Below are 60,948 nucleotides of genomic sequence, written 5' to 3' on the forward strand. Positions count from 1 at the left end.
GCACACGTACGTGTCCAAATCATTGTATTTTATTTATGTAGGTTTTTTTTTTGCAGACTCAGTAATAAAAATAATGCACAGTTGTCTCTATTCTTTGCTGGACCTAAACAGAATAGAAACACGAGGTGCTTTGTACATTCTTGTCTTTTTTCTTATTGTTTCTTTTGCTTATTTTCGTTGCTTTTTTAAAAGACTTGCTAGCTGGTAAGTCTGTTGTGAAAAGTGATACTAACAAATATCACTTTTCACCGCAGACTTACTCGGTCCCCGCAAGCCGAGACAAATTAAGCCCTGGATAGGGAAGTGGTTACAGAGGCAGCGGGGCGATGGGGGACTGGGGAAGGCAACAGGGGCCGGGATGATTGGGGAGGGTGAACTCAGGGCCAGAGCCCGTCATCTCACAGCCAGGGAATGGAGCCCAAAGCCCCATGCCCGAGGACGGGGCCAGGGAATGGAGCTCAAAGCTTCATGGGTGGAGCCTGCCACCCACCACCCCAGGGCTGAAGCCCAACCTCACCACCCCATGGAAGGTGGGGAACACACACCGGCTGTCTGCTCCTCCAGATTTTCTCTCTCCAGAGGTGGCCAGGGCCCAACCACTGCTGGCAGCTCCAGGGGGGAGGCTGCTGCTTTACTCCGCCCCGCCCACAACCACCCAGGAGGCTGTGGCTGCAAGACCAGCCCACAGTGGCCGCATTTGAGAAACACGGGCTTAGAGAATTAACCTAGCTTCTGCAACACCATTTTTTTTCTCTCCACACTGGAAAGAAAAAACCAGCACGTTACACTACACTTGGGCCACAACCACATTTAAAAGTTATTTTTGCAGTGTGTGGAGAAGGACTGTCATGTTGATTTTATACGCTTTGCAGTCTTGCATTGAAGCTACAGCTGCCTGTCTCTGTCCAGCCTCTGTCCAGCCAGTGGAATTCATTACAGGATTCTTGTAGTCCGTGACAGGAGCCAGGCACCACTGGTCTGTATTAAGCAAGAGGTCAGACTAGAAATCAATCAATATCAGCCCCCAGAAATACCCACTACAGGGACATCCTCACAGAAGAATATCACTTGTAACGGCCAGATAATGCAATCGCTCACTATCACTCCTGACAACAACTATCCTAACCCAGATTAGAACACACACCCACAGGCCCTCCAGCTGTTAAATCGCACTGCAGCTATAATTAGCACAGTTATTGTTTTCAGGAGTTGGCAGCATGACAAGCGGGGAAACTTTGTGGTTTTCTTTGACTGGTGTCAAATAAGCTACAGGATGACTGTGGTTTCAGAGATGCCTGGATGACGCCTCATTCTTTATCAGTCTTGCAAAGAGCAGAGTTAAAAAAGAAAGGGGGGCGGGAGAGGAATCTAGAGAACAGTCCCCTATTCTGAAATTTTTCTCAATCAAAAAAACTTGTTTGGTTTGTCATCTGAACATAAGATCAGCCTTTCTACAACTGACACTCCGATCCTGCTATGAGTTCTTTGTGGGCGGAATCCCAAGCTCGCTGATTTCAGTGGGGAGCTCTGCAGGCGTGAGGGTCCGCTGCAGCACTGCAGGGTCGGAACTTAAAAAGTAAAAGCAAAACGCCCACATAAGCTTCAAGAAGGCAAATGACCTCAGCGGATAAATGTCGTAATCATACAAGAGTTTAGAAATAAACCAAATCCAAATTCTACACAAATCCTTTTGCAAGACAGAATATGTTCCTTTTCATTTGGCATGAGGGGCCTGGAGGTCTCAGCTGCATTTCGAGCCATTTATCAAATCACAGCGGCATCCCACCCAACATCCTTTTTTCCTTCAGTTTGTTGATTTAAGAGTTTGTGTGTGTGTGTGTGAGAGAGAGAGAGAGAGAGAGAGAGAGAAGGCAACAGCGAGATTTTGTTTGAATGAATCCACACTTAGTGGTTTTACTAACACCATGTTTAAATGAATCCACACTTTGGGGTTTACTAACACCGCGTGTTTAAATGAATCCACACTTTGGGGTTTTACTAACACCGCGTGTTTAAATGAATCCACACTTTGGGGTTTTACTAACACCGCGTGTTTAAATGAATCCACACTTAGTGGTTTTACTTACTAACACCACATGTTTAAAAAACATGAAAACGAACATTTGTCCTTCAGTTCATTTGGAACCACCACCTTTTCCTTCTCCTCCTGCTTCTCATTCCTCTTTCTGGGGTTTCCTTTTCGCCCAGCACAGAATGCTGCTCCTGTCTGGATTCCCTTTGTCCCAGCTGCCGATGGGGAGGTGGCTGGGGGTTGCAAAGAGAGTCCTTTTTGCTGGAGGGTCCTGAGCAAGCAGAACCTGGCCTTTGAGGAAAGGTTAAGAAAACTAGGCACGTTTAGTCTTGAGAAAAGAAGCTGGAGCGGTGCCTGATAACAGTTTGCAAATATGTTAAAGGTTGTTACAAAGAGGACGGTGATCAACTGTTTTCCATGCCCACTGAAGGGAGGATAAGAAGGAATTGGTTTACTCTGCAGCAAGGGAGATTTACACTGGATATTAAAAGCAATTTTCTAACTCTAAGGGGAGTTAAGCTCTGGAACAGGAGGTTCCAAGGGAGGTTGTAGAATCCCCGTCACTGGAGGTTTTTAAGAACAGGTTGGACAAACATCTGTCAGGAATGGTCTAGGTTTGCCCTGGTCCTGCCTCAGGCTGGGGGAATGGACTGGGTGATGTCTCAAGGTTACGTTCAGCCCTACATTTCTATGTCACACCATGGCCCTGTCTTCACCAGGAAAAAAAAGGGTTTACACCACCATGTTGGCTAACATATGGCAAAATCTGAGTGTGGACAAGACAGTTGTCACACGCATTAACTGGTCACGTCTTTTCCCCGGGCTGTTAATGTGTGTGAAAACCACAAACTGCCCACGGAGGATTTTACCATGTTAGCGAACACAATTAAAAAAAAAATCATGTTTCACGCTCTTTACAAACTAGAGGCTGGTTATGAAATGAGCCACTTTGACTTCCTATATGTTAGTCATTTGTGAATCGGCTGACTGGAAGTGGTTTGTCTTTTTTTTTGTGGGGCTTTTGTGGTGTAAACAAAGTATTGAAATGACTGTGCTGTCTTCTAAGGGAGAAATGTTGAGCATTTACAATATAGGCGCCCACTTACCCTCTAGCCACAGGGTGCTCGACCCTCCCCCTCCGCCCCAGGCCCCACTACCACTCCACCCCTTCTACTAAGCCGCTGTCCCCACTCTGCCTCTTCCCGCCTCTCCCTCCCTCCCAGAGCTTCCTGAATGCTGCAAAACAGCTGTTTGCGGTGGGCAGGAGGAGGGAGGGTGGGCGGGCAAAAGGCACTGGGAGGAGCTTGACTGCCGGTGGGTGCTGAGCACCCGCTAATTTTTCTCCATGGGTGCTCCAGCCTTGGAGTACCCACAGAGTGGACGCATATGGTTTACAACAAAGGGCACGTCACAAGCACCAATGGACTCAAATGTGCATCTTAATGATGCTTTTCTTGGTTTTCACAAGTCGGAGTTCTGCAGAACTTGATGGTCTGGGAAGGCAGCCGATAGCTTCAACTCTGCCTAACTACATTGTTTTTAAACTTTAATAGCCACTAAGTATTTGTAAATTGCATAGCACAAGGGAGACCCTGAGCTCAGTTGGGGGCATCTGAGGTACAATCCTCAGCAGATCAGAAGTGACTACAGGGCTCTGGGAGTAAGAGTGAGGGAGTTGGGAGTGCAGATGGTGCTCTCTTCAGTCCTTCCAGTCAAGGGTAGGGGCCTCGGCGGAGATAGATGCATCCTGGAGGTGAATGTCTGGCTGCGAGGATGGTGTCGACAGGAGGGCTTTGACTTCCTTGACCACAGGATGCTGTTCCAGGAAGGACTGCTAAGCAGAGATGGAATCCACCTATCAAGGAAAGGGAAGCACCTATTTGGCTACAGACTTGCTAACCTAGTGAGGCGGGCTTTCAACAAGGTTTGACGGGGGCAGGTGACCAAAACTCACAGATAAGTCAAAAACATGGAGACCTAGGAGAAGGGTCAGAATCTGTGGCGGGAGCATGGGCTGTTATAGCAGAAATAAAGGGGGGGGGGAATCAAAGCAGTATCTTAGATGTCTGTATACTAATGCGAGAAGTATGGGGAATAAGCAGGAAGAACTCAAAATGTTAGTAAATAAACATAACTATGTCATAGCTGGCATCATGGAGACCTGGTGGGATAATACGCATGACTAGAATATTGGTATAGAAGGATACAGCTTTCGCAGGAAGGACAGGGAGGGAAAAAGGGTGTTGCCTTATATATTAAAAATGTATACACTTGGACTGAGGTTGAGATAGAAATAAGAGACAGACTTGTTGAAAGTCTGTGGGTAAGGATAAAAGGGGTAAAAACCATGATGTCATGGTAGTGGGTCTACTTCAGACCACCAAACCAGGAAGAAGAGGCTTTTTTAAACAACTAACAAAATCATCCAAAGCACAGGACTTGGTGGTGATGGGGGACTTCAACTAGCCAGACATCGGTGGGGAAAATAACATAGCAGGGCACAGATTATCCAACAAGTTCTTGGAATGTATTGGAGACATTTTTTTTATTTCAGAAGGTGGAGAAAGCTACTAGGGGGAGGCTGTTCTAGATTTGATTTTGACAAACAGGGAGGAACTGGTTGAGATTTTAAAAGTGGAAGGCAACTTGAGTGACAGTGATCATGAAATGGTCGAGTTCTTGATTCTAAGGAATGGCAGGAGGGAGAACAGCACAATAAAGATCATGAATTTCAAGAAGGCAGACTTTAGCAAACTCAGGGAGTTGTTAGGTAAAATCCCATAGGAAGCAAATCTAAGGGGAAAAACAATTGAAGACAGCTGGCAATTTTTCAAAGCGATATTAAAGACACAAGAGCAAACTATGCCACTGCATAGGAAAAATAGGAAGTCTGGCAAGAGACCACCCTGGCTCAACCAGGAGATCTTCAATGATCTAAAACTCAAAAAAAGAGTCCTACAAAAAGTGGAAACTCAGACAAATGACAAAGGATGAATATAAACAAATAACACAAGTATGTAGGGACAAAATTAGAAAACCCAAGGCACAAAACAAGATCAAACTAGCTAGGGACATAAAAGGAAACAAGAAAACATTCTACAAATGCATTAGAAGCAAGAGGAAGATCAGGACAGAGTAGGCGGTTACTCAATGAGGGAGGCAAGACAATAACAGAAAATGTGGAAATGGTAGAGCTGCTTAATGACTTCTTTGTTGCAGTTGTCACCAAGAAGGTTGGTGGCGATTGGACGTCTAACATAGTAAATGTGAAAATTAGGCAGGATCAGAGTCTAAATAGGGAAAGAACAAGTCAAAAATTACTTAGACAAGTTAGATGTCTTCAAATCACCAGGGCCTTATGAAAAGCATCCTAGAATACTCCAGGAGCTGACTGAGGAGATATCTGAGCCATTAGCGATTATCTTTGAAAAGTCATGGAAGACAGGAGACATTCCAGAAGACTGGAAAAGGGGAAATCTAGTGCCCATCTATAAAAATGGAAATAAGAACAACCCGGGGAATTACAGACCAGTCAGCTTAACTTCTGTACCCGGGAAGATAATGGAGCAAATAATTAAGCAATCAATTTGCAAACACCTGGAAGATAATAAGGTGATAAATAACAGTCAGCATGGATTGGTCAAGAACAAATCGTGTCAAACCAACCTGATAGCTTTCTTTGACAGGGTAACAAGCCTTGTGGATAGGGAGGAAGCAGTAGATGTGGTATATCTTGACTTTAGTAAGGCTTTTGATACTGTCTTGCATGACTTTCTCATAAACAAACTAGGGAAATACAGCCTAGATGGAGCTACTACAAGGTGGGTGCATAACTGGTTGGAAAACCGTTCCCAGAGAGCAGTTATCAGTGGTTCACAGTCATGCTGGAAGGGCATAACGAGTGGGGTCCGGCAGGGATCGGTTCTGTTCAATAGCTTCATCAATGATTTAGATAATGACATAGAGAGTACACCTATAAAGTTTGAGGATGATACCAAGCTGGGAAGTGTTGCAAGTGCTTTGGAGGATAAGATTAAAATTCAAAATGATCTGGACAAACTGGAGAAACAGTCTGAAGTAAAGAGGATGAAATTCAATAAGGACAAATGCAAAGTCCTCCACTTAGGAAGGAACAATCAGTTGCACGCATACAAAATGGGAAATGACTGCCTAGGAAGGAGTACTGCAGAAAGGGATCTGGGAGCCACAGTGGATCACAAGCTAAATGTGAGTCAACAGTGTATTAACAGGAGTACTGTAAGCAAGACTCGAGAAGTAATTCTTCTGCTCTACTCCACGTTGATTAGGCCTCAACTGGAGTATTGTGTCCAGTTCTGGGCACCACATTTCAAGAAAGATGTGGACAAATTGGAGAAAGTCCAGAGAAGAGCAACAAAAATGATTAAAGGTCTAGAAAACATGACCTATGAGGGAAGATTGAAAAAATTGGGTTTGTTTAGTGTGGAGAAGAGAAGACTGAGAGGGAACATGATAACTGTTCTTAAGTACATAAAAGGTTGTTAAAGGAGGAGGGAGAAAAATTGTTCTTCTTAACCTCTGATAGGACAAGAAGCAATGGGCTTAAATTGCAGCAAGGGAGGTTTAGGTTGGACATCAGGGAAAACTTCCTAACTGTCAGAGTGGTTAAGCACTGGAATAAATTGCCTAGGGAAGTCGGGGAATCTCCATCATTGGGGATTTGTAAGAGCAGGTTGGGCAAACACTTGTCAGGGATGGTCTAGATAATACTTAGTCCTGCCTTGAGTGCAGGGGACTGGACTAGATGACCTCCCGAGGTCCCCTCCAGTTTTATGATTCTATCTGTGTGCCATCATTATATGCACAGTAAATCTTCAGTCACGACCCAGCACAGCTGTGTTAAAGCAGTGTTTCTCAACCCATGGTATGTGTACCCCTGGGAGTATGCAGAGATCTTCCAGGGGGTACATCAACTCATCTATTTGCCTAGTTTTACAACAGGCTACATAAAAACACTAGAGAAGTCAGTACAAACTAAAATGTCATACAGACCATGACTTGTTTATACTGCTTTATAGGCTATACACTGAAACGGACAATATTTATCTTCCAAATGATTTATTTTTATAATTACAGGGTAAAAATGAGAAAGGCAGCAATTTTACAGTAACAGTGGCTGTAGCACTTCAGCATTTTTATATCTGATTTTGTAAGCAAGCTGTTTTTAAGTCAGGTGAAACTTGGGGGTAACACAAGACAAATCAGGACTCCTGAAAGGGGGTACCGCAGTCTGGAAAGGTTGAGAGCTGCTGTGTTAAAGAATAACCTCCCTTGACTGCTCCACCCCAAACCAAATCCTGCTCTGTTCTCTTGGCAAGACACAAACTGTTTAAAAGAAAAGTTTTGTGGTTTTAGGGTGAATCACTTGCCGGAAACAACAATAACAGGCACCAGCCTCAAGGGTTGAAAGGGAGAAGCGGCAGCACGAGATTGAGCCAGTCTGAGTCAGGCAGGGGAGCCGGGCGGGACGTGCGAGCCCCACACAACGGGCCCGGCCCGCAGCGGGGGCATTTCAAGTTACTTTGAACCTCTGGAAGCGGAGCCGCCCCCGGATCCATGACTAGGCCGGGGGCTCCCACGGACCCTCCCCCCCCGTCTGGCTCGGAGGTGAGAGGGGGGCGCTGCGGCGGGTGCACCCTGATGGGGGGAGCGCGATGGGGGGTGACTCCTAGACCCCCCCCCGCCCGGAGCCTGGGGTGGGGGAGGGAACCGGGGGCACCGAACACGGGGGCGCGCTAGGTAACGGGGGGAGGGGGCACCTTCTCCTGGGGCCCACAGCCAGGGGCGGCATGAGCCTGATGGGGGCGGGGCACCCGCCCGGTGGGGGACACGCTAACTGGGGGCACAGCCTGGGGGCGGCATGAGCCTGATGGGGGCGGGGCTCTATGGGGGAGCGGCACCCGCCCGGTGGGGGACACGCTAACGGTGGGGAGGGGGCACAGCATGAGCCCGATGGGGCGGGCCTCTATGGGGAGCGGCACCTGCCCGGTGGGGGTAGACTGGGGCACAGCATGAGCCTGATGGGGCGTGGCTCAATGGGGCGGCGGCACCTGCCCGGTGGGGGTACACGGTAACGGTGGGGAGGGGGCACAGCATGAGCCTGATGGGGGCGGGGCTCTACGGGGCGCACCCGGCGGGGGGGGAGGGTGACAACGGGGTTCCGGGGTGGCTCGCCCGACAACACGGGATCCGGGGGGGGGGGACGCAGGGGGGTTGCGCAGCCGGAGGTCCCTGGACCGAGCCTCACCTCGGACACGTGCGAGGCCCCGGCACCACTCGGCGCTAGCGGAAAGTCTAACATGGCGGCGGCCCGTGTATTGAAAACAACACCACACCTCCTGGTACGGCGAGCCGGAGGGGACACGCCGCTCGCCTCTCGTGGTACCGCCAAAGCGCATGCGCAGGAGAAAGGGCGGGGGCGGCAGCGAGGCGTGTCCTCCCCCCGCCCATTCGAGTCGGCTTGGGGGCGTCCCATAAAGTAGGGGGGGGGCTCCCACTGCTCATTTGTGGGGGGTCAGCGGAGGCTTCCCAAGTGGGGAGGGCGGTTAATGGGGGTCTCTATGGAGGAGGGGGCCCAATGGAGGAATCCTAAGTGGAGAGGGTCAAGGGGGGGGGCTGCTAATGGGGAAGTCTAAGTGGGGGGGGGGCTGCTAATAGGCCTCAGTGGAGGCGTCTGCAAACCACAGTAGCTGTGTTAACAGATGCAGTGTTCTGTGGCCGTAGCATCTACGCTGGGTGTTATGTTGGCGTAGCTATGTTGGTCTGGGATGTTTGGGGTCCCCCTCCCACGCTTCTTGTCAGTGTAGCTATGCCAATATCACTTTCAAGTGCAGACCCAGGCCTGGTCCCTATTACCGAGTTAGGTCCGCTCAAGGCTGTGCAAAATTTCATGCCCCTGCAATGTCGTTAAGCCGACCTAAGCTCACTAGGTGGATGGAAGAATTCTTCTGTCAACCCAGCTACCACCTCTGGGAGAGGTGAATTTATTACAGAGACAGAAGAGCCCCTTCCATCGCTGTAGGACGTGCCTATGCTACACTCTAGGAAGTGTCTATGCTACAGTGCCGCCGCAGCACATCTGTAGAGTTTCAACTGTAGACACCCCCCCCAAACTCTTTGCGGCAGGGGCTGTCTTTTTTCGTCTGTGTTTGTATAGCACCTAGCACAGTGGGATCCTGGTCAATGATAATACAAGGAGAAAACAGCTTGGGAGAATCTCCCTGTTTGTGAGACACCTGTCTCCCTGAGCATAAGGCAGGTGGCATGTGCCTCCCTTGTATGAGGGATGGTTAGCAAGTGTCATAGAAATGTTTCAGTTTCAACTTTAATTTATAGTATAATTTATGTACTATAACATCTGAAATTTTGAAACAAAAACATTATTTCAAAATTAAAAATTGAACTAAAAACATGACCCCGTCCAAAAGAATCATTTTGATTTTTTTCCTAAACAACATTTTGTTGAAATTGATGCGGTCTTGCAGCACGTTTTGATTTCGTCAAATCAATTTTATCTGATGGAAAATTCTTCTGTCGGAAAGTTTTCAACCAGCTCTGATTACTTGTATAACAATAGCCTAAGAACCAAATCATGGACCAGCCATCAAATAAACCACAGCCTCCTCTGGGCACCTGTTGGACTTTAAAGCACAATGGATTTAACTGACTTGCAATCATTGGTATTGTGCAATGCTGAATGTGGACAAGGCCTTTCCCTGGTAAGATAGTGGTGTAAATTGCTTATTGCACCAATGCAGCAGGCTTCTTAGGGGTTTGCAAGTATATCTACACTAGTGCAATTGCCTCTAATGTAGACAGGGCCTTATTCTGGAGGTGGCAGCTGTGACACCATTTCACTGTCTTAGCTTTAATCGTGGTAGGTGGCAGGCGGCCGGGATGCTGTCAAAACAGTGTGGGAGGGAAAGCACTGGGTTACATGCAAGACATGAACTCCCCAACCTACTGTTAAAGTAGCATCCAGAGTTGGGGTGCAACCAGGCCTGCCCAGGGCTCGAACCCTCCAGAGCCCCTGGCCACAAAGGGCTGCAGCCTCTGGTCCCTTCTCTGGCTGGGTGGCTGAGAACCTCAGGCTGGGAGGAGCCTGAGGCTGATGGGGTCTCACACACACTCTGCCTCGCCTCCTCATATGTTCTGCCCCAGAGAAACGCCCCCACTGAAATAAGCACCCTTAGGTCCCTGTCAGGAAAATGCTGATTACGCCCCTGATCCAGGCCAGATTTGAACACAGTAAATGATTTTATGCTTCCTTCAAATTCCCTCTGCAGTTTCTTGTGCATGTAGGCCATTAACAGTTTATGATAAGAATTTTTGTTTCCCGTGTAGCTATGTGCCATTAACCAGCTGCCCCAGGAGTGCCTGCATTCAGTGACTGGCTGAAGAAATCCTTGTCCATAGTGTGCAGCAATGTTTCTAAGATATTTTTAGATTGAAGGTGCCAATGCAATGTAAGACTTGCCCCTGCTAAAAACCCTGGCTGTTGATCAATGAATGACAAAACCCAAATGTCCTGACTCTTAAATCTTGGATTTCAGGTCTTCAAATGACGGCGGTTCCTCTTCTAAACACAGTGTCAGCCTGAGAGAGAGTTGAGCAGAGCCCAGTGTTCATAGACGATGGGTCTCACTCAGAGAAGAGAGCCTGAGAATTCTGCTGAGGACCCTCTTAATAACAATGGGGATCAAGAGAGGGCAGGACAACCAGGTAACCAGAGCCTCACTGCTCAGAAACAGGGTGGTGGTAGAGACAAATGTAAGACCCATCTACACTGGAAGAACAGCCATGTTTAGACACAGATCCGAAACATGGTTGTGGCTCTTCTGTGTTATAACAAAACTCTTCTTGACAGTGGACAGGACAAACGTGTTTTAGCCTAGGTGTCAGGCAGGATTAAAAGAGGGTTTATGGCATGGTTAACCTGCTTTTTTCCCCCCTCTGTCCACATTAACCATAACACAGGAGAGACGTAACCTTGTTTAAATACTGAGGTTGCCTTTTCAAAGGAGGATGCAGCATCTGCATGTGCAGTCAGGCGTATCTGATCACCCCAAAACCCTCTCCTATGTGTTGTTACCTCATTTTGTACCTGCAACTCTGCATAGCTATGGGTTATTAAGTAGGTTCACGTCCATTTCTGGGCTGGAGCATGTATTGCATCTGCACATTACAATTTGTGGGCCCTCTCCTTCTTTACGGCCAAAGACGGAAGTGGGTGTGGTTCATCCACCCAAGGCATTGTGAGCCCAGTATTCTGCATTTGCACATACAAAAGAGGAATTTGGTTCACTTAGGGGATGTCTCTACTGCATAGTGCACCCGGGTCCGTGTACTCGGGAGTGCAAGCCTGTGCTTTCCAACTCGCCTGTGAGCATCCGTACTGCATACCTGCCCTATGTCCTGGCAGCTGCATCCATACTGGGGATGCCCTGATGCCTGTCAGACATGGTGGCTTCTGAGGGTGTGTCCCAGGGTTCTTAGTGCCCAGCTAGCTAGAGCAGTTCTAGGGCTTGGTTCGTGGTGTATTATAGGAGAACGTCTCTGTCCGTCCTGCGACACGCTGGTTGCGAGGCATCTTCTCTGCTTTTTTAACAAACGAGGCGGAGTTGTGTTTCAAACCGAGTCGTCCGTGTGGCAACGAAGGGTTAAGCACAGAGTGACTGTATTTGAGCCAGCAGGTTGCTTCCACCTCATGGGAGACAAGTGGGAAGATGGGAGACAGAAGGACAGGAACACGCAGACCCCGGGAATTGTGGGATAGCTTTGTCAGACTGTCTGAACACAAGCTAGGCCACGGGAACTTTGGCTACATCAGCTGCGAAGTTGGCAGGGTTGGGTGCACGCTGGAGTAGAATGCAGGTTCGTAGCCACACTGCTGGGCGAGCCAGCCAGCCAGCCCCTGTTGTAAGGTCTGGCTTACCGCACTAGTCTCTCCGGAAAATTTTTAGACAAATGGTGATATTTTTTAAACTGCAACCTCCCTTGAATGCGTGGCTATTTATAGAGCAACCGAGGTGCCTTGTATAGCATAGAGCAGAGGACTTCCCTGAAATAATATCTAGAGCAGATCTGTTAGAAAAAGTCCAATTTTGAGTTAAAAATGGCCATTGATGGAGAAACCACCATGACCCTTGGTAAATTGTTCCAATGGTTAATTACTCTCCCTAGTAAAAACGTGTGCCTTCTTTCCAGCCTGCCTTTGTCTACCTTCAACTTCCAGCCCTTGGATCGTGTTGTACCTTTCGCTGTGAGACTGAAGAGCCCGTTATTAATTATTTGTTCCCCGTGTTTACCAAGTGATCTAGATTGCTCTGAATCAGAGACCTGCCGTCTTCCTTCAGAGAGATCTGGAGCGCTTCCTAAGCTGGGGGCAAGCAAACAGGAGGTGTCTGAACCCAGCTCAGCGTCAGCGTGTACATCTGGGAACAAAGAACGCGAGCCATGCTTACTGGATAGGGGATTCTCTCCTGGGAAGCAGGGACTCTGGAAAAGATTTGGAGATCATGGTGGATGTTTAGCTGAAGGTGGACTCGCCGTGCGAGGCTGTGGCCAAAAGGGCTAGTGCAATCCTGGGATGCATAATCAAGGGAATCTCTAGTAGGAGAGGAGAGGTTATTTTCTCTCTCTGTTTGGCACTGGTGTTTCTGGTCTATTGTATAAATGCCTTCTAATGCAGTATAGGTGTAAATCAACATCGTCTATCAGACTGTAATGGCTGCAGTCCCTGTAGTACGGAACGGGAACATTTTCCATCCTGTAGCAATTTCTCTGCTCTTTCGGGACACTAATACCGAATGTACATTGCTTCTCGGGAGTCAAATTTCCAGCATCTCTCCCCCTCCATGGCTTGGCTTAGAGTATCCTGACTTAATGTAGGAGCCACTAGGTTTGTGGGCTGAGAGAGTCAGATCCCCTGGGTAGGGGGCACAGGCAGGGCATAGGGAAGAGACTGCGGAATGAGACACATTCCCCTCCCCTGTTAGTTGGGAGCCAGGCAGCCCTGGGATGCTTGGGATCACAGCTCCAGAGAGCCTGGAGCGGAACAATGAGCGTGAGGGAGAGAAAGCAGGAGCCGTTTAACTGAATGCCCTGTCTGGCAGCTGACATGCTGGTATTAATAACTCTGGGTCCTCCCATCCACCCAACAGCTTTCTCTCTTTCAGGTGGCCGGCGTTGGGCCAAGCCCTGGAAACGCTGCACACGTAAATTCCTCTTTATACTCTTGACCATTGCTGGCGCCGTCATCGTGGCTTTGTTAGGTGAGAGAGTTCAGCGCTCCTTGCTCCTTTCTGTTTCCCATTCGGCCCAGGAGCCGCCGCAATCGCACGTTTTTCTCTCTTCTTGCCGCGGATAGTTGGGCCACAAAGGGGATTTATACAAGACTCTTGCTCCACCTGCCCTTAACATGACTGCTCCTTTGCCTTCAAACCATCTCTGTGATACGGTTCATGGGCGCCAGTCCCTAAGCCTCCCTTTTTTGCCCTGAAAGGGTTAGAATTTCAATGAGGTCTTTAGTTTTGTTACTTGGTCATCTTTTATCTCACGCAATAGCCAATAAAGAGGCCTCTAAACGAGAGGTGGAATGAGTTAAAACAATGGTGGACAACCCATCAGGTAATCTGATTGCAGGCCAGGAGACACTGTGCTGAGGTTGTCCGCAGGCACCGCCCCCCGCAGCTCCCAGTGGCCTCGGTTCTCTGTTCCCGGCCAATGGGAACTGTGGGAAGCGGCGGCCAGCGCATTCCTGCGGTGCCTGTGGACGGTCAATGTCAGCAAAATGACTCCCGGCCCGCAATCAGATTAACCTGATGGGCTGCAGTCTGTGCAAAGTTTTGTGATGAGGCTGTGGTGCCATCTTGTGGCTGGACTTTATCTAGTTTTTTTTTTAATAATGCAGGCTACCTGCATGTATTAACCAATGTTGACAAGTACAAAGTAATGTACATTAGAAAAAATCAGTCCCAATTATACATACCAAATGATGGGTCTAAATTAGCTGTTGCCACTCAAGAAAGAGAGCTTGGAGTCACCTCGGATAGTTCATCTGAAAACAGCCGTTCAATGTGCAGTGACAGTCAAATAAACTAACAGAATATTAGGAACCATTAGGAAAGAGATTAGATAATAAGACAGAAAATATCATAAATGGCACTAAGTAAATCTGTGGTATGCCCACACCTTGAGTTCAGCGTGCAGTTCTGCTCACCTCAACTCAAAAAAGATACGTTTGAATTGGAAAAGGTGCAGAGAATGGTGACAAAAATGATTAGGGAACTGGAACAACTTCCATACGAGGAGAAATAAAAAAGACTGGGACTGTTCAACTTAGAAAAGAGACAACAATGGGGGGATATGACGGAGGTCTGTAGAATCATGACTGGTGTGGAGCAACTTAATAGGGAAGTGTTATTTACCCCTTCACATAACACAAGAACAAGGGGGTAACCTGATGAAATGAGCAGGCAGCAGGTTTAAAACAAACAAAAGGGAGTATTTCTGCACACGACGCACAGTCAACCTGTGGAACTCCTTGCCAGGGGATGTTGTGAAGGCCAAAAGTATAATGGGATTCAAAAAAGAATTAGTTCATGGAGGATAGGTTCATCAATGGCTATTAGCCAAGATAATCAGGGATGCAGCCCCGTGCTCCGAATATCCAACTGCCAGAAGTGGGGACTGGATGAGAGTGGATGGATCACTTGGTGATCATCTGTTCTGTTCATTCCCTCTGGGGCACCTGGCATTGGCCATTGTCTGAGGGCAGGATATGAGGCTAGATGGACCATTGGTCTGATCCAATGTGGCTGATCTTATTGTCTTATGCTGTGACTTTTAGTGAGATGCTTTTTTCTTCTTAAAACTAAAATCCTTTTCTCACCCCCCTCTTTTTTTTTAACCTGAATCAAATATGCAGATCTGAGTGCTGGGCACAGGATGGGCTGGGTTAATTTCAGGGGGAAGCATGTGTATGAAATTCTTACTGCTGCGTATCATTGCACGGGAACAGATGGGTCTCTGTCACCCTGTGTCCGTTACTGTCTCTCTTTTCCCCCCAGGGGTAGCACTGAAACTTCGTTTTGATCCTCCGCGCTCCCCTGCTGTCCCTTGGTGCCCTGACGGTTGGGTCGGGTACCTAGGGAAATGTTACTATTTCTCAGAGGCTGAAGGAAACTGGACCTTCAGCCAGAGCAACTGCTCCTCCTTCGGCGCCTCCCTGGCTGGGATCGACACCCTGCCTGAAAAGGTGAGACGCCTCCAGACGACAAAATGGGCGTGGAGACTTGAGTCTTTTCCCAGGCGAGTGACCCAACCGCCAGGCTAGAGAGTCCGTCTCACTCGTGCTCGGCCCCAGTGACTGTTCATGTGTCCTGTGTGACGTGGAAAAGCTTTGGCAGGAGAGAGAAAGAGGGGGACCCACCCTGAAATAATGTCTTCCTTTTTCTGTTCTAAAAAGGCGTTCATGCTGCGTTATAAAGGACTTTCCGAGCACTGGATCGGCCTGCGGAGGGAAGAGGGTGAGCCCTGGAGATGGGTGAATGGTGCAGAATTCAACAACCTGTGAGTCTTCTCTCTTTCTAAGTGTTGGGACACGTGTGACTCCGATAAGCATTGAATCTGGACCAGTCTAAGCTTGGTGGGAAGACAAAACCACCGATAATCTTTTTCTGGCATTAAAAGGACTGGAACTCCTATCTGGTGCAGGATTGGGGGGCACTGCATTGTTTAATGGGGCTGGCTTAGAGGGGATCTTAGGTCTTCTGTACGTGGGTGTTTGTTTGCACTGTTATAGCAACGCTATTGGCTAATGGCCCCCATGTAACAGACCTGGCCCAAGATACCTTTTAGTAGTAGTAGTAGTAGTGGTGGTGGTATTGATGTTGGTATTATGGTAGCACCCAGAGGCCCCAGCTCAGATCAGGGCCCCATTGTGCCGGGCGCTGCACAGACACACAGAGACAGGCCCTGCCCCAGCTGAGATCAGGGCCCTGTTGTGCTGGGCGCTGCACAGACACACAGGGAGAGACAGTCCCTGCCCCAGCTGAGATCAGGGCCCCGTTTGTCTGTGCAGCACCCAGCACCACAGCGAGAGACAGTCCCTGCCCCAGCTGAGATCAGGGCCCCGTTTGTCTGTGCAGCACCCAGCACCACAGCGAGAGACAGTCCCTGCCCCAGCTGAGATCAGGGCCCCGTTGTGCCGGGCGCTGCACAGACACACAGCGAGAGACAGTCTCTGCCCCAAAGAGTTCACAGTCTAACTAGACAGGACAGACCAAGGGTTGGGGGCAACAGAAGGTACAATCAGACTGAATAGCGTGATGGTCTGGAAACATCCTACCTATGGTCTGATCCCCATCCGGCCTGACATTTTGCCTGCATTAGAGACATACCAGGGCTAACCTCAGGGCTGCATGCTCCACATGGGAGGCCATCATGAAATGAACTGAATTTGCTATTAAAACAAATCACAAGAGGATGCTGGGCCCAGATGCAGCGGGGAGAGCAATGGGGAGCAGAGTAATTATGGCCTCGGTGCAGCTCGCTTTCATCTGCTGCGCTACCCAGAATGCGGAGCCGGGACTCACAGCCCCGCGGCGCTTGTGTTGCAGGTTTGAAATCCGAGCTGACGGCAACTGTGCCTATCTGAACGACAAGGCTGTTGGCTCCTCGTGGTGCCACACGCTGCGCAACTGGATCTGCACCCAACACGACACGTACACGAAGGGCTAGGGAAAAACCGCTGCCGCGGCGCGTGGTGCTTGACATGCGTGGGACTGGTCAGGCCAGGCTTCTCGGACTTCCAATCTGCTTTTGCTGCTGCGCTATCTGCATATATTCAGTGATGAGCTCCTCGCCCCATGAGGGGGTCATGCCCCCCTGGGGACTCCTGCCCCATCCAACCCCCCCCATGTTCCTTGACAGCCCCTCCACGGGACCTGTGCCCTATCCACCCCCCTTCCCTGTCCCCTGACTGCCCCTTGCCACCCCATCCAACCCTTTCTCTCATTCCTGATGGCACCCCGGGACCCCTGTCCCATCCAACCACCCCTTCTCTCTGTCCCCTGACTGTCCCTGGAATCCCTACCCCTAACTGCCCCCCACTGCCCCATCCAATCCCTGCTCCTTCCTGACTGCCCCCCGGGACCCTTGCCCCCATTCAATCCCCCTGTTCCCTGCCCTCTGACCGCTCCGACACTAATCCACCCCCCCAACTCCCCTGCCCTCTATCCAACACCCCCTCCCTGCTCCCTTACTGTGCTGCCTAGAGGTGGGGGCCCAGCTGGGCTGGGGCTGGGACCAGAGCCACCCGGCCGAGGTCGGGGCTGGACCCGGGGGCTGGGCAGGAGCCGCACCGCCCAGCCAAGTTCACGGCAGGACCCCGGGGGGCAGGAACTGCGCTGAACCACCCCAGGGTCCGGCCATGACCTCGCCGGGCGGCGCGGCGCCTGGAGCCCTCCTCCCGCTGGCGCCCCCAGCCCCGGCCCCAGCTCAAGCTCACCTGCAGGAAGCCACTGCTTTCTTCTCAGCGCTTCCAGGCTTCCCGCGCGAACAGCTGATTCGTGGGAAGCTGGGGAGGGGGAGGAGAAGCCGGAGGAGCTTCAGAAAAGGAGGCAGAGTGAGGTGAGCTGGGGCCGGGGGAAGGGCAGGGAATTGCTAGAGCTTTTGTTAAATTTAAAAGCCCTTTTGGAACTAGTTGTCCCTCCAGGAACAACCGGTTCTAAACGGGCTTCTAAATTTAACAACCGGTTCTAGCGAACCGGTGCGAACCGGCTGCAGCTCACCACTGCATATATTGCAACGGGAGGAGCCCAGTCACTGCTGTGGTCATCTGCTCTGCTGTAACGTGACAGCACCACCTGCAGGGCGCCGATAAGATGGCTGGCGAGTTCCAGACTCCGGGCTGCCGTTGAATGAAGCATTTCCTTGCTGCTGAAGGGCTGCTCCAGGAGAAGAGCAATGCAGAGCTGACTCTTCGGTGCTATATTGGGTGATGGTGGCCGGGGCACACACGGTGCCACTGAGTGACTTGCTGCTGATCCCTTCTCTGAGGATATTTACATCACAGGGGCACCCGGAGGCTCCTGTCAAGGTCACGGGCCCCATTGTGCTGGCTGCTGTCCAAACAAACTTCAGTAAGACTCATCCACCACCCCAGAGAACCTCGCAGCCACAAACAGAGGATGCCGGGGAAAAGGGATATGGCATCCGAGCAGAATGGCAGAAACTCCCATCCAAGTATCTTAGAACCTGGAGGTAATCTCTCTTATTGGGCCAATTTAGAATATAAGAACGGACATACCGGGTCAGACCAAAGGTCCATCTAGCCCAGTGTCCTGTCTTCCAACAGTGGCCAATGCCAGGTGCTTCAGAGGGAAAGAACAGAACAGCCAATCATCAAGTGATCCGCCCCCTGTCACCCAATAACTTCGTTAAGCTTTGCTTCCTTTTTCTTCATATTGTGGAGTTTCCATAGAGATGGCAAAATTCGGTGTCTTCCCTTGTCGCGGGTCCCATGTCGGTCCCAGGATAAAGCTTTAGTCTCACTGACAGCGACAGAAGGAATTTTGCCGTGGGTGTATTTGATCCACCTCTCTGAGAGAATTCTTCTGTCAAGCTACATCTACAGACAACCGTACTACGGTGCACAGGGTGTGACATTTTTCCTAGCCCTGAGTGCTGCAGCTGGGTCAATCCAATTTTTAGGTGCAAACCCAGCCTTACACCCATTCTACAGGGGTGTAAAGTAGCTGTTTAAGGAAATGTAGGAAATCAGGCCCCAGGCCGTTTGCAATGAGGCTGAGACCAAACTGTGAAAAGCAAAGAGTCAGGGCTTAATTTCACCATCCGTCATCCCAGCCAGCCTCCCACAAACTGCCTATCTTGGGAGAGACTTTTAGGGACTTTCCCTATTTCGCCCTGGCTCAGTGAACCCACTAATGGGTTACAGTATTTTGTATACTTAAGAAATACCTGTGAACAAGAGTACAGGTGCTGCTTAAACCTTTGTATATAAATAGTTTTTGTACTCTCTTTTGCACTTTGTGTAAATAAATGACCTCACTGCTGGGTCTATGGTTTTTCTTCTGTCTTCTTCCCTGCATTCGCTTTGGCGCCTCCTGGGTGCCTGCAGGGCTGGGTCCAGGTGGAAGGAAGAAAAGGGGATTTTCTAGCAGCTGGCCAACTAATTTGGTGGGGGGAGGAGTCTGAGTTGCCTGATCAACTGCAGAAGCAGCCAGCGCCACCCAGCCTTCCCCTCCTCACCTGGGGTGGAATCTGGAGCCTGGGATGGTTCAGAGCGGTCCTTGGCAATGGGCTTGGAGGTGGCTTAGGTGACAGGGGAGGGGTAGGAAGAGAAATAGATGTTAAAGATAGTGACTGTGGTAATGAGGGCTCCGTATTAAGTACCTTAGATTTAAAAAAACAAAAACTAGAGAGATTATGTTAGACCTTTAGGAAAAACTTTCTAACTGTCAGGGTAATTAAGCACTGGAACGAATTATGTAGGGAGATGGTGGAGTTTCTATCATTGGAGGTTTTTAAGAGCAGGTTAGACAAACACCTGTCAGGGATGGTGTAGATAATACTTAGTCCTGCCTCAGTGCAGGGGACTGGACTAGATGATCTGTCGAGGTCCCTTCCAGTCCTACATTTCTGTGATTCTCTCTCTGCCTCCATTTCCTCTTCCACCTCTACAATAATGGTGATCACTTGTGTTTTGTACAGCACTGAGAAGGGCACTACATGCTAAGGATGATGGTTATTGGGGGTTGTCACGGATCCACCCGCCCAATGCTTTAGAACATTCCCCGGGGGGACCCCTTCAGGGTGCCAGACCCCCTTTGGGTCTCACTCTGTCACTAGGATTAACCCTTTGGCTTCACCACCTCCTTGGACTGAACCTCCAAGTCTCCAGCCCCCCTGCTTCACTGTGAGCTTCCTTCAGCCAGGCCACCTGAGATGGGCCTCTGAGGGAGACTTGTACCCCCAAAAGGAGCCATGCACCCCTCCTTCAGCATCAGCCATGACTCCCAGCCAGCGTGGTAAAAGCAGGAGGGTTTATTAGCTGTTGGGAACACAGTGTAGAGAGTCCTTGGTTACCATAGAGAAAAAGTTACAACAAGGTCCATTCTGATTGGCCCAGAGCCCTAGCCAAAGTGGTGTGTCCCCTCCTCGCTTCCGCTCTGGCCTCTTTGGTCAAGATCTCAGGCCAGTCCCACCAGGCCCCTTCTGGGTCCTTTGTTGTCCAGCTGCTCAAACACAGCTGGCTTCCTGCAGAGAGGTGGACCATCTAGCTTGGTAGCAAATGTCCTGGGGGTTGGCTTTGCCATTGTCTTCATGGGCTTCCAACGACATGGGCTCCACACTTGAGACCAGCGTCAGCTACCCCTGCCTGAGCATAACCAGCCCTTTTCTACCTCCTAGGTGACGACGCAGCATACAGGGGAAACTGAGGCACACACAGGTGTCATACAAAAATATTACAGAAAATTCCCACTCTGTCACGGGTGAGCTGGACCTTTCAGAGGACTAGGAGTAGAGTGACCAGATAACAAGTGTGAAAAATCGGGAAAGGGTGTGGGGGGTAATAGGAGCCTATATAAGAAAAAGCCCCAAATAGCAGGACTGTCCCTATAAAATCAGGACATCTGGTCACCCTAACTATGAGGAGCATGTGGCTCTCTCCCATCAGCTTTTTACTGAGTGACATTCGCTGGCCTTTGTTATGCAGGAGGTCAGAGTAGACAATCAGAACGGCCTTTCTGTCTGGGAATCTGTTCTTTCTAAGGATACCGCCCCCCTACTGTCACTGCTTAGATCAGGACGGCGTCTTTCTGACAAATCCACTTAAACTCAGCGCTGCACATTTCCGAACGCACCTGATTCCCCTTTATCACCCCACAGCTGTTTCTCACAGCTGGACCAGATACCGGAAACCTGTGGAACAAAGGGTGCGGGGGGGGGGGGGAGAAATAATCTGTGTTAGTGACTAGACTTCTCAAACAAAGGTCCGGAGAAGCGTCTCTTTGTATTAAATCTAATGGTCTGCTCAGCAGTAGGTTTTCCATTAGCTCTGCGTTTTCCCCTGCAAGGTTATAAATGTCACAAGCTCCCACCACGACTGGTCTCCACGCGGCTGTTGGGGACTGAATTTACCACCACGTCTGGTCTCCACGCGGCTGTTGGGGACTGAACTCGCCACTCTAGCCTAGAGGCGCCAGTGGGAAAGCGTGGATTGGAAGAAAGTTTGCCAGGCTCTCTGCTGAGTGTGGCTCTTTGTCTCCTCCTAGTCAGTGGTTGGGCCACAAAAGTGCCCAACGTCCAGTCCTTTCCCTCAAGCAGTCGTGTGCATCCTTTCTGACCCGGCAGTCCCATGATCGGCCTGAGAATTAAGGGGAAGTTGCCTACCTAATAACATTCAGCATCGCCTTTAATTCCTGATAGGAGGGGACTTGACTTAGTATTAGAAGAAGCCGGAAAATGGAATTTCCATTCCATGGGATATTCCAAAAGTATCAGGAGGTTTGTTGGTGATTTTTTTGCTGTTCTCAATCAAAACGAAACATTGAAATTTACAGCAAAATGAGGTTTCCAAAAATTTCGTTTTGGAAACATCTAAACAGACCTTATCAAAATGTTTCAATCAGATCAAAATCTTTTGACTGTTATGTTGAATGTAATATACAATGGAATCAAATGGATGGCGCTGAAATAAACTGTTGCGATCATTTGCCATCAAAAATGGAGAAAAACCGATACATTCACAGGCAACATGTCAATTGAATGGAATGGGTGTTTTCTGAGACGTGGTTTTCATCTAAAAACTTCAGGTGACCTAACTACATCTCTCAGGGCTGTGAAAATTGTTGCGTCCTGTGCGACGTTGTAAGGTTGACCTCCCCACTAGCTGTAGCTAGGTTGATGGAAGAACCAGCCCCTGCCTCTCAGAGAGGTGGACTACCTACAACAACAGGAAAACCCCTTCGGTCGATGTGTAGGAAGGGTCTACAGTTTGGTGCTACAGCGTCACACCTGCTGCACCACTGTAGCCGCTGTAGCGTAGACGTTCCTAGAGGGAAAGCTGTTCCGTTGGGAATTTTCCCCCCTGGCTCTCTGTATTATGTATGTTCTTGTAATGCCTAGAGGCCCCAACCAAGGTCAGGACTCCATTGTGCTGGGCGTTTTATCTACACACTTAGCAAGAGGCAGTTCTTTCCTCACTTGTTAGGACGCTAACTGCTAGGTCTCAAAATTTAATTGTAAACAGGGAATCGTCACTGAGCGGGTGTGTTTCCAGTGGCGTCCCACTGGGACTGGTTCTTGGCAGTGGTGAGCTCCAGCACCAGTTCTTTAGAACCGGTTGTTCCAGGACAACCGGTTCTACAAAGGATCCAGCTCACCTCCCCCTCTCCCCTGAACGCTCCGCCCTCCTTCTTCTCCCCCTCCCCTGCTTCCCGCGAATCAAATGTTCGCGGGAAGCCTGAAACAAGGAGCAGGCAGGTAAGCCAGGCGGAGGGGATGGCACGCGTAGCCCAGTCCCCACACACCTGGCGGCTCTGGCGGCTCTGGCCGAGCCAGCCCCCCGTCCAAAGCACCCTGGCTCGGGCTGGTGCCCAGCTCGGGACGGTGCTGGCCGCAGTTCTGGCTGAGTGGCCCCAGCCCCGGGAGTCGGGCCAGTCAGGCCCTGTGGCGCCGGTCCTGGTGCCGGCCGAGCAGCTCTGGCCCGGCCTGGCCCCAGGCAGTGTGGTAAGGGGGCAAGGAGGGGTGTTTCGTGGGGGGCTGGACAGGAGGGCAGGGAACAGGGGATTGAATGGGAGCAAGGGTCCCGGAGGGGCAGTCAGGAATGAGCAGGGGTCGGATGAGGTGGGGGGGGGCAGTCAGGGACAGAGAGAAGGGGTGGTTGGATGGGGCAGGGGTCCTGGGGGGCCATCAAGAATGAGAGGAGGGGTTGGATGGGGCGGCAAGGGGCAGTCAGGGGACAGGGAAGGGAGGGATGGGTCAGGGGTCCCGGGGGGGTGTCAAGGAACATGGGGGGTTGGATGGGGCATGACCCCCTCATGAGGTGAGGAGGAGGGAACCTGTTGTTAATATTTTGGCAGCTCATCACTGTCCAGAGGCCTGCAATCTAAATACACAAAACACCCAAAGAATAATTATTCCTTATGACAGCTGGGGAGTGGAGGCCCAGAGAGTTTAAATGACTTAGCCAAGGTCACACAGGGAGTCTGTTTGTAAATCCAGATCACCTGAGCCCCAGTTCAAGGCCAGCCTTTCTCTCCAACTCTGCAAACCTCCAAAGTTACTTAATTATCAGCTTTTCTCAAGACACTTGAAATATTTAACAGCAAGAAACACTCACAGATTTTGGTTTAAGATGGAGCCGTCCACCCAGGTCCATTTCTCCTCTGGGGATGTAACGTTAAGCCCAATCCAAACGGGATATTTCCCTTGTGTGATGTTCTGTATGAACTCCTGTGGAGAAAAGCAGGAGTGTGAATTTAGCCTGGGGGAAAAGCAATCGTTCCCAAGGACACAAGAGAACTTAATCCACAATCTCCAAAGAGGCTTTCAGTTGAACCCAAAACAAGCAAGGGAATTGTTTTTCCCTATAGAACTGGCATATAACGCTTGTTAGGACGCGAACTGCTAGGTCTCAAAATTTAATTGTAAACAGGGAATCATCACTGGGCAGGTGTGTTTCCAATGGTGTCCCACAGGGACTGGTTCTTGGCCTTAAGCTATTGAACATTTTTACCAAGGACCTGGAAGAAAAAATAAAATCATCATTGATAAAGTTTACAGCAGACACAACAATTGGGGGTGCGATAAATAATGAAGAGGACAGGTCAGGGATACAGAGCGAGCTGGAAGGGCACAAGCCAACAATATGTGTTTTTAATATGGCTAAATGTATGTAGCTAAGAACAAAGAATGCAGGATGGGGCCTCTACCCTGGGAAGCCGTGATGCTGAAAAAGATTTAGGGGTCATGGTGGATAATCAGCTGAACATGAGTTCCTAGTGGGACGCTGTGGCCAAAAGAGCCAATGTGATCCTGGATGCTTAAATGGGAATATTGAATGGAGCAGAGAGGTTATTTTACCTCTCAATTTGGCCCTGGTGTGACCACTGCTGGAATCCTGGGTCCACTTCTAGTGCCCACAGTTCAGGAAGGATCTTGCTAAATTGCAGAGGGGTCAGAGAAGAGCCATGAGAATGATTAAAGGATTTGAAAACCTGCTTTAGAGTGATAGACTCACTGAGCTCAATCTATTTAGCTTAGCAAAGAGAAGGTTAAGGGATGATGTAATCATAGTCTGTAAGTACCTACATGAGAAACAGGTATTTAATAATGGGCTCTTCAGTCTAGCAGACAAAGGTAGAACATGATCCAATGGCTGGAAGTTGAAGCTAGACAGACTCACACTGGAAATAAAGTGTAAATTTTTAAGAGTGAGGGTAATTAACCATTGGAACAATTTACCAAGGGTCGTTGTAGCTTCTCAGTCACTGACAATTTTTCAACCCAGATTTAAAACAAGAGGCATTTTTCACATGCCTGAGCAACATAGCTAGGTTGACCTAAGTTTTAGGGGTAGGTGGCACACTTTATTTTTCACTTTACCATCTCATCCTGGTCCTGGATCACCAGGATGTGAGACCTCTTCCTTGGACAGTCATCACGGCTCCCATTCCAGTCCTTATTCCCTTTAGAGAACCAGTAGCACTTTCCTCTGTGCGACAGCCAGTCCATGGGACAGAGTTTGCACTCAGAGCCTCCACCTGGGGGAAAGGGACCCGGCATTAATAGGGCTAAAGACACTTCATGGTTCAACACTTTCCATGCAGCGGGTTCAGGCACTTGACTGCGAGTCGGGTGATCTGGCTTCAGTTCCCAGCTCTGCCACACACGCTACTGTGTGACCTGGGAAAAAGTCATGGCAACCTGCTGTGCCTCAGTTTCCACATCTGTCATATAAGCATAGTCCTGCTTTGTTCATCTGTCTTGTAAGTTCTTTGGGGCAGGGACTGTCTCTTGCTGTGTCTGTGCAGCGCCCGGCACAACGGGGCCCTGATCTCAGCTGGGGCAGGGACTGTCTCTCCCTGTGTGTCTGTGCAGCACCCGGCACAACGGGGCCCTGATCTCAGCTGGGGCAGGGACTGTCTCTCGCTGTGTGTCTGTGCAGCACCCGGCACAACGGGGCCCTGATCTCAGCTGGGGCAGGGACTGTCTCTCCCTGTGTGTCTGTGCAGCACCCGGCACAACGGGGCCCTGATCTCAGCTGGGGCAGGGACTGTCTCTCGCAGGGTGTGTGGCATGATGGGCAGACACCTGATGTCCCTTCATGCCATGTCCCAGCACAGCCTCTGCCTTCTCCCAAACTCTGTTCTAGCTCATCCCTTCCCCTCCCACTCGCCTGTGCTCCCCCACGTGGTACTGTATATACCGAGAGCTACCCTAGCTGGCCACTAGGTGTCACTGCTGCTCCCCACAGTCCCATCTGAAAATGCTTGTGGTGAACAGCACTGATGTGTGGTACCCAGTGCAGAGAAGCTCTGGAGGATGGGCGGGTGGTGGCACATGTGGGTGGAGTAGCAGGAAGGGACTTTTCTAGGAGGAGCTCTGACGGATGCAGAGCAGCCTAAGGAGCTAGACAGGGGGACAGCTCAGGCACGGAAGACGCTGCAGTTACCTGTTGCGCTGCTCTGTGTTTGCAGCTCGCACAGATTCTGTCTCAGATGAGTGAGGACGTCCTCTGGGCTGCTGCTGCTGCTGCCTTCTGCGCTGTTCAATCTTCTCTGCCCGGAATCACTGTCCGCAGGGGCGTTTGGGGGTGTTCCCGTCCGGCCTTCATGAGAGCCACACTGGAAAACTTCCTCACACAGCATCAGAGTGAACAGAGATTAGAGAACTCTCGCGTATGTGTGTGTAATAAAGCACTGAATAATATGGATCCCAGTCAGTCACTTTGGAGAAAAAACTGAACTGTTATAAATCCAGAGGCAAATTCTATTCTGTTTCTATCTAAATACAAAGGTGAAACAGGTACGTATCAGTGTTTACATCCCCCTTTCCTATTACATGTAGTAATCTCTTAGCGCTTTCACATTTCTCTCGCCTGCTTTTGTCTTTTTCCAGCTGGCCCTGGAATTCTTTTATTTTAAATGATTTTCCCTGGGCTCAATTTGCCTCTGCCTCATTCGTTTCATTCTTTGGCGTCAGCATCTTTGCTTTATGTTATCAGTAGAACGGGTCTGAAAAACCTGACCGAACAGTTTTCTGTGGGAAAATGCAGTTTCATCAAAATTGAAACATTTTGCAGGAATTTGTCTGTTTCAATGAAATTTTCGATGAGGAAAAAATCTAAAGGAATTGTTTTGACATTCTCATTTTGTTTCAAAATGTTTCAATAAGGTAAAAAAACATTTTGTTTTAACTTTATCATTTTGTGTGAGTAACAGTAGGGAGGAAATTAGACTGGGGGTGGATGAGTCATTACACTAACTAAAAACTATTTCCCCATGCTAATTTTCCTCTAATTTCTCCTCTACTGTTACTCACACCTTCTCGTCAACTGTTTGAAATAGGCCATCTTGATTATCACTACAAAAGTTTTTTTTCTCCTGCTGATAATAGCCCACCTTAATTGATTGGTCTCGTGAGAGCTGGTATGGCAACCTCCATTTTTTCATGTTCTCCGTGTATCTATATATTTTCCACTGCATGCATCCGATGAAGTGGGCTTTAGCCCACAAAAGCTTATGCTCAACTAAATTTGTTAGTCTCTAAGGTGCCACAAGTACTCCTCGCTCTTTCTGCTAATTATGATACTTTAAATGTCAACATCGTTAGCTATCACTGTGCAACATCACATGTGAGAAAGGAGAAGGAAGATCATATTTTGAAGAGACTCCAGCTGATAGGACCAGAAGCAGGGACTGCTGCAGTGAGGGGAGGAGAATAACTGGGGAATAGCAGGCTAGGACTGGGGAATAAGAGGTTAAGTGGCAGTTACAGTGGATTATAAATGGAATATGAGTCAACAATGTGAGGCAGTTGCAAAAAAAGCTACTATCATCCTGGGGTGTATTAACAGGAGTGTCGAATGTACAATACAGGAGGTGATTGTCCTGCTCTACTCAGCACTGGTGAGGCCTCACCTGGAAGACTGTGTCTGATTCTGGGTGCCACACTTTGGGAGACGTGGACAAATTGGAGAGAGCCCAGAGGAGTGCAACAAAAATGATCAACGATTTAGAAAGTCTGACCTAAGAGGCAAGGCTAAAAAACCTGGGCCTGCTTAACCCTGAGAAAAGAAGACTGAGCAAGGACCTGACAACAGTCTTCAAATATGTGCAGGTCTGTTATGAAGAGGAGAGTGATCAATTGTTCTCTATGTCCATTAAAGGCAGGCGAGAAGTAATGGGCTGAATCTGTAGCAAGGGCGATTCAGGTTCGATATTAGGAAGAACTTTCTAACTGTAAGAGAAGTTAAACTCTGGACCAGCTTCCAAGAGAGGTTGTGGAGTCCTCCTCACTGGCGGTGTTTAAGGACAGGTTGGACAAACGCCTGTCAGGGATGGTCTAGGTGTATTTGCTCCTGCCTCATTGCAGACGGCTGGACTTGATGACGCTTATTCTCCAGTTTGTAACTGTTTATTTGATTTTTTTTCTTCCTATGTGTAGCAATGTGCACTTGTCTTTAACAAATTTCATCATGTCAATTTCAGACCAATTCTCCAATTTGTCAAGGTTGTTTTGAATTCTGATCCTGTCCTCCAAAGTGCGTGCAACCCCTCTCAGCGTGGTGGCATCTGCAAAATTTATAAGCTCACTCTCCACTCCATTGTCCAAAGTCACTAGTTACTTCTGAAAAGTGTTCTAGGGTCTCACAGAGGAGGAAAAACACTCTTAAAAATGTCGGGAAATGGGATTGTAAATAGAGCTGGTTGAAAATTTTCTTTTTTATTAAAAATTTCAAAAATATAAAAACTATCTGTTTTCACACTAGACATATTTTGTTTTATAAAATTTGTCCTGGTGTTTGGAAACCACAGAGCCTCTTGTGTGAGACACAACAGGAGAGTGTCAAGAATTGACATGCACACTCATCGTATCAAGGAGTCGGATTAAAAACATCTTGTACCAACATATTACAACCTGTGCCAATCAAAACACAGTGGCAAACCGAAAACTGAAATAATTTTGACAAATGGAAAAAAGCCCAACAATTTTTTCACAAACAGAACAAAGCACTGAAAACTTTTCAGTGAAATTGTTTGTACAACTGACAAGTTGTCGGAACCAAAAAATTGTTTCCAGATATACAAGACTTTTTTTTTTATGAAAAAAATTGTTCACAAACTTTTGATCAGCTTTGATTGTAAATGGTTTGACGGTCAAGAGAACCCAGTAGCAGTGACACATTTAGCTTGTTTTTCTTTTTTTTTAAATTGACAAGATTTAAAGGTGATGGTCTCTTTAAGGCCCCTAATCAGGAAACCACTGAAGCACATCCTTCATTTTAAAAGCGTCCATATGTGCTTACCTGAACTGTGGCCATTTCCTGCTCAGGGGCCATTTCTTCCTGATGTTACTAATGATGTGGTATCTGAATATAGGACAGCAGTTCTCAAACTGTAACCCATGATGAACCTGTGAGCACTTGGTGGTAGTAAAAGCTGGCCACACAGGACTAATTCTCTTTGCTTTTACCTGCTAAATTACTTTACACAATAGCAACAATTACATTATTTTCCTAATGTTACTCTTTCCAGTAAGCAATAGCTGTCATTGGCACAGGGATTATAAATGTAAGAGATTATGTTCTGTGCACCAGGGAATCTGTAATCCCTGCTTCCCACAGCTTCCATTGGCCGGGAATGGCGAACCGCGGCCACTGGGTGCTGTAGGCGGTTGTGCCTGCGGACAGTCAATCTAAACAAAGTGTCTCGCGATCTGCCCGTGGATTATCCTGATGGGCCGTGTGCGGCCCCTGGGCTGCGGGTTGCGCAGCACTGGTCCATGCTGTGGTGCACAGCTACGTGTGTCAGGGAACGGTTCTGGCAGGGAGGAGGTGGTGGGGTGAGGCTCGGTAGCAGGGAATTGCCAGAGACTTTCCCCACTGCTGGAGTCTTTCCCTGTAACGGGTAAAGGCTCCACAGCAGGGAGCTGCCGGAGCCTTTCGCTGCTGACTTCCCATTGCCAGAGTCTTTCCCACTTCTGAACCTTCCCCTTTGGCAGGGAAAGACTCTGGGAGTGGGACACTGTGAAATAGAAATGGAGATGGGGAGACACTGCTTGGGTGAGTAGAGAGCTGTGTAGGGGGCATTCCTGAGACACTGAACCCTGGGGTATGTAATCTTAACTCTGTTCCCCTAGGCAGGGCCTCACCATCTACACTGCCACTTATACCCAAGTTAGGGGGGGCATGTGGTGTATGTGCTCTGCACACCGCCGAAAAGAGTGTGCAGCATAGATGGACCTTCACAGGCGGACTGCACCATGGAAATCTTTGAGAATCTCCGATTGATGAATAGAAAATAGCTAAGCTGAATTACTAAGGCATAAGAAACTTCACCACCTGCATTTACAAAACAGACGGGATCCAGACACTTACCCAGGACAGTCAAAATGATCACGGCTAATATCAGAATGATACAAACAGCCCCCAAAATCCCTAGCATGCGTTTCCAACACTGGGAACTCAAAGGAGAATCTGTAAAACATGCAAAGTTTGGTGAGACGGCGTCAACCTTATCTTTGCCTTTTAAAATCTGGTCTCACTTTATGTCATTAGACATTGTTAGCCAGATAATATCCATAATGCAATACAAACCGAACTTTCTCATGCACCCCTATGTGCGGTAATTTACAGTACAGTTGCATAACCAGTCTTGGCTTGGTTGTTTTTTTTTTAAGCCTCACTGAAATCTACCAAAGTCAAGTGAAGAAAATGCTGCAGCCATTTTTCAAGTTATGGGTGAAGATTTTCAAAAGGGACAAGTGATTCTGGGAGCTCAAATTTAGAGACCTTAAAGGGCCTTGGTTTTCAGAAAGCTCTGAGCACCCGCCCACTGAACCCTCTGCAGTTTATCAAGATCCTTCTTGAATTGTAGATATCAGAACTGGACACAGTATTCTAGCAGCTGTCACATCAATGCCACATACAGAGGTAAAAACCCCTCTCTACCCCTACTCAGTATTCTCCTATTTATGGATCCAAGAATTACATTCATGCTCAGCTGCAGCCCCACACTGGGAGCTCACGTTCAACTGGTCAGGAATTTGCAAACAAAACTGATTTTCTTGGAAAAAGCCGATTCATCAAAACTTCTCATGGAAGCATATCCATTCCAGCAAAGCTCACTCAGGTTCAGGGGTGGTTATGGCATTTCCCCTGGGATGTGAGGGAGCCAGGCTCACGTCCCTGCTATATCAAAGGATCTTATTTTTGTTCTGCTGCAGAATTAGCACAAATGTCGAGACCGCTACATTTTTCACAAAAGGGAATTCCTGTTGACCGGCCAGCCCTAAAAAGAAGCAGCTTTGAAAATCAGAGCCTGTGGGAATTGAATGCCCAAATCCCATTGATTTTTATTCCATTTGGGTGTCCAAATCTCTTAGGCAGCACTGAAAATCTCAACCTTCAAGTGCAAATATCCCTTTCTGAACAGGAACAGGGAATGGCTGGTCACGGGGTGAAAGAAAAGCCTGTCTGACACATCAGAATAATGGCGCTCTGCACTTATGCTCTGCACTCATTCTCTCCCTGCCACATGCTCATGAAGCACAACTTTCTACGTCCGTACCTTGGATCCTCCCTGGTGACAGGCGGGGGGTGGTTTTCTCCTGGGGTCGGAGGTTTAATACCATGTAACCTTCTTCATCCTCCATCTTCCAGCTGTGCCCAGAAACCGATGAGAAGAGAAGAAAGCAATGACCCTTCACAGACTCACCCTGTCCGACTGAGGGCTCAAGGCTGCAGAGGAAGCGCTGGCCCCATCTCGAGCTGTCAAACCACAGGATCTGCTCAGATGCAAGAGGCCGACCAACCTGCTCGCGAGCTGCAGGGCCTGGCACTGTGAAAGGGCAAGAGGATGGGAGCGTGGGTCAGAACATAACACTAAGTTGGGGAGCACGTAAAGGGAGCAATCACAGGGCAAAGCTGGACCCGACGCCCTGAAATAAGTCACAGGGAAGTTGCAGGCTGCAGGCAGGACCGAGAGCAGCCAAGGCACTGGGGGGCTATTCTTGAGGCCGTCCCCACGCCCTGCTGGGCCTGTCAGTGATAAGAAACAAATCTCTAAACATGCAATAAACAACGTCACGGGCCCTGTCCCCTGGTGCTGTAAATTGGTATCGCTCTTCTGAAGTCAACGAAGCTTCACTGATTCACCCCAGCTGGGGGATCTGGCCCCATTGACCCCAACACCAGCTGGGGGATCTGGTCCCATTGACCCCAATGGAGCTACGGCCGATTCACACCAGCTCGGGTATCCGGCACCCAAAAATGTTGGTTTGAAAACACAGAGATGAACGTGACCGTGTTAGACCCAGATCTTGCAAACACGGAAGCATTTGCTTGGCACGGGTGAGTTGTTTGCCGAGACTGCTTGGACTGGGAGCTCTTCAGGGCTGTCTTCTACTGATGTTTCTTTGGACAGCACCCAGCACAATGGAGCCAGATTATGACTGGGCCTTGGGCTTGGCATTATGGGCCTGGTATAACTGCCATAAAGCAAATAAAAATAATAGCCAAACGGGAGTCAGTAGGGCTAGTTCTGTGAGTAACGTTAGCCACGTGCATAAACGTTTGCAGGACTGGGGCTTCTTAAGGAACGTTGCACTTGCTGCAGTTGCACAGTGGATTTGAAAAGATCGGTATGATTCACAGACACTATGTATCACACCAAAGTTTGTTTTGGGGTTTGGATGGGGAAGACTTTGGTAGATGACTGATCTATCTTTCTTGTGCTGTATTAGTCACCTGACCCTGGCTACGTGCATTGGGTGAGATTTTCAAAGTTGTCTAGAATGTGTTTAAAACCCCTGATGGGTTTGAATATTGCAACCATAATGTTCAGATAATGCTTCCATGCAGGGCTGTATGTGGGGCGAGCCAGGTGGCCGCCCGGGGCACAAAGACAGAAGGATGGAAAATTGGGGTGGAAAAATTATGGAGAAAAAATGCTCAGGGCGTAAATATGCTTGGTCCCCTGGGGTGCTAAAATGCCAAGTTACAGCTCTGCTTCCACGTTGCTCAGGACAGAGGGGCACCAGCAGAGCTGTGTGTGCAAGAGAAGTCCAGGGCCAGGGTAGCAGGAGACTGGGGGTTACAATTGAGGGGCACTGGCAGAGCTGGGCATGGAGGGAATCCCAGGGCTGGAGCAGTAGGGGGTTGTGAGCTGGGGCTGGGGGGCATTGGCAGAGCTGTGGGGGGAGCTGATGGGTGGGATAGCAGGGGTGCTGTGGATCAGGACTGAGAGGCACCAGCAGAGCTGGGGGTGGGTGGGGGTGAACCCGGGGGGGGGAGCTGTGGGTCAGGAGTACCTAACAGATTTAGATACTTTTGAAAATCCCACTAGGTCCCTCTCTGCATCTTTAGGTGCCTAAACCCCTTTGGAAATCTGCCCCCTCCGTCCTGTTGACTTGCAATGAACCACAGGCTCCTGGGTCACTTTTGAAAAGGGAGCCGTGGCTCTGAAGTGGCTCGGGCAGTGTCTTCGGCCCCGTTAGACCCCAAACATGATGAGAGTTCGAGTTCCTTCAGGGAGGAAACAGGGGTGGGCGCAGGATGTGGTCGCTCCGTTGCTGAGGCTCCTGTGACAGAGTTTCCAGTAGGTTCTGCAGGGACGGCCAATAAATACCAGGCCTAGAAGTGCAGGACGGGAGGATGTTCTAAGAAGAATCTCTCGTTTCTACACTTCGTACGGCGAGTGACACTGTGTCACTCCTCTGGATGGAGCGCGGTGCATCCCTTGGGTGCCATCCTCCTACCCCCTCTGCTTCAGGGACTCCCTGCACCCTCCCCCATGCCAGGGTCTCTGTGTGCCCCCCATTCCCTCCTCCCCCATGCTCTACGCACCCCCTGCCTTCTGCCAAGGGGTCTCCTCCGGGTCACAAAGGGAGTCTGTGTTCTCCCTCATTCCCTCCCACACCCCATGCCAGGTGCTGTGTGTGCCCCCCCACCCCGCCCCATTCTCCAGCATCATCCCCAATTCTCCTTCCCATGCCAGGGGCTCTGCATGCCATCCAACCCCCCAGGCCAGAAGCTGTGTACGCTCTTCATTCCCCCTTCTCTCCCATAGCAGGGCCCCCTTCTCCACCCTGCCTGGCATTCTGGGTACACTCTTTTTCCCAGCTATTGTTATTTCTTGGCCAACAGTCACCATTCATCCTACAGGTCATTGCCTTGCATGAGGCTAGAAGTGGAGAATTTGGTTCCAAACTGCCCAGAAACACTCATTGATTATTTTTTTTGTCTTAAACTTCATTCAAAACCTATACCATTGTTGTCTACCCCTGCCCTTGAAATCAAGGAAGTGAATCGTTAAGGACCCTGCCAATCCTAGCTTGCCCACATGACAGAGACGTTGCTATTACAAAAAAGAGAGAAATGCATATTGCATCACAACACCCTTAACTCTGACCCCTGGATTTGCATTTTTTCCCCATGGATTTTTGTGATCTCTATTTCGGTATCTTGTATTTATTCCAATTGAAAGGAAAATATAAAAACTTGGCTAGGCAGGCTCCAGGGTCCCTGCCCCAGGGGGCTGACAATCTAAGAGACAACAGATAGATACAGATCGACGGGAGCACAAGGAAACAGTGACACAATAGTGGTCAGCACGCTCGGCCGTGGTCGCAGCACACCAGCAGACTGACCACTGTCAGGTTTGCTGCGGGTATCGCGGCACAAGAGAGTGTTGAGGAGAGACTTGAAGGTGGATAATCAGTTTGTTTTGCAGATTTTTACAGGGAGCTTTTTTAGGGCTTCGTTTGGTAAAAGAAGAGGGGCTGGGTGCAGAAGCAGCAGATGATGGTGTCCTCTGCAAACGTGAGCTCGCGCACATCGGACGTGTGAGGTCACACCTTGCACGCCTGGGCAGAGGAGGTGACAGGCTGAATGCTGAGCTCCTCCCAAGGGTGCGGGAAGCCTCAAGGGGTTTGTGTGAAAATGCAACAAGTGGGCAACGGAGGATCAGAGGCAACATCCCAAATCGGGGACAGGCTGAGAAACATGTACGCTAACTCCTCACTTAATGCTGTAGTTCTGTTCCTGAAAAATGCAACTTTAAGTGAAATGATGTTAAATGAATCCAATTTTCCCATACGATTTAATTTAAATGTGTGGGGGGGGGGTAGGTTCCAAGGAAATTTGGGGGGAGCAGACAAAAGACATATACTGTACAATACTGTAGTTGGGAGGTGCCCCTGGCTTACTACACACAGGCCCAGCCCGCTGCAGGCTAGGACGCTTGGAAGCACCTTGCGCAGCAGCAGCGGTAGCGGCAGCTTCCCCCTGGAAGAACAGGAGCCGACTTTGCCAGGGGGGCTCCAGGCCTGCCTCTTCCCATCCCTGCTCCACCTCCTCCCCGGAGCATGCAGCACTTCCCCGCTCCTCCCCCTCCTTCCCAGAAAGTCCTAAGCAATGTTAAACAGCTGTTTAGTGGCAGGGGACGTGCTGGGAGGGAGGGGGAAGAGGTGGAGAAGGGGAACTTCTGCAATGCTCCCTTGTAAAGTCACTGCTTTTCCACAGAATCCTACAAGCAGTGGACAGAGAAGGCTGCCAAACACCGTTAGAAGGGAGCATTGCACAACTTTAAACAAGCATGTTCCCTAATGGAGCAGCAACGTACCAACGAAACAACGTTAAGTGAGGAGTTACTGGACATTAATCCATTTGCTGCAATGCAGCCGTGTGCCTGTTTAACTGTAGGCCTGGACCCCAGTCACAGGTTTGTTTTTGCTTTTGCTCTTGTTACAGTGTTTCATTCTTAACAGCCAACATTTCCGTGATTTGACAGATTAGTCAAATCCTGGCTATTTAGGGTCTTTCCTCTTTATCTCTGTTCTGTTCTTTTTAGAAAATTCCCAACCAGTGTATCTTGGCTGCCTAACAGAGTGTGACTCACAGGGCCATCCCTAGAGATTGTGGTACCCTACACAGGAGGGCCAGCCCCAGGCCTCATTAACCCCCTTCTAGGCTAGCGTGGTGGAGAGCATCCCATCCCGGTCCTGTGAGGAGCTTTGCCTGTCCAGAACTGGCTGGAGGATTTGGGTTTCTGAGTCTGATGCCTTGCACCTGAGCTGGATGGAAACCAGACTTAGCTCATTTGAAGGGAGAGGAGGGGGATTTCTGATTTATTTGCTGCATTTCTTCTTGGAAAGAGCAACAGCCTCTTTTGGCCTCTCAGATTGAAACAAGGGCTCCCTGCACTGACAGGCAGGAATCAGCTAAAATTCTTCAGCAAGTCCTGGTCGCAGGGCACCGAGTTTAACGAGGAGGCTGATATTAGAATCATGGAAATGCAGGGCTGGAAGGGGACTTGAGAGGTCATAAAATCCAGCCCCCTGTGCTGAGGCAGGACCAAGTAAACCTAGACCAGCCCTGACAGGTGTTTGTCCAACCTGTTCTTAAATACCCCCAATGACGGGATTCCACAACCTCCCCTGGAAGCCTGTTCCTGAGCTTAACTACTCAGGAAGTTTTTTCCTAATATCGAACCAGAATCCCCCTTGCTGCAGATTAAGCCCATTATGCAAAGAGGCACCACTGGAACCGGTTAAAGGTCCCAATTAAAATGGCCTTCCAAGTTAGCAAGGTTAAGAAATGTCCCTCTCCTTTTCCTACATGCTCTTATCTGAGTCTCGCAATAGGGAGCATGTTGCAGGTGCCGGCCAGCTGCAAAAGGGACCGTTCTCGGTTCAGTGCTAAATGTGGCGGGGAAAGAAACTCCCCCCCCCCCCCGAAAAGAAAGACCCGCATGAAACCCAGCCAACACCAGCTGTGAGCCTGAGGTGATGCGGCAGGGACGGGGTTGGGAGGGGGGCTTGAGCGAACAGTACATCGGTGCATGGGAGGGAAGTGGCATTTACAGAGGCGCCGACCCTTGCAATGTTTTTTTTTCTCCGTGGGCGATGGGATTTCCGAGGGTGCTGGAGCTGGTCTGGCAAAGCTCCGAGCTTTCTCATAGGAGGGGAAGGGGGAGCCGAGAGAGCCCCCCCCCCAATTCAGGGCAGCTCCGCTGCGCCCCTCCCCTCCCGTGAGAAAGATCAAAGGGTCCTCTGTGTCTCCCCCATAACCCTCTGCAGCACCCAGCCTGGGGCCAGGGGTGGGAACCCTGCAGCCCCACTGGCCTGTGTATGTGTGTGAAGAACTCCAGGAGGTGTGGGAGAAGCAGAGGTTGGGATGGGTGGGGCAGGGCATATGTGAGGGGCAGCACTAATCTAGGGGCTGTGGGGACAGGGCATATGCGGGGGAGGCAGCACTGATCTTGGGGGGCAGGGCAGATAGGGGGGCACCACTGAGCGAGGGGCTGAAGAGGCAGGGTGGATGTGGGGGGCAGGGTAGATTTGGGGACATCATTGATTTGGGAGCAGAGCAAATGTTGGGGGTGAGGGAGCTGGACTGATCTCGGGGCCAGGAGGCAGATCTTATGTGGGGGCTGGGAAGAGTGGATTGATTTGTAGGTTGCTGGGCAGGATTAATTGCTGGGCAGGGGGCTGGGCGGAGGTGAGCTGTAACCCACCTGGCAGAAGGGTCACATGGAAACAAAGTAGGAATCTGCAATTAGAATCAAAGGAGCCTGGATTTTTCGGGGCGGGGCTTTTCTGTTGAAAGGAGCTAGGGCAGAGCATGGGATTTGTGATGTCAGCTTGTTAGAGCTCGGCATCTAGATCCCCTTTCCTCCCAGGCTAGTCACTACCGTGTGGATGCCTCCGTGTGACAAGGAAGAGACAATTCCTTATACACACGAGCCGCCCACACCACCTGAGGGTGACAGAATTTCCCGGCTGCTTGTCACATCAGCAGCAATTGTTCTCTTATTCCTAACCCACCTCGGAGCTGGGCCACATGATTGCTTGAGACTGGATCCGGATGCGCGTTACTGTCTGCACACAGAGGCAATTGCAAAGGGATTCTAAAGCCGGGTTGGGTTAAATTCCTTTAATTTATGCTGAACTGCGAAAGAACCCAAGCGGGCGTGTTAACCCTTTCCTTACGATTTCACTTCTATTCTAACAGAGCTCCCAAATGTGACCAGGGCTCCGCTGTGCGTGTCCAGTGGCTGGCACGTTAAACGAGACAGTTTCTGCCATACAGACCGCCACGCTGCAGTAAAAAACAAAACCCCAACCTCTTTAAAATCCAGAATGCAAAGAGTTTTGTTGTTGTTCAACCAGATCTAAGTTAAAGTAGGCGCTTTATGGCCTAGTAACATAGCAAGGTTTGTTATGTATAGTAACAAGCATCCGAAATGACACAATAACAAAAATTATCTGCGATTTTGGTTCGGCGGGCGGCGCTGGGGCGGCACTTTTTTTTTTTTTTTTGTTCAGGTCTGTCCCGGGGCATCTTCCCCCCGTCGCTCCCCGTGTGAACGCGTTTCCCCAGCCGAGGGGCGCACACGGGCTCAGGCCGGGCTCTCACAGCCCGATCGCTGCAGCGGGAGCATCGCTCACAGCGCGGGGCCGCGCTGCAGGTGTCTGTGTCCAGCCACCGAGGGCCGGGGGGCCGGGGCTCGGGGCAGCGGAGCGGGGGGCGCTGTGGGGCGGGAACAAAGGGCATTGGAGCCGCGCAGGGGGGTGCCCCGTCGCGCGCAGGAGTAACCTGGGGCCTGGCAGGGCTACAGGCGGGAGCGGTTGGAGCGAAAGTCCTGGGGGATTTTAGCAAAACGTCCCCTCGGCCCCGCACCCCGGGGGTTCACCCGCTTCGGGGAACTGGGGGAGCAGAGCGAATTTGTAGGTGTTTTCCCGCTACTCCGCACCGCACGCCCACGCTGATTGGTGGAGAACTAGCTCCCCCCCCAGCCACTGGGACTTTCAGTCTCCGCGGCTGATACTGGGTCCCCCGCCCCCAGTCAAAGTACATGTGCTTCTCCTCTGAGCCGCGCTGTGAGAGCCGGATCCTAGGTGAGAGCGCTGGGGCTGGGGCTGGGGCTGGGGGGGATCCCAGGTTGGGGGGTCTGAGCCGTAACCGGGCTTTTCAGGCTCGGGGGAGGCGGCTGGGGCCAGGACCCCGCTGGGCAGTGGCCGGGTCCCATGGAGCCCGCAGCCCAGCAGAGCTCCCGGGACACGGGGGATCCTCCTTTCTGCTGCTGCACCGGGGCCCCGCAGGGGGGTGGGGCTGGTGGGGGTGTTGGCGGGGGGGGGCGATTTGGCCGAGATGCTGCGAGGGGGCCTGGTGTAGATCCAGACTGGAGAGCGGGTGGCGGGTGCGTTGGGGCTGGAACTGGAGCTGCCGCCCCCCTCCCCCGAAGTGGTTCCCATCCCAGACCCGGTTTGCTGTCTGGTTCAGTGGCTCTCAGCGCCCCTGGGCGGTGGGCTGGGGAGATCACGGGGCGCTCTCAGCACGGAGGCTCGGGGCCCTGTGCAGTGAGGCGGGCTGCAGGGGTGCCGGGAGGGACGGTGTGGGGGATGGGAGAGCATGGACTTGGCACGTGCCTCCCCTTAGGAGGGCCCAGGAGGTGGTGGGGACCCACTGAATCCTAGTGTGGATGATCTGGGGTGAAAACACATCTCCCTAATCGATGCTATTCCCTTTGTGGGGGTGGGTTTTGCTGGAACACATCTCTGCCAGACTACACAGCCACCTTAAAGCAAAACATTGTTACTGCCAACAGAAAGTTCTCCTTTTAGAATCTGGCCACACATTTCCTTTTCAGTCCTGGGAATTGCAGCTGTGTAGAAGAACTTGCTAGCTAGTTGGGTGAGGGGGGCATGAGATGGGAGGACTCAGTAGCGTTGTTGAAGGCAGTGTGTGTGGTGGGGGAGGGAGCTGGGAATGCAGGGGGAGGGTTGTGTGCAGGGGGCTCCTGTGCTGAAGAGACTAGGGCTGTGCACAAGGCAAGGGTCCGAAGTGGGGAGCTTAGTCCAACTATGCCGAGACATCAGCTCTTAAAGCCTCCATTGCACACTGAGGCAGCACTGATGGTGCTTTGGGTCTGGTGTCCTTCCCTGCTGTGCACCTTTTGGGGCATGAGGTCTCCCCAAAACAATCCTCCTAGCCCCAAAGCTCCCCCCACAGCACTGCTTCCTCCTCCCACCAGAAGTGTGCGTGGGGGGATAAATGGCTGTGTGAAGGCATAAGGGGATGGAATATGGAGTGGGGGGGGGTAGGGAAGGCTTGGTGGGGAGAAGGGCTGTGCTTGGGGAAAGTGCAGGGGTACTGTACAAAGTGAGAACCTGCATCTGGGGAGCCCGGTCAGAGCCCCCACGTGCTCCTGCCTCAGTTTCCCCTGCCAGTGCATCTGAGGCCGCAGTGTCTTGGGGAGCAGTTTCTACCTAACATGTGGCCCCGGAACCTTTTAAAGAGCGGGGAAAGTCAGGTCTAGTGATCTGCCAATGGGAACTTTCCATGCCCTGTGTCCCATGTCGATAACAGTGAGGACTCCGCAACCCACCTATTGACGATCCACAGAAACTGCCCTTTACATGTTCCGTCCGTTTCCTCTTGCGTTGCAGAACAGCCACGTCGGGAGTCAGGAATCTCTCCAGCCGACCGGGACTGAATCCCTGCTCCGGGTATAGCGAGAAAACGAGGAGCCCAGCGCGTGCCCACGTGTCCCACTGAAACGAGAGAAAAGAATGAATCCCACTGGGACGACACCATGGCCGGAGGTTAATCCTGAGATCCCTGGAAACCCCGAGAGCAGAGCGCAGCCAGGTAACTTAAACCCCGAGAGCAGAGCGCAGCCAGGTAACTTAAACCCCCTTCTGAGCACTTAAATGGGGTCGTTTCATCATTTGTAAAGCCAAAAGGGACCACTGTGATCGCCTGTTCTGATTTTTTATATATATACACACACACACACACACACCCGCCCACACACCCCACTGCTGCACACCCACTGCCCCCTGCATCCAGCCCACACCGGCTGGGGAGAAGCTAGCAGCTCTTGTAAAAAACACGTGCAAACCTCTGGCTCTGTACAGATAGGGCTCTGCCAATTCCAAAGAGTGAGTGTAGGAGTCTCACCTTTCAGTGCCTGTGACTGTAACACCTGTGGGGGTGGGGGAAATTGCTGGAGCATCTGCTTTGCCTTAAACACGACTCTGGAAAATGCTGACTAAGGACCTGTGGAGAGACTGAAACTGTTCTCTCAGCCCCAGATGGCCGGGTACCCTGGGTTTATTCCCCCTGGGTAAGCAGTTTGCCTGGATGCCAGGCCATCCAGCTTGCCCCAATCAGGAGGTTGTTTAAGAGTGTGTGTGTGTACATGTGGGGTTAGGGGCACGGGGAGAGCAGGGGCCCTGGTGTCAGATGTGAGACCTCGCACACATGCCTCCGCCCGCCCCATTGCAAGCCTTAAGAAGCTGGTCTGCCTCCAGCAAGCTACAGCTACATGCTTAGATGCTCATCAAACCCTCTTTTATCCCTCCTGACCTGAGCGACTCACCAAAAATGTGGTGTCTTGCAGTTATGAGGAGAAACAGACAGTGGGGTCTGGTCCCCTTTCTTAGAGCCTGGCTTATTTACAAAGTACAAAGTCGTGTTACCCCAAACACAGGAGGAGTCAAATGATGGGAGACAATTTCCTTGCTCATAGTTCCCAGCCTCTTTCAGCCAGCACTGTGCCCAAAAGCGCAGTCTCAAGGTTTCTTCTCAGGGTCCCACTGCCAGTGCTTCTGTGTCTGGCTTTCTGGCTGCCTGCTCCATCTGCTTCTCTGGTGTTTTTTCTTCTCTGTCTTGTGTACATGTACACACACGCATACATCTATTCACAAACAATACCCAGGCAAGCCCCTCTCCTACATAGCACAAACTCCTGAGTAGCCCACATGTGCCCCTGTGTTGGGATAGGGGAGTGGTAGTTTCATAAAGGATCTTAGCTATAAGAAATAATTATTGTAAAGGAAGGGTGGTGGTTACACCCAGCAGCTTCAGCAACAACACAACAACCACCTACAACGTGATAAAGTCTCTGGGGGTCTGCTGAGCCTACTAAGGCTGCTTGTTGGTGATGGTTGTCACAGGACAAGCCAGACCAGTGTTGCCAAGGTGTTTGTCAGAGGCGGGTATGCCCCACCCAGGATGGGGTCACATGCAGTGTTTGGGAGTTGAGCCCCTGTACCCGTTACCGTTGCTGTCAGTCCTGTTCCGGTGGCAGGTCACTCTGTAGTACGATGTCTCAAGGAAAAACCAAGGCTGACCCTGGATGCTTTTCAATGAGACTTATTGCACTTGGAGATGACATCTGTCACTCCCTGATATGTGGGACGTTGCAGTGGAAAATGCCTCTGTCACATCTAGTCCACAGTCTCCCCTCTCTATACAGCACTCCAGGGAACCCGCTCAGGTTTGTGGAGGGGTGTGTGCTGCAGGGATAGGGCTGGGTTATTTGTTATCGGGTTTTTCTGTTGGGGAGTTTGTACCACACCCAGAGGCGTAGTCCCTGGTTTTTAGGATCTATGATGTAAATTAACAAAACAGGATGTTTTTACTGAAAGTAGGTGTGGAAATTGTCAGTTAAGCTGCTGTTATAACCTAAAATGACTGAAACAGTCATCACATTCCCCACTTCACTAGTTCAAAGCTCGCACGAGTCATGTTTTCCAGCGGAACACAGACAGCGCTAGGTAAGCTGGGTAAGTGACGAGGAGACGAAGGTGTGTTTTAGGCTGGGCTGCATGGGAAACATACAGGGTATAACTTCCCAGGTGGACATTCTTATTGTGCCGTAAGTGGCTTTTTTAGTTTAGCTTGAACCCCTTCCAAAGCAATGTTAGCTGACCTAAAGGCCACTCGTCTACTGGAATTAGAGTCTCCCCATGGGAGGCTGAACTGGTATCACTATTGGTTTAAATCCCCCACCTTGGCTTGTACTGGGATCACTTTCCCATATAGACAAACCTTTATACTCCAGGGGATGGCGACCGGTGGTCTAAAGTTTGTGGCTGTCTCCTTGGGTAGAAAGAGCGGGGTAAAAACTGGATCGGAGGAGACTTCTGGGCTTCAGACAAAATCTACCCTCTGCTCTCCTAGTTGGCTTTAGCCAAGAGGTTTTAGCTGAGCAGGCAAAGACCAGAGCCACCTAAGGGATGATCTGAAGCGCCATGAACAGGCCTGATGCTCATTAGAACTGGAATTTGGGAAGGAAATAAAAGGAACCTAAGAAAATTGCCTAGGGAGGTTGTGGAATCTCTGTCATTGGAGCTTTTTAAGAGCAGGTTGGACAAACACCTGTCAGGGATGATCTAGATAGTGCTTAGTCCTGCCATGAGTGCAGGGGGCTGGACTAGACGACCTCTCGAGGTCCCTTCCAGTCCCGTGATTGTGAAAAGAGACTGACACCGCAAACCACCAAGAAGCAAACCCCAGCACCGCCCCTCTGCGCTCTTTGTGACTTGTGCTCTCAGGCCACGCCCAGTCACTGGACTTGGCAGTTTTCCAGGCTCCTTTAGCCCAACCCTCTTAACTGGAAAACTGAACCATCTCGGGGAGCCTGAAATATGTCAACAGTCTTTCTGGTTTTCCCAGCATGCTTAGCGGGACTTGGGCTAAGTGACTTCAAGCCTCTCCCCCGAATTCCAAGCTACCAGCCCACGCTCCAGAGGCCTCCAGTCCATTGGGGTCTTTTCACTCTCCTAGAGGCAGGCGCCACTGAAACAGAGGCTGTTCATGGTGATAATCCCCAGCTCTGACAGCACTTCTCATCAGGAGATCTCAGAGCACTTTACCAAGGGAAGCCGGTCTCGCTCTCCCCGTATTAGAGAGGGAAACTGAGTCCCGGAGAGGGGACGTGACTTGCCCAAAGTCAGGCAGCAGCGGAGCTGAGAACAGAACCCAGGCCCCAGTGTCCCAGGGCAGTGAGCTGACTGAAGCAGGTTGCCCCTAGTGAAGCACTGGGGATGGGTGGGTGCGGGCCCCTGCCCTCAGCCTAAGGGGAGGAGCCACTGAACCCAGGCTTTCAGCTAGTCACTGGGGGACAACAAATGAAAAAACAGGGATGGGAGTGAGGGTCACAGATTCAGAATTAGGGATTCCGAGGGGGACCCCGAGAAAAGAACCCAGGACAGTGCCCGTCTGTCATAAGTTTATTCCCCACTTTGAACTTTAGCGTTCACAAGATGGGGACCTGCATAGGCTCCTCTAAACTAAAATCCTAGTTTAGATCTGGTACACTGCCACCAGCTAGAAATTCCAGTGTCTAGCACACTCCCTGTTCCCCCAAACTTTCCCTGGGGAACACAGATCCCAGCTTTCTTGGATCTTAACACAAAGGGAAATAATCCATTCCCCTCACCTTCTTCCCCCTCCCCTTGTCCTTGGGAGAGATACCTTGATTCAAACTCCTTGTATCAAACAAAGAGGGATTCACTTTTCCGCTTCCCCTGAAAATCCAAACAAGGGAAGAAATCACTCAGGTTCTAAAAGAAAAGATTTTATTAAAGAAAGAAAAAAGTACACTATCTCTGTATTACCAGGATGAAAAAATACAGGGTCTAACTTAGAAGCCTGGAGAGGCTCCCCCCCCCTCCTCCTCAGAATAATCAAAGTAACAGTAAACAGAAATAAAGATATTCTTTCAGCAAACACACAATTGCAAATGTAGAAATCAATTATAAGGCTAAACCGCCTTCTAATACTCACTATACCGAATAGAAGAAAATACTTCAGGAAACCTTGGAGAATTTGAAGAATATGTCTGGCCTCTCTTAAATTCAAAGAGAGAACGGCAATCCAAACAAAGGACACAGACAAAGCCTTCCCTCCACAGAGATTTGAAATTATCTTGTCCCTTGATTGGTCCTCTGGTCAGGTGTTCCTCAGGTTACTGAGCTTGTTAACCCTTTACAGGTAAAAGAGACCTTAACTATCTGTTTATGACACGCCCCCCAAATCGCAGACAGTGGGGGAACCACACTGGCGGTGATTTCTTCCTAGAACTTTAAAAATAAACAGATTAATAAAACGCATGCACCATTACATATACTACTAAGTATGTAAACAACAAGATATTTGACATTCAAGAACACTTTTTAACCATTTGACCAGACATATTTGGCAACGTTCTTGCCCATCCCCTCCCAGTGGAAGGACTTCCCCAACCTGTCTTTGGTTCTGTTCACCCCAGAATGACCACTGGGATGATCATGGGCCAAGCTTAAGAGCTTTTTTCGGTACTTAGTTGGGACCACCAACTGTTTTTGAGGATGCCGGCCTTCCTGGTGTCCACCAGAAAGAATCTCCTTATATAAAAGTCCTTGTTCTTTAACAAACCGGTTTAAGGCTGTCATTGGCTTCCTGCTCAGTCTGGAACTGTTCCCTTGAGGCTGGAGACACTAGTTCCTCCGGAAGCGATGTAGGTGATGAGGTTGTTTTCATTGACTGTGAACTGCTCTTCGCTGGTGCACTAGGTGATATTTTAGGCTGTGGCTGAGCCTCTTGGGTAGGGTTGTCTGCTGCTTCTGCCAGTTCAGGCCCGCTGGCACCCTCTGGCGATGGGGTTGGAGACGGGTTTGCAAGCGCTGGTGTCAGTGCTGGCAATAGTTCTGCCGCTGGTGGTTCCTCCAGTTCTGGTTCTGGGACTGGATGTACTATGGCTGTTGTAGTTGTTGGCATGGGATCCGGTTCCACCACCTCTGTCTGGGTCTCTGGTAACACAGACGGGGCCCTGGTGGACAGCTCAGGAACAGGGATGGGAGTGGAAGCTTGTTTGGCCTGGCTGCGGGTGACCACTCCCCCCCTCTTGGCCAGTTCCACATGGTTGGCCAAGTCTTCCCCCAATAGCATGGGGATGGAATAATCGTCATAGACAGCAAAAATCCACTTTCCTGACCAGCCCTTGTACTGGACAGGCAATTTAGCTGTTACTTTTGCTAAGGGTTTACTGAGCCATGGCCTCAGCTCTATCATGTACTGGTCTTCAGGGATGCTGTACCCATGGCAGGATTTTTTAAAATGTTTTAAGAAGGCGTTAGTGTCATCACCTGCCCTGTAGGTGGGAAATGTTTTGGGGTGGGGAACAGTGCCTGGAGAAGGGTTGTTAGAGTTGGCTGGAACATTTTGCTTAGCCCTTTTTAATTTTAGGGCCTGCTGGTGGGCCTCTCTCTGGAGCTCCAGCGCCCTCCGGTGGTCAGCCTCTTGCTTTTCCATCTTTTTTTTGTGGTTGGCCTTTTTGGCTTTTTCTTTTATTTCCATTTCCTGGAGTTTTAATTGCAATTTCTTTTTTCTTTAATTGCAGTTTTCTTTGTCTTGTTTTCAGTTTAGATGCTTCCTTGGCACTTATTTTTTCTGCTTTCTGGTGCTGGCCACACTCCTCTGCAGTCAGTGAATTATCTGTGTTGCTTGGTTCAGTTGCTTGGATTACAAGTTCCTAACCTTTCTATTCCCGGCTGAATAAAAAGAAAACAAAACTTTTCATTTGCAAATGGTGTTTTGCTGATTGTTGCTGTCTCACAAGAAACCAGAAAAACTGGTTTTGTAACTTGTTTCTAGCAATTTGCTAAGTACCTTCCAAGGTAGCCCAGCTGGAAATTTCCTTCTAACAATATCTTGTTAGAAACTGAATACCTCTACCCCTCCCCTTTTTCTCCGGCTGCCTCCCTGCTCTAGAGGGAAAGAATAGCTTTCAATGGCTCCTGGTTCTTAAAACATCCCAGCCGCTGCCACCATGTCATAGGTTTATTCCCCACTTTGAACTTTAAGATCCTCTAAACTAAAATCCTAGTTTAGATCTTGCCACCAACTAGAAATTCCCAAACTTTGATCTTAACACAAAGGAAATAATCCATTTGTCTTTGGGAGTGTTAACTTGATTCAAACTCCTTGAATCAAACAAAGAAAAATCCAAACAAGGGAAGAAATCACTCAGGTTCTAAAAGAAAAGATTTTATTAAAGAAAGAAAAAGTACACTATCTCTGTATTACCAGGATGAAAAATACAGGGTCTAACTTAGAAGCCTGGAGGCTTCCCTCCTCAGAATAATCAAAATAACAGTAAACAGAAATAAAGAGATTTATTCAGCAATCACACAATTGCAAATGGAGAAATCAATTATAAGACTAAACCGCCTTCTAAAACTCACTAAACTGAATAGAAGAAAATACTTAAGAATATGTCTGGCCTCTCTTAAATTCAAAGAAATCCAAACAAAGGACACAGACAAAGCCTTCCCTCCACAGAGATTTGAAATTATCTTGTCCCTTGATTGGTCCTCTGGTCAGGTGTTCCTCAGGTTACTGAGCTTGTTAACCCTTTACAGGTAAAAGAGACCTTAACCCTTAACTATCTGTTTATGACACCGTTGCTCCTCAAAGGTGTCCTGGGAGCCAGCGGACACGGCGCAGAGGAACTCTGCCCAGAGACGTGACTTCAGGAGGGAGCAGGTTGCAGGTGGGGCGACATGCTGAGATTCCCTTCTCCATTCCCCTCCCTCTCTCTGACCACTTTTTTCCTGCTCCACCCCCCCCACCCAAAAAAAATCCATGCTGTCCTCTGCAGACCCCTCCAGCAGAGCAAACATCTGTGTGCACCTTAGCAGGGCTGCAGAAGTGGGGTGCAGGGGCTGGAAAGGGGCTCTAGTGGGGGGCAGCCAAGCAGGGGAGTGCCCTGAATTTCACCATCTGGCAGATGAAGCCAAAATCGACCTTTCACCATCTCGCTGTCAAGTCGGGATCTGGGTTTTTTTTTAATTTTTTTTTTTTGAAGTTTCTAACTCGTGACAGTCGCCAACTAAAACTAACTTGAATTATTTGAATAGTAGTTTAAGAGGGGAGAGGAGGGGAATTTATTAGCCGCCCACTGATTGCAAATGTACTGTAAGTGCCCTGTTCTGATTTACCTTAATCGGTGTTTGGGTTTTTTAATTGGTTTTTTTTAAGTGATTCATTTGCTAAATCAAAACAGGACACTGCTCTTAACATCTAAACTAAGATTGTCACTGCACAGATTTGCCAGAGAACCAACACAACGCGAGGGGTGAGCTGAAAGCCATGTGGGTGCAAGTGTGTGTGTTGACTAGTCCCCAACTCTGGAAATGCCCAGGCTTCTATTTAAGGGACTGTCCGTACTGCAGCCAGGGGCGAGTGTCTGCAAACCTGAGCCAGCTTTGATTTAATGAGTGGCAGTATCAATAGCAGCAGAGCAATGGCCTGGCTTTCAGCATGGGCGGTGTGAGCCCCTCTGACCCCCCACGTATGTACCTGCCTTCCTAGCTCGCACCAAAGCCTGCACTGACATTGCTTCGCTGCCAGTTTTTAGCGACACTCGCTAGATCCAAGCTAGCTCGGGCACGTCCACCCGAGCTGGAGTCACACCTGCCGACTGCAGTCTAGACGTCACCTCCCTGGTCTGTTCCACACCAAGTTCCAGCTGAGGCTGGAGGAGGGTGAATCAGCAGCGGGAGGGATAGAGGGCTGGAAGGATGCAGAGGTGGGTGGGGGAAGGAGTCATCAGCCAGAGGATGAGCTGTGGTTAGGACGGGGAAGGGGTCAGCCATGGGTGGGAGAGATGCGGGGCAGAGCAGGAAGCAGCAGCAGTGGGAAGAAAGGGAGGAAGCAGTGGGGTGAGACAGAAAACCCGCAGTAACAGGAGGGGTGTATGGGAGGGGAAGGGGCCAGCAATGGGTGGGGTGGGGATGATGGAGCCACAGTGGTGGGGAGTGGGCTGTGGCTATGGGGGAAGCAGGGGGCCTGCAGTGCTCAGTGGAGGGGGATTCAGACGTGAGCAGCCAGGAAGGGGATGTGGGAAGAACAGTAGGGGTGCAGTGCGTAGTAAATCCGCTGTCATGTATGGAAAATGGAGGAAGCCGGGGTTTGCCTTATGGAGACTCTGAACAGCGTCGATGCCAGCTGCTTCCTTTTGGCATTAAGCCTTTCCCTTCCGCCGCTCTCTAAACCTGTGAGCGATGCAGACTGGAACCCCCTGAGCAGCGTGACTGGTGTGTAAAGTGATCATGGGATGTCACACGGTCCCCGGGGCCGATGCCCACGCCCTACAGGAGTGTTGGAGCAGTTCCTTGCTTGCGACTCAATATTTGTAGCGTCTCGGTCCCTGTGTCGATGTCGGTGCAGGCGGCTGTTAGCTGGGCTCTGGGGCTGTGTGACACTTGGACAGCCTGGGAAAGCGGGGAAGAGCTGAGATGCAGCAGCCCCTTGACCGCCGTGGAGACCCAGGCAGTGAAGGGGAACCGGCTCGCTGGAGCGTCCCTGGCTGGAGACAGAGAGGCTGCGGCTTGCACAGGTGGGGTGAATTTTCAGCGTTGGCTGTAAATGGCCAGGCCCTTTGGGGGAGCAGCAGGGAGCTGATCACAGTTAGGAGCGGGGCAGGCGGTTTGTACTCGCAGCTGCTATATCCTGTGTGTGCATCCGGGATCAAGGCCGTGTCCTGGGGGGTGGGGGGACTTGGCAATAGCCCCTTGTCTCCCATTATTCTCCTACCTTCCCTGTCCTCTTCCTTCTGTTGGTGAGGGTGAGATTTTCACAGGTGCATCCTCCACAATGGGCTCCTAGAGGCCTGAACAACCAGCTGGGATTCTGAGTGGGGTGTGTGTGTGGTGGGGGCAAATATATCATGGCGGGGCCTCATATTGAACCCCATTTGAAGATCTGCCCTGTCTCTCTCCCTTCACCACCTCATGTTCCTTTTTCCTGCTGTTCTTTGGGGCCAGTTTTTCCCCCGTACGTCTGTGTGGACACAGACGGTCCTGCCACATGTTTCCCGCTCCCAGCTGTTACGAACCCCCCTGTGTGAACCCCCTCATCCTGCACAGCTGCTGGGCTGGGACTGCAGCTCCCCCAGCTCGGTGATTCAGATTAATTAGGGGCGGGATTTTTCCCATTCACCCCTGGCTCTGACTGCTGAGGGAAGAGTGGCCGAGTGGTTTGGGGGCTAGGCCAGGCATTGGAAGACCTGGGGTTGATTCCCTGTGTGACCACAGGCAAGTGTTAGTCTCTCTCTGCCTCAGTGTCCCATCTGTACAATGGTCAGACCAGTAATTCCCTCTCTCACAAAGCTGCTGTGCAGGTAAATTCATTAACAGGCTGTGAGATGCTCACATATTGTGGAAAAGGGGGCCAGAGAAGACCTTACCTAGCTAGGGTAGGAGATTTTTTTTTTATGTTGGGGGCTCAGCTAGATCCCCCAGACCCAGAGGTCTCCTCCCCCCGGGGCTGCCTGGGTTCATTCCATCCATATCTGAGATCATCATGAATCATCAGTGAGCAAAGAGTCAAAAATTCTTCAGAGGAAATGAGGAAAGCTGGTGGGAACATTTTCCATCCAAGTATGTGGCTTCATTGAAGCTAAAATGTTGTGCACAGTTGTATCAATTTTGATGGGAAGGTTTCTGAGGTCCACAGCTCTCTGATCACTTCTGAAGAGAGAGAGGAGCACGTGTCTACACTGCAGGAAAAGGTGTGTTCTCAACTCCGGTGGGTGACCCACATTAGCTCACTTGGGTGAAAGTAGCAGTGAAGACACGGCAACTCGGGCTAGCAGCTTACATTAAAGCCTGAAATGGAGCCTGGGGTTGAACTTGGGGGGCTAACCCCAGTTGTTTTAAAGGTCTTTGCTGCCTTTTTAACCCAAGTTTGCTAATACAGGTTAGCCAACCCGACTTCAGAACATTTCCTCCCCCCAGTGTGGACATACACAGAAAAAGGCACGTATGAAAAATTTGTGGTTTGAACTAAAACATATGAGAACTAATTTCCAAACTGAGAAAACTATTACAAAAAGGAATTGGCATCAGCTCGCCAGCCTATGATAGGTTTCTTGGGAGAAGAAAGATACTCATTGCCATCTCTAAAGTAGCCCAGCCTCTTGGGCATAGCTAGGCATGCAGGCTTAGTGTCTGGGAGAGGGCACAGGCTGGGCAGGCGGCACAGGCTGCCAAGTGAGGGTGAGCCCCACACTCCTATCCCTTCTCCCATGGAGCCAGTCGCCCTTGGGACATTCTGCCTGCCAGCTCTGGGAAGGAGCAAAGAGTGGAATTAAACAGCCCCATTCATCATGTGGCACAGGTCTGGAAGCTGGGCTAAGTAAGCCACCATCTCTGCAGTCATTCCTCATGCAACCAATGAAACTGTTGCGTGCAAATCGGGAATAGAGTAAGGATGGTGATTAGTTGAGGTACCTCTGACATCACCTCTGGTCTAGGCCAGGATGTGGAAAACAAACAAACCCTGAGCAACTATGCCTCATTCTAAAGCCAGGGCTGGCATTGGCTAAGCTCCTCATGTTTCAGCTTCAGCCCCAGGTGGCAGGGCTCTGGGCCCCAGGCTTCAGCCCTGCACAGCGGCACTTCGGCTCTTGACCCTGGGTCCCAGCAACTCTAACACTGGTCCCTGGTTGAGAACCACTGGTCTAGGCTCTTGGCATGGCATAGATATATCCCTGACTGTAGCTGTACACTGCATGGTGTAATCTGTAATGTCTGAACGGCTGAGAACTTAAAAACTGGGTGGTCACAGGCCGGGGATATCAGTGGTGAATGAATGAATGAACCTGGTGATATTCCGAACAAAAAGAGCTTTCGGCCATATTAGTAGCTACTTCCATTGCTTCCCAGTGACTCTGCAGACATTGTAGGCTCCAGAGTGACACAGACAGACTGATACTCCTGGGGTCCTATTCCATAGATAGATAACGGCAGCCATTCAGCACAATGCTCCTTGCACCAACGCCGCTCAGACCCTGATGCAGCTACTGACTCTGGGTACCCCACTCTCAGGAGAATTAAGGGCTTTTTCTCTTTCAGGTAATGGCCATAGCTGCAGGCTCAGGAAACGTGCTGCATGTACAGTCGCAGCAAGCATTGTACTTGTTGTTCTGGTTGTTGCTGTTGTTGCTCTGGCAGGTGAGTGGCTAATCCCAGTGTCCTTGTGTTCCATTTACATCAAGCTGGTCACGCCGCTCAGGGCTGTGAAAAATTCCATGTGCGGAGCACCACACTTAGGTCAACCCAATCCCCGGTGTAGACACAGCTGGATCGACAGAAGGGTCCTTCCACTGACCTAGCTACCGCCTGTCGGAGAGGTGGATTAACTACCGCGATGGGGAAAACCCTTCTGTTGATGTAGGAAGTTTCTATGCTCCGGCACTTCTGGGGCAGGGCTGCAGCAGCGTAGTAGTGCCATTGTCGTGCAGACATGCCCAGAGTCACAGGCTGTCTCCTCTCGGGCATCAGCCGTGGGGGCCAGGAACGCATCTTCAGACTCTCCCTCCTGCTCCCCTCTGGAACCTTGTTTGTGATGACAAAACTGGCCCTTTAAACTGTCTTCCTGGGTAAGTATGTATCATTGTAATGAAAGGGAGAAACGTCAGTTCCTGAGATAATACAAACAGGAAAGGACTTTCTCCTCCAAAGAGCGTACAGTCTCGGGGATGTTTACCCTACGGACACTACACTACCACAGCTGTGTCACTGTGGCTATGCCGGCATAACACCCTAGTATAGACCCAGCCTATGCTGACAAAGATTTTTCCGTCGGTGTTGGAACACCACCTCCCTGAGCAATGGTACCCACGTCAACACCAGCCCGAGCATGGGGCAAACCACGGGTCATGCCCCCAAAATCATGAGATCGGCTTAGAAATTGTGACTTTAAAAATTAAATTTGGGTTCTGACATCTGTGCTGCAGTTTATAGCCCTGCAGGCTGAGCCCCGTGAGCCCAAGTCACATGGGCCAGCCGCAAGGGTTTTATTGCAGTGTAGATGTTCCCTGAACTGCAGCTCCCAGAGTGTGTCTACACTGCACTGACAAGGAACAGCCACCACTAAAGGCCTGTTACATTGATTCCGGGTTTGACCTGGACTCTAGAATCTCCCCTGTACTTACAGTGACACCTAGTGGCTGGTTAGAGTAATCCCAGGGGTGAATACGCTGGAGGTAACTCCTAAAGCTGATTTCAGTATAGAAAGCTGCTAGGTGTGTATCCCATTTCTAGCCTGCAGGGGGCAGTGGGCCAGGCTCAGCTTTCCTGTTTAACAGCAGGTGTTAGACTGTTATGTGGAATTTTGGTTTCTAGCTGTCGTATCCCCCAGATCTCCTTTCCCACCTCCCCACTCTCAGGGGAGTGGCCAGATTTTTTTGGGACTGTGGACCCCAGATGAATTCATAACACAATGCTGCTATAAAGGTACCTATACTACCTGGTAAAAGCATACAGACGTACACAGCATTTCTCAAACTGGGGGTCCCAACCCATTAGGGGGTTACAAGGCTATTGTAGGGGGGGGTCACGGAATTACCACCCTTACTTCTGTGCTGCTGCTGGCGGCAGCGCTGCCTTCAGAGCTGGGCACCCAGGCACCAGCCGCTGCTCTCCGGCCACCCAGCTCCGAAAGCAGCGCAGAAGTGAGGGTGGCCAATACCATAACCTCCCTACAATAGCCTTGTGACCCCCTTTTGGGTCAGGACCCCAGTTTGTGAAACGCTGAGTCTTAAGGGCTTTACGTGTTTATATTTTGCCATTTTTAAATATATATTCATGTTTTGTTGCAACCCTGTGAAATGTAAGATTTAAATACCTGAAACTGTGAAATTCAAGATTTTTAAAATGCTGTGACCATGAAATGTAGGGAAATGACTGTGAATTTGGTAGGGCCCTAATCATAACTGATGCACATAAAAAGGAAGGAGCAGGGAAACCGGGGTTAAGGTCGCACTTTGGAGCCTTTCCTCATTTCCATCTGGTGGGTGTTTGCATCTGGGGGAGCGGGGGAGGGAAAGGTTGATCTCTTACCCTTATGTCGCTCTCTCAATTTCAGTGCTGGTACTTAAAGCACAGCCCCAGTTCATGGCCTGGTGCCCAGACGGCTGGATCGGATACCAAGGGAAATGCTACTATTTCTCCGAGGGTGAAAAGAACTGGACCTACAGCCAGAGCAACTGCTCTGCATTTGGTGCTTCCCTGGCTGTGATTGACAGCAAGCAGGACCTGGTGAGAAGAAAAACAGACCCATTCTGGGGGCGATGGGCTATGCTGGAGTTATGGTCAAGGTCTTCAAGGCGCTCCATGGCCTGGGCCCAGGGTGCCTAAAAGAGCCGAAAGCTCCAGGATGAAGACCTTGGTTGACATCTCTGCTCCTCTGGCACCATTTAAGGGCAAAACTTCTCAGTGAGGGAGATGGAGCTTCCTTGGTGGCTGGTCCTAGCTTGGGGAATGGACTCCCCCAGGAACTAAAGACCGTCCAGAACCTCACCACCTTCTGCTCTGAGAGCGAGGTGCACTTCTTTGAGCTGTCTTCTCGGATATCAGCGTCACCCTCCGGTGAGCGTGTCACTGGTTACACTCTGTGCTCGTCCACAGAGGAGCTGTGCTGACTGGAGAGGGTTGCTTCGTTAGCTCCAGCTGGCGTGACTTGGGCTTTTTCGTTATGGAGGTTCCCAGTCTGTCAGCCAAGATGGCCGCCTTCACATAAACATGTAGCATGTGCACTTCAAAGAACAAAACCCTACCAAAACAAACCGCTCCACTACACACACATGATTCTTCCCCTTGGGGAGAGACAACAAATCACATGTAATATGTTAATCGTGTCGCTTAATGCATGAGTGGAAGATGCTCAACTACAAGGGGGATGGGGTAAGACCCCACCTAGGATACAGGAGGCACATGCGATGAGGCATATTGTTAAAATTGCCTAAGCCACTGGTCCCCAAACTGTAGGGTGTGACCTGCCCTAGGGAGGCTCGGAGGAATGTTTGGGTGGAGGAGGCGTATGGCAGGACCCGAGCCAGCCCCCATAGCGGGTGGGGAGGAAGCCCCGCCCGCAGCTCAGCTCTGGCCCCAGCCGCAGCTCTGCTCCGCCTCCCAACCCAGCTCTGGCCTATCCCCAGCTTCGCCCTGCCTGTCAGCTGCAGCTCCGCCCCGCCCCTCAGCTGCAGGGCTGCCCCATCCCCAGCTCTGCCCCCCCACCCCCCTCAGCTCCAGCCACAGATCCGTCCTGCCCCCAGCTCCAGCCCCAGATGCAGCTCCGCCCTCACCCTAGCTCTGCCCTGGTTCCTGCTCCACCCCCAGCCCAGCTTCGGCCCCTCCTCCAGCTCTGCCTCTAGCCCCAGCTCCTCCCCCAGCTCCGCCTTCAGCTCAAGCTCCTCTTCTGACCGATTCCGTTATTGGTAAGTGGGGACACGACAGGAAACATTTGGGCATCACTGGTCTGAGCATTTCCATTTTTCAGTTGCTTATAACTGCTCCCAGGTTTTCCTTTTGTGTTCTCTGTGTGTGGGGGGGGGGGGAAGAGGTGTTTGTCTGAACTTTACTCTCCTAAGGCGACGTTTTTTTTTTCCTGAAAGTTTCAGCAAATCCACGTGATGATTTCTCTCGTGGTAGCACCTACGAACTCCAGCCCAGAATTTTTCAACGAATTTACAAGTCACCAAAAACTTGCCCAGCTCTAACTGGGAATAAGTCAAAGCTCCCAAGTGCCACCTTAACTCTGGTTTTCCTTCTCCTTCCCTTTGGTGTGGCTCAGTTATGAGCCAATCTTTAGTTATGTGGCCCCCTGCTGTGTTTTCCCACGGGACCCCTGCCTCATTCAGCGCCCAAAGAATGGGGCAGGGTTGTGTGATGAATTCCTCTGGGGTCCCCAGCTTCTTGCCACGTTCGCTGCACTGGTTGTACCCGGCGCCGTGACTGAGGCGGGGCTGAAGGGATGGGCTTGTGGTTAAGGCACTAAAGTGGAACCCAGGAGCTCTTAGTTTCAGTTCCACACTTTGCTTTAACTTACTCGGGAACATTTCTGTATAACGTGACTCTGTGCTGCCCGGAGCCCTGTGAGCAGCACACGTGGAATCAAACTCCTTCCTTTTTCTCTGTTACAGGCTTTCATGATGCGATACAAAGGCGTCTCCGAGCACTGGATTGGCCTCTGGAGAGAGCAGGAGGGGCAGCCCTGGAAATGGGTGAATGGCTCTGATTTCAACAGCTCGTGAGTCTTTTTTTTCAGTCTGTTTAGCTTCTGAACACTAGGCTGTGGGGCTGAATTCAGGCAGAGTCAATGTTCACCATGTAAACCCCGAAATACTGACGGGGAGTGAGGGAAATCTGTGTTCTCTCCAGGATTTGGGGCTCACTCCCACTGCTGAGACATGGATCAACAGGGGAGCAAGGGATTCTGCATTGTTAGGGGGATGGTAACACTAGGGTTGTTGAGAACTTTTCACTGAAACTGTTTTATGATGGAAAATAGGGGTTTTGGTAAAATCTTGTCATAAAATGTCTTTTCATGGAAAATTTTGACTTTTTGATCAAACTCCCCCCCATCTCCCTCCTCCCCCAAAAACAAACAAACAAAAACCTGAAATATTTCTGCCCCAGATGGTGGCCATATACCTCATGGGAGTTGTTTGGTTTCCTCATATCCCCAGTCTCTCACTTTATGGGCTGGGCTCCCCAGCTGGAGTACATCTCCCATGGTGCAGCATGGCCAAGGGACTCCATGATTCACCACCTCCCCTCACCAAGAGAGAGATCGGGGGCATCATGGGAGATGTAGTTTGGACATGGAGCTTGGCCTATAGAGAAGAATGGGAGTATGAGGCAGTTGCACTGCATCTCCCATGATGTGTTGCCTCCTCTTGACCAGTAGTGAGACCATGGTGCACCCTGGGAGATGTAGTCTGAACGGGGAACCTGGCCTATAGAAAAGAAGGGGAGCACGAGGCACCTGAACTACAGCTCCCATGAGGCACCATGGCAGCCCTTCCAAATTGAAATATTTTAAGTTGTGATTTTTTTAGTCAAACTTGTCTGGGCTGAATCCACCCACCTCATCTCCTCCCACTCAGACTCCAGGCCCTGGGGAGCTGCAGGCCCGATGCCTTTGGAGAGTCTAGAGGGAGTCGGAGGCTGGAGGAAAGGGGTGATACCTGGTCCGGGGCTGTACGTTTGACACCCCTGTCTTAGACTGAGACAGCATCAAAAAGAGGGAGCAGAGTTTGCATGTGCGTCAGGCTGACTGAACACAAAGTCTCCGCAGATGGCTGAGCCCTTTGAGATTCAAGGGAAAGCAAAAGGCACCACAGTGAGTCAGTTCCACCACAGCTAACACACTTCACAGTTTGAGTTATTCACACGGTAGCAACCGTCAGTACGAAAGGAGCTGCAGAGAAACCCTCCTGAGTGGAGACTGACTCCCCTGTTCACTGCCACCTTCAGGAATTGGGTTCCTCGGTGCAGCCCGGCTAGGCCAGGTCCTACATGAGCCTGTCACGTACCCAGGAGCACAGGAAGGCCCAGGCTGGTTCTGACCCAAGGTCCATCTAGCCACATCTCCTGTGTTTGCCAGTGGCCAGCGCCAGCTGCCCCAGAGGAAGGTGTAAGAACTAGGGCTGTCGGAATGAGCGATATTGTCGTTCGCTGGCTGAACTGAAAATTGGGAGCAGAAGAACCTGGATCAGCCAGAACTGAAAAAAAATCAGATTTTTCAGCGAAACAAAGAGCCAAAGTTTTTACTTTCACATCAAATGATTTTTTTTTTCTTTTTATTTTTTTTTTTTTGGTTCAACCAGAAACGAAATGTTGCATTTCAGTTTCAGGCATTTTTAAACCCCTTTTATTTATTTATTTTTATTAAAAGCCAAGGAAATTTGGAAGCACCATGAACAAACCCAGTGGTGGTGTCCGTCCTCCATAGCCCCTGGTTAGGGCACTCAACCTGCGTCTCCTGTATCCCAAATCAAGCCCTTGCCCTGTCTGATTTGCACCTGGCTCTAGCTAGAAAATCCTTCCCACACGCACCTGCAATAGTAGATGTGGGCTCATTTGGGCCCCCTCACACATTGTGGGGAGATACAGTGATCCAGGCTGGAGGTGTTAGATCAGCAGTTCCCAAACCGGGGGTCGCACCGTGAGCAGACGGGGTGGCAGTGACCCCTAGTGTGTAGAGGTACCACTTTGCTCCACCCGGTGTCCCCTCGCATGTACAGTTCCTGTGAGGGCGCGGTGCGCAGAGGATGCCATTTTGCTCTACAAAGTAGCATCCTCCGCACTGCATGACTTTGCATGACCTAGGCGTGAGGTTGCGCTGTGGAGCAGATGCCATTTTGTAGAGCAAAATGGCGTCCTCTGTGCGGTGTGACTCTGCACAAAATGGTGCACAGGAGACCACGCTGTGCCATAGGTGCCGACTTACACAGATCCCTGCCCCTGCTCTGTCCCAGGCCCTGCCCCCACTCACCCCTTCCCCCAGCCCAGCCCCTCTCCGCCTCTTCCTGCTGCCGCTTCTCCCCCTGCCCCCAGAGCATCCTGTGCGCCACTGAACAGCTGATCCGTGCTGGGTGGGAGGCGCAGGAGCTGATCCGTGGGGCCATCAATGGACAGGAGGTGCTGCGGGGGAGTGTGAGGCGCTGATCCACTGGGGGGTGCTGAGCACCCATTATTTTATTTTTTTTCCAGCCCAGGAGCACCCACTGAGTCAGCGCCTATGTGGAGGATGCCATTTTGTTTATGCTCTACAAAATGGCGTCCTCCATGCTGCCTGGGGTCCTGGGAGGAAACAATTCATTAACATGGGGTCATGCTGGCAAAGAGTTTGGGAGCCCCTGCGGCAGGCGCATTCTCCCCCTGGCAGTAACAGGACAGGCCCAGCTGCTGGCTGACGGCTTTATCGTTCGTTGCAGGTTCCCGATACGAGCAGGAGGTCATTGTGCGTACCTGGACGACAAGGGCGTCAGTTCTTCAAGGTGCACCACTGAGAGAAACTGGGTCTGCAGCAAACCTGATGCGTATACAAGCCAGAAAAACGCGACTCAGAGTCAGGAGCTGAAAAGCTTCACAATGGCCTACTAGAGAAACTGCCTCTTGCACAATTTGTCTACAGCCTAACTGATAAACAAGGGATGAAGAATAAAATAGCAACATTTCCAGTGGATGCTGGATTATTAAGTTAATTAAACTGAAAAACAACAGGAGGAAACTTCAGCAGGATCTGGCCACATGAGAGGAACGGGCCACCCACTGGCAAATGAAATAGTGTGACAAATACAAATAGGGTCCAGCAGAGGAAGAATTGGGCATTACTCATCCATCTTCCTCGGTCCAAATGCAATTGCAACAGCTCAGGAGAAGGAGCCTGGGTGAACTGCTGATCCCACTGAAATCTATGCACATTTTCCCATTCAGTTCAAGGAGGCCAGCATCTCACCCAGGGGTGTCATTGTAGATCGCCCAGTACAGACCTCAGCTGAGTGTGCAGCAGCTGACAACAAAGCAGACAAGATGTTGGGGTATATTAGGAACACACTAGGTGATGATACAGAAAATGCTCTGATGTCTCATGAACCAAAGGGACACCTGATGCAGAACACCGTGTGCAGTACGGGTCACCTGTCTCCAAAAGGACGCTACAGAACTAGAGGAGGTTCAGAGACTGGTAAGAAGAATGATGGGAGGCCAGGTGGGACTTTTATGGGTTGAGATTGGAGCTATTCTTGTTGGAGAATAAGGGGACGTGAACAAGGGGAGAAAAACAAAGACTGGGATGGGGAAGATGGATTGGGGTGCTGCTATTCAATTCATGTCTTCATACAAGAACAATGGGAACACTTAACAAAATTGAAAATCAGCAAATTTGAAAGTGATCAAAGGACATATGTTTTTGCACAACACACAATTAACCTGCGGAACGCACTGCTACAAGATGTCGTTGAAGCCATGAGCTTGGTGGGATTTGTTTTTAAAGGACTGGGACATTAGATAGTGTTGTTCATACAAGAGAGGAAATGAACAGGCGTTTGGGAACGGATCCAAACCTCCTCTCTTCAGGGCATGAACCACCATCTAAGTAATGAAGATCAGGAGGAAACTTCTCCATTTGGTCGGATATTCCGTCACTGTCCACTAGGGGGTCTTGCAGTTACTATGTAAATTGCCTCTACCCAGTGACCTCGCCCTTTAATAACCGGTTGCTCTTCCTGAGCCAAAGACGAGTCCTGCTGCTTTTAGAAATGAATTCAGCCATAGTTTTGCTTCCTGGGGCAGGACCCCTGGGCGGTGTGGATTTTTGCCGAGCAGTGCGGCTGGATAGCAGCAGATGTTCAGGATGTCCTGAATTGACCTTCCAGCCCTGGGGCTGCTTTTCAGTGGAGCAATTTCCCTGCTGGAGCTGCCCAGTGCTTGGGAAGGAGCATTTAAGAGAGTGCCTCTAGGCTCCATAGTAGAATATCCGTGTGGAATTGCTTCGTTTGATCTCATTAACTTATTTATTATTAGGATGACAGATCTAAATAGCTGATAAATCGGCCGCTAGCTGCTATTAAAACAACCTTCTCTCCTGCCTTCTCCAAAAGAGGGTGCAGACAGGGGGCTTTAACATTATTAATACATCCCAGAGAAATGGGAAACCGGCCTGACTGAACTCACTTGGGCCACTTCTCTCAGGATTCAGAGTTTAAATCCTTTGGGCAAACAACCCAGCAGTGAAAAAGCCACAGGTTGCAGTGTCATAAATGTCTCCCAGCTGTGATGCTACTTTACACCGGTCCTGATTGGGCCGGTTTGAAACTGACTGGAGGAGGATTAGACAAAGCAGAGCAGCTAAAGGACTGAGGGAACGATCTTAATGTAAAAATCCCATTTAAACCCAGGCGCCTTAATTAAAAACATAACACAAATGCAATCACAAAACCAAAACAGCCCTGCATCCAGCGCCTGGTCAGGAAATCATGTCACAGATTGAATCAGTCCCCGCCACTGAAAACTGACAAGTTGTCAAAAATTAGACAGTTTGGAGACCAGCGTTGGTTTCACTGAATCTCCTGACTCCAAATTTATTGGGGAAAAAATATTTTGAAATTTTCAAAACAAGATGTTTTGACATATTCAAACCAGAATGTTTTGGGCTTTGAGCCAGAACGACGGTTTCTTTTGACATTTTTAGGAACTTTAAATGTGAAAAAAGGTCATAATCAAAACATTTTGAAATTACCGAAACGAATGGTTTCTGTCATAGGTCTCACCCCCACTTGGAGCTGTTGGGTTCCAATGTAGGGACCTGCCTTAGTTTCCCTCTAAACTAAAATCCTAGTTTAGATCTACTACGCTGCCACCAGTCAGATTTAAGTGTCTGACACACTGCCTGTTCCCCCAACTTTCCCTGGGGAACACAGATTCAATGTCCCTGAATCTCTACACACAGGGAAGCAGCCCACTTCCCCCCTCCCTCTCTCCTAGCCACTCTGGAGAGATATACACCGAGTCAAATCCTTGACTCAACACAAAGAGGGACTTACCTCCCCCTCCCCTTCCCTAGTCCTGGAAGATACCTGATTCAAACTGCTTGAATCAAACCCAGGAGGAACTCTCTCTTCCCCCCTCCCTTTCCCCTGAATTTCCTCAAGAGAAGGAATTAACCAAGTCCAAAGAAAATAAAATAATTTATTAAAGAATAAAAAGAAAAGTCACTATCTCTGTAACCAAATGAAACAATACAGGGTCTAAACTTATCAATCTCTGGAGAGAATTCCCCCTCCTTTCTTTCTCAGTAAAAGCAATCACAGTACAGACTTAAAGAAATTCTATAGCAAAACACAGAATTGCAAATACAGAAATAAAAGTATAAGAATACTATTTCCTTGCTAATACTCACTAGCTTGAATAGAAGAATTTGTTGCAGAAACCTGGGAGGACTTGATTAAGATGTCTGGACTCTCTTAATACCCAAGAGAGACTCTCTAAGCAAACAA

At 50.1% G+C, this 60,948-nt stretch overlaps 2 protein-coding genes and 1 pseudogene across 5 annotated transcripts; 2 read left to right on the forward strand and 1 right to left on the reverse strand.

Moving 5' to 3' along the window:
• Nucleotides 1-7,469: 7,469 nt before the first annotated feature.
• On the forward strand, nucleotides 7,470-17,029 carry LOC120392427 (C-type lectin domain family 2 member B-like). The gene is made up of 7 exons (XM_039517179.1): nucleotides 7,470-7,678; nucleotides 10,415-10,536; nucleotides 10,624-10,792; nucleotides 13,249-13,344; nucleotides 15,142-15,329; nucleotides 15,540-15,643; nucleotides 16,693-17,029. Exons 3-7 carry the CDS (start codon nucleotides 10,705-10,707, stop codon nucleotides 16,811-16,813), a joined length of 597 nt encoding a protein of 198 aa, XP_039373113.1. The 5' UTR covers nucleotides 7,470-7,678; nucleotides 10,415-10,536; nucleotides 10,624-10,704; the 3' UTR covers nucleotides 16,814-17,029.
• A 3,828-nt stretch (nucleotides 17,030-20,857) lies between these two features.
• On the reverse strand, nucleotides 20,858-37,168 carry LOC120392375 (annotated as a pseudogene).
• Nucleotides 37,169-39,877: 2,709 nt separating this feature from the next.
• LOC120392328 (C-type lectin domain family 2 member D-like) lies at nucleotides 39,878-60,217 on the forward strand. 4 transcript variants are annotated; one of them, XR_005591673.1, is made up of 6 exons: nucleotides 48,293-48,498; nucleotides 51,017-51,115; nucleotides 53,031-53,203; nucleotides 55,087-55,193; nucleotides 56,053-56,288; nucleotides 57,886-57,980. XR_005591673.1 is itself a non-coding variant. In XM_039517049.1 (5 exons), the coding sequence occupies exons 1-5, from the start codon at nucleotides 39,899-39,901 to the stop codon at nucleotides 58,052-58,054; spliced, it is 627 nt and encodes a 208-aa protein (XP_039372983.1). In that variant the 5' UTR covers nucleotides 39,878-39,898; the 3' UTR covers nucleotides 58,055-60,217. The 4 variants fall into 4 exon arrangements, 3 of the variants coding, with proteins under 3 accessions (XP_039372983.1, XP_039372981.1, XP_039372982.1); XM_039517049.1 differs by lacking the exons at nucleotides 48,293-48,498; nucleotides 56,053-56,288 and adding an exon at nucleotides 39,878-39,977 and having other exon boundaries at nucleotides 57,886-60,217; XM_039517047.1 differs by lacking the exon at nucleotides 56,053-56,288 and having other exon boundaries at nucleotides 57,886-60,217.
• The last annotated feature ends 731 nt before the right edge of the window (nucleotides 60,218-60,948 follow it).

This window comes from Mauremys reevesii, unplaced genomic scaffold (genome assembly GCF_016161935.1).
Source record: "Mauremys reevesii isolate NIE-2019 unplaced genomic scaffold, ASM1616193v1 Contig1, whole genome shotgun sequence".
Classification (NCBI taxonomy): Eukaryota; Metazoa; Chordata; order Testudines; family Geoemydidae; genus Mauremys; species Mauremys reevesii.

What these genes read in the sequence shown, in the direction of transcription:
- LOC120392427 (XM_039517179.1), top strand. Translation starts at nt 10,705, where the DNA reads ATGGGTCTCACTCAGAGAAGAGAGCCTGAGAATTCTGCTGAGGACCCT. An exon ending in CGTCATCGTGGCTTTGTTAG is followed by an intron (nt 13,345 to 15,141) that starts GTGAGAGAGTTC and finishes TTTTCCCCCCAG; the next exon opens with GGGTAGCACTGAAACTTCGT. An exon ending in TCGACACCCTGCCTGAAAAG is followed by an intron (nt 15,330 to 15,539) that starts GTGAGACGCCTC and finishes TGTTCTAAAAAG; the next exon opens with GCGTTCATGCTGCGTTATAA.
- LOC120392328 (XM_039517047.1), top strand. Translation starts at nt 48,318, where the DNA reads ATGTCGGTGCAGGCGGCTGTTAGCTGGGCTCTGGGGCTGTGTGACACT. An exon ending in AGAGGCTGCGGCTTGCACAG is followed by an intron (nt 48,499 to 51,016) that starts GTGGGGTGAATT and finishes TTTCTCTTTCAG; the next exon opens with GTAATGGCCATAGCTGCAGG. An exon ending in GGCTCTGATTTCAACAGCTC is followed by an intron (nt 55,194 to 57,885) that starts GTGAGTCTTTTT and finishes CGTTCGTTGCAG; the next exon opens with GTTCCCGATACGAGCAGGAG.